The following is a 72,089-nucleotide window of genomic DNA, read 5'->3' as shown; positions in this document are numbered from 1 at the left end:
GATGGTAACCACAAGAACCAAATCATGGAGCGAGCACATGGACGTCCCAGCAGACCCCAGGTATAATCCTCAGCGCGTCACTCGCCACTACAGCTCACATCGACTACTCGAGCGGTCAGGGGAAGCCGGCGCTGAGGTGAGTAATGGCCGATCCTAGGCCGCAGCCTGACACTTCCACTGGATGAATTTGGATGAAAACTTCACGGAATGGTGACATCGGATCCCAGAAGACATACTAGAGGGTTGAGGTCCCGATTGGACCTCACGTTGGTGTATGCTGGGCAGAACTTTTACCTATGGAGCCTGTTCTGGGCCTTCCACAGGATGGATTTGGATGAAAACTTCACAGAGGGGTGGCAATTGGTCAAGGATGCCTAAAGGAGTGGTTGGGGTCCTTGTCGGACCTCATGGCGGAGTGTGCCAGGCAGAACTTTGACCCAGGGAGCCTGTTCAGGGGCTTTTACTGGATGGATTTGGATGACATCATATAATAAAACTTAATAACTTGAAGATACAGCCCTGCACCGATTGGGATGAAACCAACTTGAGGTGGTCCTGTTGGAACCTACCCAGGTTTAAGGGGGCTTATGGTACCATTTTTGCATGCACTAGTAGCCACCTCCCAGCCACTCTGGAACTCCCATCACTTTTCTGCCACTCTTGATACCTTCTGCAGAGCCGGCCCTAACCAATTTGATGCCCTGGGCAAAATTTAGGCTGGTGCCCTCTAGCACGGCCACTAGGTCCACCCCTGACCCAACACCCCTCTCCCAGCAGCGCAGATCACAGCAGCAGCCAGCAACACATTCGCCCACAGCAATCCTCAGCCAGCACAGCGCCCCTCACCTAGCAGCACAGATCACAGCAGCAGCACCCATCATGGCCACCGCTGGCAATATCGCCTGTCAGACATGCATGCAGGTCTGATGGGCGAGTTGCTGACAACAAGTGGGAGCACGCATAGTCAGCGACATAGTGGGTACACACTGGCCATTGTGCCAGATTTGTCATCCGAACCGCCGGATAGGATGACATATCATCTAGAGTGTACCCAGCATAAGTTAAAAACTCACTCTTAAGAGCTGCCAGGCTACCTGTGAAGCTGACTGCTGAAGCACATATGAGAATGCAGCTGCCGTGCGTCCACCCTGCAGTTGTTTCCAGGCTCCTAGTCCTTCCTGTGCTTCTTGGCTGGCAAATACATTGCCCCCACAGGAAGAAACACATTGCCACAAACAGGGAAAAATCATATACATTGCCCCCACAGGAAAAAACACACTGCCACAAACAGGGAAAAATTATATACATTGCCCCCACAGGAATAAATCATATACATTGCCCCCACAATAATAAATCATATACATTGCCCCCACATAAATAAATCATATACATTGCCCCCACATGAATAAATCATATACATTGCCCCACACAGGAATAAATCATATACATTGCCCCACACAGGAATAAATCATATACATTGCCCCCACATGAATAAATCATATACATTGCCCAACACAGGAATAAATCATATACATTGCCACCACAGGAAAAAATCACTGCCCCACAGAGGAAAATATTCAAACACAATGGGGGAGATGTACGAAGCCCAGAAACGGTATCAGCGCACGTTATGTGTGCTGCTACCGCTTCTCCCCGATGTATGATCGGGGGTCTGGGCGGTAAATGATATGGACGCTGTGCGCCCCTGTCATTATCGGCGCTGCTATGACAGCAGCGCCGACGGCAGGGCCATGTACGAACGGTCATAATGCATGACCGTTCGGCCGGCTGTAGCTGTCATTATCGACAGCTACAGCCTGGCGTTAGCCTATCCCCACAGCAGGGACAGCGCTGTCCCTGCTGCGGCAGCTGCCGGCTCCAGGGCTCCACGCGGGGATCTCGCGATACTTGCGAGATCCCGCGCATGCTCAGTGGAGCCGGCCGGGAGACACAAAGCATCAGCACTAGGCTGATGCGCTGCTGTCTCTAGCGGGTAGCGCCGGAGGGGGGAGTTAACGCTCCCCCTCTCCGGCCGAAGAGATGTTTATACATCTCATCGGTAGTGCTTCCTGCTTCGCCTCGGTAAAGAGGCCGCTATACGTGCCGCTATAATACATCTACCCCATTATCTGCTGACAGGGCATTGCAGTTATGGTACTGTTGGGAATGGGAGATATTTACCAGGAGCAGGCAATGCAGGACAGGCAGGCTGACAGGTCTCAGGGCTGGTTTGGCTGTGATGGACTGGCAGGGTTTTCCTCTTCCCTGATCGGTTCTCTTTTGTCGCGCTGGTGACGGTTAAAATAAAAAAAATCCCTTGCGGCAACTGCAGGAGGAGAGGATCCACACAGAGAGGCGGCGCCGGGGGAGAGATGAACAGAGGTGAGTGGAGCGGCCAGACCGCCTCCTTCTCCCTCTTCTTCATTACAGCTTGCCGCTGTCAGCGTACTATGAGTCAGTCTGACTCATTATTACTACCTGTCTGATGCGGCCGGCTGCGATCCCGGCCCTTCATAGCGGCGTGCGCTGGTGCCATGCACCGGCTGTACCGCCGCTAGCTCCACCAGACCATTTTAGTTGCTGTCCACTGCCAGAGCCACCATCCAGATACCCCAAACCTCCGCCGGTCCTAGGCTTGGAATGCCCCTAGGCATTTGCCTATGTTGCCTATGTCTAGGGCCGGCTTTGACCTTCTGAATCGATTGCAACAGCACTTTGGGTAACACAGGCATCATAACAGATTTCAGAATTTTTCACACATGCACAGTTACAAATAATTTCTCATCTATGGTCTGAATCAGGCCTTTTATACTGAGCTCTGGTGTATGTGATCACTACAGTAGGTAAATGGTTGAACTTATTTCCCCTTCATCCCAAGGACCTGGAAGTGACGTGAAGTGAGGGTGGAGGTGCTGTTCCATGCCCATAAAGGCCACCAAAAGAAAAAAGTTGTCCCTGTGCAGGCCACGCTTCGGGCACGGTTGCTTCGCCACAGGTTTATATTCACCCTCTATGTCCATGAGGATAGTATGGAATGCCGTTTTACAGTAACTGATGACGTCAGTGTCTGCTCGGTGAAGGGCATCTAGACACTACCCTAGGTAAATGTGCATTATTCAGGAGCTGTGGATGTGGTAATGGGCAGTTCCTGTGTGTGTGGCTGTGGGCAGGGGCAGCTCCTGTGTGTATGTGGCTGTGGGCAGGGGCAGTTCCTGTGAGTGTGTGGCTGTGGGCAGGGGCAGCTCCTGTGTGTGTGGATGCCGGCAGGGGTAGTTCCTGTGTGCGGGGTTGTGCTGTAGTCAAGGGCAGTTCCTCTGAGTTTGGCTGTGGGCAGTTCCTGTGATTGGGGATTGTGCTGGATATAAAGGTGATGTGAATAAATGATGTTTGGTAGTGGGTGTTATTCTGCAAATAAGAGGTTGGATCAGCAGTTGGCTGTTGTCTAGAGTATGGTACGTGGTAGGACAAGTAACTTGCCGTGTACCAGTTAAGAGGCTTGGACAGCGGTTGGTGGCAGTTAAAGTGTGGAACGCGGGGTGAGCTCTGTGGCAAAGCTGCTTCCGGGGAGCATGCTGTGCAATAATAAACCAGCGGTTGTATAGGAGCGGTGAGAGGGTGAGTTCCAGGTGCGGAGCATTACACCAGCGGTACTATAGGAGCAGTGAGACAGCGGGAGAGAGGGTTCCCGGTGGGTGAGGAAGGAATCCTCCATTATTTAGACCTGACCCGCGTGTTGCATGGTTACAGCAGGCGGGTTTGGTCAGGGACGTGGCCCTGGTTGTGTAACACAGATTTGGGGTGTGTAATGGGAGCCGATGACAGTGTTGAGGGGATGGAAAGAGTGGCAGGGAGGGGACATGGCAGCCGGTGGGACAAGGAACGTGCCTATATAACATGAATAATGGTGTAGCACCTGTGGGCATGATCATGGGGGGAGTCATATAATATAATGGCTATGATGATATCAGTGGTGATGAGGAAATGTGAGATGATGACAACAGAGTGAGTGCAGGAGGTGGGAGGAGAGGACGAAGATAGGTGTCTGGATGTGGTAGGAGAGAAGCCAGAGTCCAGGAGATGGCATAAGTCGGGAGCTGGTGAGGAGATGGGATGGGAGGAGAGGCATGAGTCTGAGACCTGGTGAGGAGATGGGATGGGAGGAGAGGCATGAGTCTGGGACCTGGTGAGGAGATGGTATGGGAGGAGAGGCATGAGTCTGGGTGCTGGTGAGGAGATGGGATGGGAGGAGAGGCATGAGTCTGGGACCTGCTGAGGAGATGGGATGGGAGGAGAGGCATGAGTCTGGGACCTGGTGAGGAGATGGGAGGAGAGGCATGAGTCTGAGACCTGGTGAGGAGATGGGATGGGAGGAGAGGCATGAGTCTGAAACCTGGTGAGGAGATGGGATGGGAGGAGAGGCATGAGTCTGGGACCTGGTGAGGAGATGGGAGGAGAGGCATGAGTCTGAGACCTGGTGAGGAGATGGGATGGGAGGAGAGGCATGAGTCTGGGACCTGGTGAGGAGATGGGAGGAGAGGCATGAGTCTGAGACCTGGTGAGGAGATGGGATGGGAGGAGAGGCATGAGTCTGAGACCTGGTGAGGAGATGGGATGGGAGGAGTGGCATGAGTCTGGGTGCTGGTGAGGAGATGGGATGGGAGGATAGAAATTAGTCTGGGTGTAGGAGTAGTGAATATGGACTGATAAGGTGAGGACAGAGCAATGAATAGTGTGGGGAAAAGCCTGGGTGAAAAATATATAATCTGGATTGAATTTTGTGGGGGCCCCAAGGCAACTAACTTGTGGAGGTCCCCACCTACCAATCTCCAACCCTCCCCCCCACACACACCGTCCATCCGTCCACTAAGTAGACAGCCATTCCGATTGGTGTGGCCACATTCTGTGAATTAGGAACATCAAAATAAAATGATATCCCTATATCTACTTAATTGCAAAATCACAGCCACATCATGTGGACAGTTATATATGATTACCAAGTTTAAGGATTCAGGGGTCTATTTACTTTATTTTGAGTGAAAAGTGATGAGGTGCCAGCCAATCAGCTCCTAACTGTCATCTCACAGGCTGTGTTTGAAAAATGACAGTTGGGAGCTGATTGGCAACTTATCACTTTCTTATCACTTTTCACTCTGTATCCTAACACTGCTTAGTAAATAGACCCTTCAGCCAGCAATAAACCAATTATTCCATTTCTATACAAAAGTAACTTTTGGTTTATACATTTTTTTGTAAGGTCTTCTTTTTGTGAAACCTTCGCAGTAGCTGTTATGTTCACACATGTAATCAATGGGCGGAATTCAATTGTTTTGTCCCCTTACGCACCCGACAGGAGCTATTCAATTGTTGCTCCTGTCGGGAGCGATCAGCTGCTGATGCACCATTTCAGCTCGCAACCCCAGGGGGGTGTGAGCTAAAATGGGCGAAAAGTGACCTGTTTGTGCGCCGAAACAGCACTTTTCGCGCTTGCGCCCAGTACTTTGGTCGGAGGTAGCCATTTTATGCGGCTAAACCCGACCAATATGGGCGAGATCAGCGCACAAATGGGCATCAATTGAATAACGCCCCACGATCTCCTGTCACTTTACACGGGAGATCCGGACCGCGAAAACAATTGAATATCGCCCAATGAGTCAGAAATTATAAATGAAAAACACATGAGAATAGTTTGAAGAAATGTTTTTCACAGGTAAAAGTTGTGCACTGATTTAATGGTCATCTTCACCTGTTTTTCTTGAACAAAGCCAGTATTAATGATAATAATATCAATAAATAGACAATAAACAGTATTGTGTTGTAAAATTAGAATTTAATATTTCCAGGCATCCTTTCATGGGCTTATTAACAGAAGTTCCGAGTGATGGGTGTCGGGGTGTTTCAGTAATGAACGGAATTGCAAAGCTGCACACAAGCAGCTTTGCAATTCTGTCCTTGCAAATATGCAAATGCAGATAGAGGTGACCAACACCGCCTGCTGCATTTGCGATCCCAGCAATGCGACTGAGGTTGCAGGCTGGGATAACCTTCGGACGGCGCCGGCCAGCTGAGTAAGCCTCAGTTTATGCAGGCTGGCTGGCTTGCGAGGCCAGGAAACTGCATCCATGGATGCAGATCCTGGCCTTGCCACCCCCGGAAAACGGGGGCGACATGCCCCCTTTTCCGGGAACACCAAGCCCGCACTACTCCGAAAATGCCTCTGTCTGTCAATCAGACAGAGGCATAGATGGTGCTGCATTCGATCACGCATGATCTGTTCTGCACATGCGCAGAACGGGTCCTGCGCACGCATAGATTCCCGATAATCTGGAAACTGCGTTCAGCATTGCACGCTAACTCAGCCCCTCGGTCGTTAGTAAGAACTAAATACAAATTCTAGGTAATTGTGTCAATAGAGATATTCTATTTATACTATGGAAATAGTGTGAGAAAAGGTTCAAAGTTTAGAAATGTAGATGAAACAATACCCAATTTTAGGCAACATACTAAACTCTGCAAAGGAAAGTATGTGTTCTTATTCCGGTATCTACATAGAAACTAGTGTTCACTCTCAGATCTTTTTGGCCAGGGTGCTGACCACTAATGAGGGCACATTTTAATCAGGGAGATTCACATTTTGCCCTGCACAAAAACTTCTGTTACTATAAATTATCTGGTTATGATGATGACATTATATTTCTACGCAAACAGGCATCTTCCAGACAGTGTGATCTACATGAATAGTGTATACCAGCTGAAGACACTGCTCAGTGAGGCTTACATTCTCCATGGCAGAGAAACCACCATATAGGTAAGAAAAGACTTCCAAACTGACTGACCTGTACCTAGTGCAGAGGGATGGACGGTGAATCATTCACCAAGATTTCTGTTGCCAACCCTGCTCCCCTCAGCGGCTTGAAAAAGCACTTCCATGCCTTAAAAGGAGTATACTGCCCTCCTTAACAAACCCACCCCCTCAAACAGACCCGCCCCCCTTAAGGTTTGCTTCTAGAATTTTCCTGGGCTGGTTTTCCATCCCAGTATAACCCTGGCGTTGGGGTTGCGGTGCAAAGTGTGATATAAAAGGCTGGGGGCTCTGGGGAATGTTGCAGTGTGATGAGGTGGTGGAAAAAAAAAGGCTGGGCAGCGGGGCTGGATGCTGCCGTGTGAGGAGGTGGTAAAAAAAGGCTGCGCTGCAGAGGGGGGAAGGCTCTGGGGGATGTTGCAGTGTGAAAAGGTGGTGAAAAAAGGCAGCACAGGGGGGAGTGTTGCGGTGTGTGGTGGTGAAAAAACAAGGCTGGGCAGCAGGACTCAGGACAGACTGGATTTAATTACTGGGGCAGGGGGAGTGAGGGGTGGTGAAAAAATGTTGGGGTGCCAGGAATGGGCGGGGGGGCCCAAAGCATATTCTGGCACCTGGGCCCACCACTCTCTAGTTCCGCCATTGGCTCAGCTGTCCAATGGCTTGTGAAGCTGCAGCCTGCGCCTCAGTGACTGGCAGTGACATTTGGTTTCTGAAGAGAGGAACGTGTAGTCTGTCAGCTAGGAAAGGTAAGACAGGCAGTTTATTCATTTACTCATATTCATTTTACTAGTTATATTTAAAAGCACTGGGTCCTATGTGTTCAATATATGTATATATATGTATATTTATTGGATGTATATGTATGTATGTGTTATGTGTAAAAATATATATGTGTGCATGTCTGTGTATATATGTATACTGCATATGTATATAGTGTACATATATATATATATATATATATATATATGTGTAAATATATATGCATATATATATATATATATATATATACACAAGCACATATAATTATATATGTATGTATGTATGTATGTATGAGCAGTATGATATGCCAGCGGCTGAATAGACGGAAGCCCGATCACTAAAGATCCCGACGGGGGAAGTAAGAACCCTAACCCTCCCCCTCTCCCCCCCTCCCCCCAACCCTCTCTTAGTGGTGCCTAACACTAACCTCCATCCTGGTGGTGCCTAACCATAACCTCCCCCCAGTGGTGCCCAACCCTAATCCCCCTCTTCGTAGCCTAACTCTAACCCTCCCCAGGGGGTGCCTATCCCTAATCTCCCCCTGGGAGTGCCTAAACCTAACCCCCCCATACCGGGGAAACCAACATACTTACCCGGGTCTGGACCTTTGGGAGTCTGGCGTTCGGGGTGCTGATGCCAGTCCCCTGATCTTCGAGATATCGGTGTCAGCATTATTGCAGGCGGCGGGATTCCGGCATTGGTATATGAACGGACGGCGGCATCCTGTCTGATGGCAATATAACTACATACACGTATAAACACAGATTGCTGGTCGGATTATCTGATAGGGGGCACCAACCAAAATTTTGCCTAGGGCACCAAATTGGCTAGGGCTGGATCTGGGCTTCCTACTGAGATTCCCACTGGCTGCAGCTCTAATCCACTTCAGTGCACTGATAGTCGCACCATTGAGCTGACATTGGCCACACTATCGGACATTAAAGCAACCCTATGGCTGCTCAGAATGTCCAACGGTACACGGCTGCTGGTACCAGTGGAGCTGTATCTTCTGATACAGTCCGTTACACGGCACACACCCCGACACGCCTGTCGTCATGCCCGCTGATGAAAGCTGTATCACCCAGGAACTCCTATTGAAATTGCATGGATCTCCCTGCAATTCCAATATGCACCTGCTGGCAGAAATCATATGGATGTATGTGCAGATTTTAAACATCAGGATCTTGCGTTCTAAGGAGCTCTATCAGACCCGTTCACAAGTTGCGGTCACTCGCTTGCAAAAAGAGGCCGGATATTTAAATGAAGTGGTCGCACTGCTTTGCATAAGGACGCCCACTATGTTTTAGCGAGCTATGGCAAAGTATGCTCGCTAGTGTCTAAAGACGCCCCCTTGCCACTTGCAACACACGTCATCTCCGGGAAATGTAGGATTAATCGGGACCATCGTGAGCCATCGGAGCTGCTCGCAGCCCTTAGGTTTGCCTTAACCCGCCGCAAGCACAGCGATCAGTGCTAGCTGAAATACATGCAGGTGACGTGTACAATGACGCTACTTTGCTAATTATGCACGCCCTTTAAACTGCGTTTTTGGCGGCCTGACAAGTCTGCGTTCGCACATCCACTCCCCCGCGTTCGCACCTTCCCCTGTTAACACCCACAAATGGCAATATCTGTCACTCAAAGCAGCGGCTTGATAGTGGCTTACGAGCAACCAAAATCAGATCGCAACAAATGGCTTGCGCACACGCGCACTGCAAATTTATACGCATGTGCAGATGGGCGCCTTAGCAAGCGGGTCTGAATCAGGTCCTAAATCCGTCAACCTCTGGATCAGGCCGATAATTCTCTCAATTCACATTACTGTATGCCACTCAGTAGTGCTCCTTATTCACATTACACCACTGTAGTGCCCCTTAATCACATTATACCACAGTGGTGCCCCTTATTCACATTATGCCACACAGTAGTGCTCCTTATTCACATTACTCCACAGTCGTGTCCCTTATTCACATTATACCATAGTGGTGCCCCTTATTCACATTATGCCACACAGTAGTGCTACTTATTCACATTATTCCACACTGTAGTACCTACTTTATAAAAAACAGCATTAAAATGTACACTACAGTGAGTATGATGTGTGCCACTCCTTTCTGATGGTTACACTGTACACAATGTAGCAGAGACTGTGACACCTGGCTTGATACTTCAATACAGTGAGAGGACAAAGTGCCCATTGGCCAGTAGCAGTAAGTATAAACAGGAGAGGGACCAGTAACTACATGGGTTCACTGAGTTTAGTGTATACGTGTGCTGGGTGTGGGCAAGTGATCAGAACATTTGGGCATTAGTTGAGGCTACTGTGTAAATGGGTCTCTGACTATAAAATTTAAATCTCTGTCTACATGTGAGCCAGGGGACTGGCTCACAGTGCATTGTCCCCCAGCCCAGGATGGTATAACACACCTGACTTCCCAGTATCGGGCCTGGTTGTGGCTCAGAATGTTTATGTACAGGGGTCTGCTTAGGTGACTCCTCATGTACATACCTGCCACTCCACATCTTCACCACAGCCAGATTGAGCATGTAGGTGAGTACCCAGCACACAAACAATTTCTACTGAGCAGCAACCGCTGATATCTGCCAGCTACAAGCATTTCCATGGCACACATCAGCCCAAGCAGGAGAGTGGAGAGTGGAGGAGGGAAGCGACCATAAGGGGAAGGGGAAGTGAATAGGGGAACAGAACTGTTATTCAGCATCTGAGAACCTGACTGCTGCAGAGCTGATATAGTAATGGCCGCAGTGGCAGAACACAAATGGCGGGATAGGTAGTTAACAGAGTAGACAGAGGCACGCTTCCTAGGGAGTACAGGAGGTGGGATGGGTAAAACCTCCAATCACAGCTTGTCACCCGATTTTGTCCTGACATCAGTGTGGTGCTCCAGGTAAGAGCAGAGAACATTTATTTGTTTAAAAAATGGTGTAGCACCCTGCTAAAAAAAAGTTTACCATGAACACTATAGAACCATTTATACCCTGGATTGATGGTTTTCAAGTCCATATGCCAGTAATAGGCATAAAAAAGTTAATACATGTTTTACATATAATCAAAGCAACTTCGTTCCAAACGCTGATACATTTCCATACAATAGTGGCAAATTTTACTGAATTTCGTGGAAGTTGGGCCGGTAGTTTTCCTTTAACAATATAAACACAAATATTTTACTGTCTATATATTAACACAAAATATAATTTCAAGTATTTTTTTTATTATTTGGTTGTGCAAAAATTAAAAGCATGATGGGTTTGGAGAAACTGCATACTTTCTGGCACTTTAATGTGCGGTGCGAAAACCATGCAGGTTACACATGGGTAAACTGCACATAAAAATGTCTTAATGAAAATCCCTACACAATTTTTCAAATACAAAGCATACTAAACGAGCAATGTATAAAACAAAACATTTTTGTGACTACCCTACAATATTTAGTTACTTTTTGTAACTGCCATACAATACTGAGAGCATGTTTTTGTTACTACCATGCAATACAGAGAGCAGTTTTGTAATCAATATACAAGGCAGAGAGCAGAGTAATAATGGCTATAAAATAAATTGAGCATTTTTGTGACTGCTAAACCATACAAAGAGCATAGTAATGACTGTCATAAAAAAATAGGGCATTTACAATACAGGGATAATTTTTGTGTCAACCATACATTACAGTATTTTTGTTACTGCCATATAATACAGAGACTTTTGGTGACTGCAATACAATACAAATACAAAGATAATTGTTTGTGACTACCAGGGAAACAAACATAAATACATACATAATATATATAACTACCCTACCTTACATTATCTTTCAGCCAAGGTCAATTAATTATTAGTCTCAGACTTCTGATTGTTATGGCCCAGTTATATTTTCCTGGTCCCCTTCATGCAATAGTGCAGAAGATGTTCCCCTCTTGATACCCCTGACCAGTTGGTACTAGGGTTAACCACTTAAATGACAATGAAAAACATCACAGGCTGTGATGACAAGGCGCCGGTACACAGTCGGTGCATCTATTTCAGTGCATCATGTCCCCTGACCTCATGTCTGCGCTCTTCCTCTCCTTGATAAATTATGGCAATCAGTCATTTATTTTGTCTCTCTGATTAAAAAAAAAGGGCTGTTCATACTAAGTAGGTTCTTATGGCCCTGATTAAGAGGTGCACAGTATTGCAGCCGCGATAGTGACTTCTTGCAGAGTCCCAGCGGTGATAATGGTAGTTTCAGCCTTCCCCTTGTGTACTTCCAGACTGTGCAGGCCCAGGGACGCCCACCAGCTCTACCAGTGGTTCTGAACACTCCACCATAGGCACACCATCGCATGTACCATCAACCCTTGCACTAGCCTATGGCAGATGCAGTGTCTCCTTCTGAAATTCATATGAATATGGCCTCTGTGGCTGCGGCTCTGTGTCTGAGAACGCAGCTGCTATCACTGACACGTCCATGACCTTCCCACAACACGCCCCTGAGATGGTCCTTTTTTTGCATTTACTTCAGACCACCTTCCAATCACCACTCAGGAAGGCTTATGGTTCTGTCTCGCCGTTACTAATGCCAGTGGTCCTGTACACAACAGCATACACTCAGTGGAACGCGACGTAGGGGCTTTCACTATTTTTTGTGCATGCGCAGTAGGAAATAAACACTCAACTGTGCATATATCAGCAATGTGTCCAGCTCTGATTCAGACCCTATATCTTTGTCCTGGGGCCTGATTCAGACCTGTTCGCTAGGCTGCGTTTGCACATAGCCTGCCAATGTTTGCAATCTGCGCATGCGTACAAGATGTAGTGTGCGTGCGCGAACTAGTCCATGCGTTGGACACAGACGCTCCGCAAGCATGAGTGACAGGTCGTGCCGTTTTTGGGTGGTGACGGGGTGGTCGATGGTAACGTGGGTGTGGTGGTGCGAACGCAGGCGTGTCTGTGTGTCTGAACGCCGTTTCAAGGGCGTGCATGATCAAGATGCATCGTCGTCGTACACGTCACATGGCTGAATTACACACAGCAGCACTCGCAGAGCTTGCGATAGGGTATGGTCAGCCACAAGTGTTGTGTATGTGTCCGATGTTACTCGATTGTTTAATGCACTTCCTGGAAATGATGTATGCTACTAATACATACCGCAATCGCACGGCAAGACATAGTGGGCGTGCTAATGTTTTGCTAGCGTTAGCGGGATTTGCATTCTTTGGCTGCTGACGGCTGCGTGTGAACGCATCCTAGCGAATGGGTCTGAATCAGGCCCTTGATCTCTCAGAAATAAAATAAGAAATAAAATAAGTTAAACCCCATAAATATTGAATATTACTTATTAATCACTTGATGATGCCAGTTTACACATGTGGTATCAACATTACATTGCTATAGAGAGATACAGTTTGTAATGATAAATAATAAATATATTTTGTAAAATATACCTTTAAATATCAGACTTGTGATTGCATAACATATTTATGTTGTATAGGCTGCAAGCTTCCCACATGGATGAGTTCCGTTCTCCTGCACTGCTCCTGAGAGGCTACAGATGCAAAGACCAGACAGAATCCAGAGCAAAGTAGGTGGCTTCAAGCCATTGGCGCTTTAGTTTTAGTAGTGCATTTGGCTTTTCAGTGTTGTAGAACTACAAAGTACAGCATGTCCTGCCAAAGGGTAAGCTGGAGCTCCAAAATAGCTGGAGAGCCATAGCTTACACTGAAACTCTCAGTATATTCATGGTACCTAAAATCTCTTTAACTGTTAGGGAGCTGCTCATGCTTTTGCTCCAGATGCTATGACATTTTTACAGTAGCATATAGACCTTGACTTGTGCCAAAAATATTTATTTTCCTATGTTGCCAAACAGAGATATTTAAGCCTAAATAGATAAAATTTTGAAAGAACAATTTCCAAAGTCTCATAATAAAGTTGGGTACAAATCTCAGACTTCAGCTTCTTTGCCACAAATCGCTGGTGTATATATACCTCCCACATAAAAGGGAACCTGAGATTTCTTTCTAAGCTGATATTGTTGCACCCTGAAAAGTCATAATTTTGAAAATATTTTGTTCTGATAGAGCCCTTTTTTCAGTCATTAAAACGTGAGTAAGATAATCATTATGTGACCAAAATATAGCCCAAACTCTGCTGAGAACAATGTTTTCTGTCGCAAGGCTCTCCCACCTCCAAGTCCAGAGATATCTGTATTTGTATAGACACCTACAAACATGGAAATCTCTTTATGATGTAAAGATGGCTGCCTTTTGGCATATAGGGTGATCACTGACTGAACATTATTTTTTTTTTTTTAAATGGTCAAGCAACCTGTGTTGGACCACTTCATCTGTACTGACCCCTCTATGTTTCAGATAATGGCCTCCATTTACTAACGAGTTTTATCACCAAAACGAGTGATAAATGTCACTGTGTATGATAAATGGTGCTCTAGCCAATCAGCTCCCAACTGTCATTTTTATAACAGTTGACAGTTGGGAGCTGATTGGCTGGAGCACCATTTACCATACACAGTGAAATGTATCACTCGTTCTGGTGATAAAACTCCTTAGTAAATGGAGGCCCAATGTGCTCAGCTGGGCCTGTCACATGACCTACAGCATTGGTATTGTGATGTCACAATACCAATGCTGCCAGCTTACAGAACCCTGGTAAGTGTGAGTTGCTCAGTATGTTGGAAGCACTACATGGATCAGCTGCCTGAACCAGAGCTGGAGGTGATCTACAGAACAGTAAGTAATAAAGGAGGGAAACTGCTAATCCTAGCTAAAGTATTAGGAAACAATCCAGAGTTTCCATGGTGTCAGAAATGTAAATCTGCAGATTCTCCCATCTTATTTCTTTGTATCATTGGCTTTAATGGGTGTAAATAATAATTATCACAGTCAAATGGCCACAGCAGCTGCATAGTTGGGCATCAGTTTATTTTATTAGAAGCCCATCACTGAGATAGATAGATAGATAGATAGATAGATAGATAGATAGATAGATAGATAGATAGATAGATAGATAGATAGATAGATAGCTATGAGATTGATAGATATTAAAATAGAAAGCTAGATAGATATATATAGATTGATATTAGATAGATCTAGATATATATGTATATAGTCCTGCTTATTATTTTATTTATTACCAAAGCAACAGTACAAATACGTGTGTAGCATTTTAAGTGATTGTATGAACTTGAGCCCATGTGCATGCTGGTGCTTGTAGTTCTACAAACTCCGGCATGCAATAAAAGTCATATGCTGCCAATGCATGCTGGCACTTGTAGTTCTACAGGGGTACTAGGCAGGGCCCACTGCTATTCAGCTAAATAGTTCCCTATATATTTGAACTGGGGGCCTGAATCAGCAAGGATCGCATTGCTAATACGCACGCAATCAGCCGATTGTTGCATATGCATCGCAGTGCGAATACGCGTGTACTCCACTGCGATCGGGACTGCGATCATAGTGACTACACAGACCAATCCCAGAGTGATTGTCAGGAAGTGCCTTTTGGGGGTGGTGACGGGGGGTGGTCAGGAGAACACAGGTGTGTCAGTGCATTTGAATGCCGTTGCATGGGTGTGCATAAATTAGCCACTGCGATGTCGTACGCAGCCTGAGCTCCCACTGCGTGCAATGAGGTTAGCAATTTCTGAGTAGCGTCAGGGCTGCATGAGAGACCGATGGTACCGATGGTTTTGCTATTTAGCTAAGTATTACGGATGTGCGTAAGGGGATGTGGGCGCACTTATGTTAGGCTGCGACGGCATTGCAATTGCAATCGTTAGCATATTTTTACAGTGGATCTGCGTGCGATTACGGAGCTGCGATCGCAGTAGCGATCCTTACTGAATCAGGCCCTGGATCTCTTGCATTTAGCAAAAATAAAATTAAATCCCATAAATGCAAAAAATTAAATGTAGTATATGTAAGAGACTTTTAAACTATTAGACTTGCGATTAAATGTCATATTTATTTATATAGCGCTACAAGCTTCCCACATTGATGACCTCTGCTCGCTGCACTGCTCCAGAGAAGAAGACCAGACAGAACACGAGCTGCAAAAGTAGGTGGCTTCCAGCCAATGACATTTTACTTTTATCTGATAATTTGGCTCTTCAGTATTGTAGAACTACAAAGAACAGCATGTTCTGCCAGATGGCAAGCTGGAATGTGTAGCTCCAAAATAGTTTAGGAGCCATATGTTACACTGACACTTTCAGCATATTCATGGTACCTAAATCCTCCTTGGAGTGTGCTCATCCCCACGTCCTGTCACCTGCACTTTTCCATGGGCCCTTACCATAGCATTTCCCCAGTAGCCTCACCAAGCCCCAGTCTGACATTGCCCCTTATGTTTTTCTTTCTATTTGAACTCTCCTCCACTACTAGCCATACCCCCTCCGTAGCACACGTCTGTAATGCGGGCCATACATCTGTCAGCCATTTCTCGGGGGGGTCGGTAAAATACAACATGTCAAAAATCCCCATCTTCCCGGATTCAGATATGTTTTGGTTTGGATATGGCTAATCGAGATCGCCTAACATTTCGGATTTTGCCGATTGTCCGCCCCAGGCATTGGCAGAAAGGGGAATTATACTGATAGATGCTAGATGTATGGCCAGCATAATGGGAGCGGGGACATAACATGTAATTGCTCGTGGTGCTGTGACGCCATGTGACACCTCTGACTGTTACTTAGTGCTGGAGTTTGTAGAGCTGTTTCCATTTGCTGTATATAAGTTATGGAGCAATGATTATATAAATACTCACGTGGCGCTAATTTGTTATTATTTATGTAAATTGTCATTTCTAATTTATTACATAAAGAGACACTTTTAATTTATTATTTACTAGTAAAGGGACCCGGCATTTGTCTGGTCACCTCAGTTTTCCCCCTCTTCTCCCTGTCCTGCTCTGTCCTCCCTATCTCCTACCCCTTGGCCTGCTTCTCTGCCCTGTCCCTCCCCTCTCTGCTGCTCTGTACCGCCCTGAACCCCTGCTCTGTCCTCCCTATCTCCTACCCCTTGTCCTGCTTCCCTGCCCTGTCCCTCCCCTCTCTGCTGCTCTGTACCGCCCTGAACCCCTGCTCTGTCCTCCCTATCTCCTACCCCTTGGCCTGCTTCCCTGCCCTGTCCCTCCCCTCTCTGATGCTCTGTACTGCCCTGAACCCCTGCTCTGTCCTCCCTATCTCCTACCCCTTGTCCTGCTTCCCTGCCCTGTCCCCCTCTCTGCTGCTCTGTACTGCCCTGAACCCCTGCTCTGTTCTCCCTATCTCCTACCCCTTGGCCTGCTTCTCTGCCCTGTCCCTCCCCTCTCTGATGCCCTGTACTGCCCTGAACCCCTGCTCTGTGCCTCAGCACATTGAATGTGATTTCATGTAAGTTGTTGTGATCAACAACACAATATTACAAGTCCATTTATAAAATAATGTTTGAAAGTGACCTCTACATACGTACCAGGATTAATTTTCAGCTCTGAGGAGTAGGTTTATCTTTTCATCTTTTATCTGTGTTATCCATTCTATTAGCTGCTAATGAGCAGTGCAGAGTTGGGTGTAAGTGATTAAATGTGTCTTCCTACCTATGGAGGGAAAGAAATATAGCATCCAATATATACAGTATTATTATAAAGTGTCAGTATAAGGATTTGCCATCCTCCTGCAGTGTATAGGCACATGCACACTAGTTTGGTCACTAGCTACTATCCTTGTTGCATCATGCACCTGAGTCAGTGCCACTATCAGCGAATATAAGTGAATCAGTGCAGAACATCTCAATAATGCAAAAGGTTGAGGCACAATTGCACCTGGCCATAGTATGAAGCCTGGCCTCATATGATTACCCATTTTTGGGGGTTCCTGGCCTTAATACTATTGGATTGCAATTATTGGCCTTGTCTGATCCTGACCAGCAGATTGTACTGTATGACAGCTGCCCCGATCTGTGGTTTGAATTTTGATTACTCTATAGGCTTCTGCCATTATACTTTGCCTTACTTTCATCACTCTTTAGACTGGCCATCATCTAGATTTTGAATATGGTGCCTTAGTTCTGCTCTGATGTTGGTTCATTTTTGTGTTACTTAAGTCATACCTCCCAACTGTCTCGAATCAAGCAGGACAGTCCCGTTTTTCTGGAGCTGTCCCGCTGTCCCACCTGCGGGCCGCAGTGTCCCACGGTTGGGAGGAAGTTGGGGAGAGCAGATACCGCTGCTTTGCATAGCAGAGCAGCGGGTGTGCAGGAGGAGAACAGATGCGCACGGCATCTGTTCTCATGTGTTAGGACTGCCTGGGGGCTGCCCAGCATCTCGGAGAGTGCTGGGCATGCCCCCATAGTGACGAAAACGAGGGAAGCCGCGAGGCTCCACCCCATTTTCAGTAGACTCCACCCCTTTTGCGGAAGCCATGCCCCCTTTTCGGACGCGAGCGCCAAAGACGCAAGACCTGTCCCTTCTTGGGAGGATGAAAAGTTGGGAGGTATGCTTAAGTGGTTTTAGTCGGATTTAACAGCGTAGTGAATTGAATAACTCCGGGAACTCCTTCCCGGGACCATTCAGCATTGCGATGAATTGAACTGCCACCTATAACTTTATTGCTAACAAAAATACTGGGTACACTTACATGGAGTACCTGAATACTGTCTCTCACCTCTTCACGGTGACTCTCCTTTGTTCCGGCTATGGCGTGGGTATGGCATCCATGACCAGCAGGGCCCCCGAATACTCGCTTGCTTAGCATAAAAGTACCTGATGGAGGGAACACATGTGGACAACAGGTGCAGTGCAATAAAGAAATGTTGGGCGCCAGACCATCTCATGATGCAATAACGGGAAAACTTTATTTACACTCCTCCAGCACAGTAAGCGTAATGGTTACATACTCCACTTCGCCAACTTCCTCCAGCACAATACTTGCAGCAGATGGTAAATGCTGTATTTTAAGCTTAATGGTTACAAAAGATTAGTTACGTTCCACTCCAAGTGAACACCTCCAGCGCAGTCTTACACATATGACACAGCAGCAAAATGGTAGCACATACCCGGTTTTGCTGGGCTCAGCAGTTCTACGCATGTCAGTCCAGCAAATACTTTATACAGCATACAGGGGACTCCAGATTCATCGCACTCATCTCAATCCACACGAGAAACTGCTAACATGCGGCACATCCCATTACACAGGGACCCTCTCTCCTTCCTTCACCCCGCATACACTTTCTTCAGGCATACTGACGTCTTGTGTATCCCAGGACTCTGCCTCTAGTACAAGTCCCACTATCCAGGGACCTTTCATCTGACGTGCTGGCAACTTAATGCATACCGTTAACCCTTTCACTGCTGGGCTTCTCTACTTCAGCACATGGTTACACAGGATTCTTCTATAGGACTCCCCTCTAGCCACACTGCCATCTTGCACTGAGCCCTCCCTCACTATAGGGCACTTCTCCAGGGGCTATCAACCAGGGTTCCAGCATTATGCATCACAGACACTCACCCTCTCACCACATGGGCTGTCTCTTCACAGGAGATCTCTCATCTTCCATTGTGGCATCAGGCAGCACTTTCCCAGAGATCCTCTGCAGTGACTTCCTCACAGGCACTCTGCTTCCAGCTGCTACCTCTGCAGCACTCCCCAAACTTCTTCTCAAAAGGGGTTCAGTATCAGTGGGACTGATTTATCCGCAGCTCCCTTGCAGGACTGTGGGGAGGGGTGACTCTCCCCCCCCCTTGTCTGTATCCAGGGGCTTCTCTAAGGCTCCTTATAGCCTAGGGGCTTCTCGCATGGGGCCCTTACTGTATTACAGGGGAGTTCCCCTGTATATATAACATGTGGCTTATGGCAGCCGCCATGCACTCTCCCCTGAACCTCAGGGAACCGCGGGACATCTCTCCTCCCGCCCCGCGGCCCCAGCCTAAGATGGCCGCACTCCTTCTTCACTTTCTGGATGCTTTTGCGCCTGCTGCGAGGCCACGCCCCTTTTGGTCCCGCATTGCCACGCCCCCTGTGCAGCCTGCTTCCTCCTTTCCTCCCAGTGATTGACAGATGATGTCACCAGGAGGCGGGGCTTAATTGCAGCAGTGCTGGGAGGCGGGGCTTAATTACAGGGGCACAGCTTAAGCCCGGCTCTGACGGGTATTACACATATAATATATTATATTTCATATATTATGCAGTGCATTTTTTATTTGTCTCCCACAGACACAGGAGATTTATTCAAAACTTGCAATAAGGTATTCTGAATTGTTTACATTTGCCTATATTAGCTTATCAGTTTCAGTTGATACCTGTCAAGTAAATGTACTCAGCTAGGCTTAGCAAACTGCGGCTCTCCAGCTAATAAATAGTATTTAGTAAGTGGTGTTACAACAGGCGCCAAGCACCTTCCCAGACAGCAGACAACTATACGTGATGAGTACCACCCTTCAGTACCAAATGTGCACAGATAATATAAAAAGGTACGTATAGTAAAGTGCGCACAGTGCTCCCAAAACAAACTAGGAATAGTAATCACAATACTTCCCCCGACTCCAATCAAGATGTCGCATATGATCTTCAAAATGATGAGGTGGTATTTCCATACATATGAAAAACACAAGATCGGCCAAACATAGTGTAATACAATCAACAAATAAAATTTATTAGACTTATTAAAAAAGAACTTGGGTATATATTCTTCAATACCCTAAGACAAAATAAATACTGTATGTAGGATAGAAAATTCCTACATGCGGTGTGTAGGATGAAGGTTCCTACATAAGAGTATACAATCCTATCTGATGATATTCTATATAATGAAGGTAGGGGAATTACCAGAAGTCCCTTTAACAAGGGCCCATAGTTTTTATAGATGGAGGTTTCTGGATCACCTCTGTCTCAGGGTCCTTATTTAGGGGGTATTCTTGTAGTTCCTCACCGCTGGATGATTCTGTCACTGTGTTCCAACGCGTTTCAGGAGTCTACTGCTCCCTTCCTCAAGGTAAAAGCTGTTTTAAAACTACAAATCCCAGCATACCCTCCGACCGATCAGCTGGTAAAACATGATGGGACATGTAGTTTCACAACAGCTGGAGAGCCACAGGTTGGACAGGCCTGTCAGCTGTCTGCTTGCCCTGTCACATGACCTACAGATTACCTCACGTGATGTCTCAATACCAATGCTGTCACCTCACAATGTACTGGTAAGTGTACATGTAGATGTCACAGCATCACCTGTTCAGTATGTTGGAAGCACTACATGGATCAGCTGCCTGAACCAGAGCTGGAGGTGATCTACGAACAGTAAGTAATAAAGGAGGAAAATTGGTTAAAATTAGCCAGAGTATTAGGAAACAATGTATAGTTCCCCAGGTGTCAGATATGTAATATAGTTAAGTAGTACTGCATAAACGTACAGTGTATAATAGTGATGCACAACAGTGTTATATAGTGATATAGTATACCCCTCCAGCATATAGCAACGTATTCCTGTGATATATAAGACTTAAAAAAATAAGTAAAATTGCAGGATATAACAATGCATAACCATGATATAACACAATGTTATATACAGATGTGTCCACATACATCTTACCTTCATGCGCTACAAGTCGCGTTAAACATAACGCATGAGCGCCATGCGACTCGATAGCGCTGAGCATGTTTTGGTGCGACTTTTCAACTTCAGATGCATCTTATTCGCACAGCAATGCAAATAGGACACACGAGAGAGAGAGAGAGAGAGAGAGAGAGAGGGGCATAATACTGCGGCAGATATCAATGTATAAGCATCATATATAATAATGTAGGACAATTTTTACATTGCGTGATTAAAAATGAGTGCCCTTGTGAAGAGTAGTGTGCATTTTGGGTTCACTGACATCACACACAAATAATGATAATGCAGGGCCGACATCCCTCTCCCCACTCACTTAATGGAAACATTCTCTGGGAGCTCACTGACATAACACACTTGAAGCGTGCAACACTGTTCCTACCTCTTCCCATAGACTTGGCAGGAACCATATGTTCACCACTGCTTGGTCACCACATTGATGCTGTGGGGTGAATACCTGGTCTTCTCCTCCACTGCTGATGTTGTCTTACTGGTGTTAAACTTGCGTTGATACTCATCACCAATATAAATACTGTGAATGTAGGAGGGAATAATTCGAGGAGATGGAGCTGAGAGTTCTTAGCAAAGACAGAGAAGTAGAAGCTGAGTCACTTCCAGAGGAGATTAAACGTGGAGTCAGGCGCAGTAGAGATGACATTCAATAGACTGTCACTGAGGAGATGGGGCCATGAGTCACTTTCAGATGTATGGCAGTATTCCCAACGTGGGACCCCATGGAACCCCGGATTAGTAGGATGAAAGTACTGGATGAGCAAAGCAATATACATTACTATAGCAGAAGGTGTCTGCTTGATGACGTCCATTAGTAGCACTTGCTTGTCAGAAGAAAGATCATTCTGTGAGGTTTTCCGCCATCGCTGGATCTATAGCAGGTGCGTTTGCAGTGTTACTCTTTTTTGGAAAGCCTCAATCTGTAAAGATGGAGGCTCAGCTAGTCAGGAAACACCATTTTAAATTGAAGCCATTTTCGAGCCGATCTGGGAATCAGGACCCTTTACTCCAACACAACAATGTATAAACACAATACATAATTTTACTGAACAGTATTCTTGCAAAAGATAACAGTGTGTTAACTTAATATGTAACAATGCTATATACAGAGGCAAATATGCTTCAGTGAACAACATATTACTATGACATTACAATTTAATATTAAAACAATACTGCGGCAATGTACAAATAATATAGACAAAGCACGACGGTAATATAAGCACATTATACTGTGTCATACAGTAAAAAGTGTATAACATATATAACAATGTTAAACATAAAGCTAAAATGCAGCAGATAAAATTTCATAACAGTGATACATGAACATTTAATATAGGACAAAATGCTATGTCAGATAACATTAGGCAAATATGATGCCAAACAATGTAATAAAGCGTCGTAATGCAGCGGTAAAGTACACCAATTGAGCCGGAATCTTTCTTTGACCGCTGTTTGGTCTCCACCCTGATGCTGAGTGTTAAATGGCTGGCCTTCTTCTCCACTGCTGATGTTGTCTACAGTCAAGATGGAACTTAGGAGTCTTTTGCTAAGAAGATAGAGACATGAGTCATTTGGAAAGGAATGACACGGTTCACTACATGGGACCCTATGGAGCTTCGGGTTCAGAAGGATGATAGTGCTGGATGATCAAAGAAATATACAGCATTTTGGCAGGAAGTGTCTGCTTGATGACGTCCATTAGTAGCACTTACCTGTCAGAAGAAGCATCATTCCGTGAGGTTTGCCCCCATCGCTGGATCTATAGCAGGTGCATTTGCAGTGTTTCTCTTTTTTGGAAAGCCTCTATCTGTAAAGATGGAGGCTCAGCTAGTCAGGAAACACCATTTTAAATATAAGCCATTTTAGAGCCAATCTGAGAATCAGGACCCTTTACTCCAACACATCAATGTATAAACACAATACATAATTTTACTGAACAGTATTTTTGCAAAAGATTACAGTCGATTAATTTAATATGTAACAATGCTATATACAGAGGCAAAAATGCTTAAGTTAACAACATATAACTATTACAGAACAATTTACTATTAAAATATAATACTGCAGCAATGTACAAATGTTATGGACAATGCATGACGGTAATATAAGTACATTATACAGTGTCATACAGTAAAACAGTGTACAACATATATAATAATGTTAAATATAATGCTAAAATGCAGCAGATAACATTTCATAACAGTGATACATGAACATTTAATATAGGACAAAATGCTATGTCAGATCACATTAGGTAAATATGATGGCAAACAATGTAATAAAGCGTCGTAATGCAGCGGTAAAGTACACCAATTTAGCCGGAATCTCTCTTTGACCGCTGTTTGGTCTCCACCATGATACTGAGAGTTAAATGGCTGGCCTTCTTCTCCACTGCTGATGTTGTCTACAGTCAAGAGGGAACTTAGGAGTCTTTTGCTAAGAAGATAGAGACATGAGTCATTTGCAAAGGATTGACATGGTTCACTGCATAGGACCCCATGGAGTTCCGGGATCAGTAGGATGAAAGTGCTGGACGATCAAAGCAATATACAGCATTTTGGCAGGAAGTGTCTGCTTGATGACGTCCATTAGTTGCACTTACCTGCCAGAAGAAGGATCATTCCGTTAGGTTTGCCCCATCGCTGGATCTATAGCAGGTACATTTGCAATGTTTCTTCTATTTGGTAAGCCTCAATCTGTAAAGACTGAGGCTCAGCTAGTCAGGAAACACCATTTTTAATTTAAACCATTTTTGAGCCAATCAGTGAATCAGGACCCTTTACTCCAACCCAACAATGTATAAACACTATACAAAATTTTACTGAACACTATTTTTGCATAAGATAACAGTGTATTAACTTAATATGTAACAATGCTATATACAGAGGCTTCAGTGAACAACATATTACTATTACATAACAATTTACTATTAAAATATACTGCAGCAATGTACAAATGATATGGACAATGCATGACGGTAATTTAAGTACATTATACAGTGTCATACAGTAAAAAAGTGTATAACATATATAACAATGTTAAACATTAAGCTAAAATGCAGCAGACAACATTTCATAACAGTGATACATGAACATTTTACATAGGGACAAAATGCTATGTCAGATAACATTAGGTAAATATGATGCCAAACAATGTAATATAGCATCGTAATGCAGCGGTAAAGTACACCAATATAGACGGAATCTTTCTTTGACCGCTGTTTGGTCTCCACCATGATGCTGAGAGTTAAATGGCTGGCCTTCTCCACTGCTGATGTTGCCTACAGTCAAGATGGAACGTAGGAGCCTTTTGCTAAGATAGAGACATCAGTCATTTGCAAAGGATTGACATGGTTCACTACATAGGACCCCCTGGAGTTTCGGGATCTGTAGGATGAAAGTGCTGGATGATCAAAGCAATATACAGCATTTTGGCAGGAAGTGTCTGCTTGATTATGTCCATTAGTAGCACTTACCTGTCAGAAGAAGGATCATTCCGTGAGGTTTGCCCCCATCGCTAGATCTATAGCAGGTACATTTGCACTGTTTCTTCTTTTTGGTAAGCCTTAATCTGTAAAGACTGAGGCTCAGATAGTCGGGAAACACCATTTTTAATTTAAACCATTTTCGAGCCAATCAGTGAATCAGGACCTTTTACTCCAACCCACAATGTATAAACACAATACATAATTTTACAGAACACTATTTTTGCATAAGATAACAGTGTATTAACTTAATATGTAACAATGCTATATACAGAGGCAAAAATGCTTCAGTGAACAACATATAACTATTACATAACAATTTAATATTTAAACAATACTGCGGCAATGTACAAATAATATAGACAATGCACGACGGTAATTTAAGCACATTACACTGTGTCATACAGTAAAAAGTGTATAACATATAACAATGTTAAACATAAAGCTAAAATGCAGCAGATAACATTTCATAACAGTGATACATGAACATTTTACATAGGGACAAAATGCTATGTCAGATAACATTAGGTAAATATGATGCCAAACATTGTATTAAAGCGTCGTAATGCAGCGGTAAAGTACACCAATTTAGCCGGAATCTTTCTTTGACCGCTGTTTGGTCTCCACCATGATGCTGAGAGTTAAATGGCTGGCCTTCTTCACTGCAGATGTTGTCTACAGTCAAGATGGAACGTAGGAGTCTTTAGCTAAGAAGATAGAGACATCAGTCATTTGCAAAGGAATGACACGGTTCACTACATGGGACCCCATGGAGCTCCGAGATCAGTAGGATGAAAGTGCTGGACGATCAAAGCAATATACAGCATTTTGGCAGGAAGTGTCTGCTTGATGACGTCCATTAGTAGCACTTACCTGCCAGAAGAAGGTTCATTCCGTGAGGTTTGCCCCATCGCTGGGTCTATAGCAGGTACATTTGCAATGTTTCTTCTATTTGGTAAGCCTCAATCTGTAAAGAATGAGGCTCAGCTAGTCAGGAAACACCACTTTTAATTTAAACCATTTTCGAGCCAATCAGTGAATCAGGACCCTTTACTCCAACCCAGCAATGTATAAACACAATACATAATTTTACTGAACACTATTCTTGCATAAGATAACAGTGTATTAACTTAATATGTAACAATGCTATATACAGAGGCAAAAATGCTTCAGTGAACAACATATAACAATTACATAACAATTTAATATTAATACAATACTGCGGCAATGTACAAATAATATAGACAATGCACGACGGTAATATAAGCACATTATACTGTGTCATACAGTAAAAAAGTGTATAACATATATAACAATGTTAAATCTAAAGCTAAAATGCAGCAGATAACATTTCATTACAGTGATACATCAACATTTTACATAGGGACAAAATGCTATGTCAGATAACATTAGGTAAATATAATGCCAAGCAATGTAATATAGCGTCATAATGCAGCGGTAAAGTACACCAATTTAGCCGGAATCTTTCTTTGACCGCTGTTTGGTCTCCACCATGATGCTGAGAGTTAAATGGCTGGCCTTCTTCTCCACTGCTGATGTTGTCTACAGTCAAGATGGAACTTAGGAGTCTTTTGCTAAGAAGATAGAGACATGAGTCATTTGCAAAGGAATGACACGGTTCACTACATGGGACCCCATGGAGCTCCGGGATCAGTAGGATGAAAGTGCTGGATGATCAAAGCAATATACAGCATGTTGGCAGGAAGTGTCTGCTTGATGACGTCCATTAGTAGCACTTACCTGCCAGAAGAAGGATCATTCCGTGAGGTTTGCCCCCATCGCTGGATCTATAACAGATGTGGGGCAGCACAGACGGTGTAATGGTAGCATTACTGCCTCACAGCACTGAGGTCGTTGGTTCGACACCCACTACGGCCCTAACTGTGTGGAGTTTGTATATTCTCCCTGTGCTTGCGTGGGTTTCCTCCGGGTGCTCCGGTTTCCTCCCACACTCCAAAAATATACTGGTAGGTTAATTGGCTCCTAACAAAATTACCCCTAGTGTGTGTATGTGTGTGTGTGCGCATGTGGTAGGGAATATAGATTGTAAGCTCCACTGGGGCAGGGACGGATGTGAATGGCCGAATATTCTCTGTAAAGCGCTGCGGAATATGTGTGCGCTATATAAATAACTGGTAATAAATAATAAATAAATAAATAACAGGTGCGTTTGCAGTGTTACTCTTTTTTGGAAAGCCTCAATCTGTAAAGATTGAGGCTCAGCTAGTCAGGAAACACCATTTTAAATATAAGCCATTTTCGAGCCAATCTGGGAATCAGGACGCTTTACTCCAACACAACAATGTACGAACACAATACATAATTTTACTGAACAGTATTTTTGCAAAAGATAACAGTGTATTAACTAAATATGTAACAATGCTATATACAGAGGAAAAAATGCTTCAGTGAACAACATATAACTATTACATAACAATTTAATATTAAAACAATACTGCGGCAATGTACAAATAATATAGACAATGCACAACGGTAATATAAGCACATTATACTGTGTCATACAGTAAAAAGTGTATAACATATAACAATGTTAAACATAAAGCTAAAATGCAGCAGATAACATTTCATAACAGTGATACCTGAACATTTAATATAGTATAAAATGCTATGTCAGATAACATTAGGTAAATATGATGCCAAACAATGTAATAAAGCGTCGTAATGCAGCGGTAAAGTACACGAATTTAGCCGGAATCTTTCTTTGACCACTGTTTGGTCCCCACCATGATGCTGAGAGTTAAATGGCTGGCCTTCTTCTCCACTGCTGATGTTGTCTATAGTCAAGATGGAACTTAGGAGTCTTTTGCTAAGACGATAGAGACATGAGTCATTTGCAAAGGAATCACACGGTTCACTACGTGGACCCTATGGAGCTTCGGGATCAGTAGGATGAAAGTGCTGGATGATCAAAGCAATATACAGCATTTTGGCAGGAAGTGTCTGCTTGATGACGTCCATTAGTAGCACTTACCTGCCAGAAGAAGGATCATTCCGTGAGGTTTGCCCCCATCGCTGGATCTATAGCAGGTACATTTGCACTGTTTCTTCTTTTTGGTAAGCCTCAATCTGTAAAGACTGAGGCTCAGATAGTCAGGAAACACCATTTTAAATTTAAACCATTTTCGAGCCAATCAGTGAATCAGGACGCTTTACTCCAACACAATAATGTACGAACACAATACATAATTTTACTGAACAGTATTTTTGCAAAAGATAACAGTGTATTAATTTAATATGTAACAATGCTATATACAGAGGCAAAAATGCTTAAGTTAACAACATATAACGATTACAGAACAATTTACTATTAAAATATACTGCAGCAATGAACAAATGATATGGAGAATGCATGACGGTAATTTAAGAGCATTATTCAGTGTCATACAGTAAAAAAGTGTATAACATATATAACAATGTTAAATATAAAGCTAAAATGCAGCAGATAACATTTCATAACAGTGATACATCAACATTTTACATAGGGACAAAATGCTATGTCAGATAACATTAGGTAAATATGATGCCAAACAATGTAATAAAGCATCGTAATGCAGCGGTAAAGTACACCAATTGAGCCGGAATCTTTCTTTGACCGCTGTTTGGTCTCCACCCTGATGCTGAGAGTTAAATGGCTGGCCTTCTCCACTGCTGATGTTGTCTACAGTCAAGATGGAACCTAGGAGTCTTTTGCTAAGAACATAGAGACATCAGTCATTTGCAAGGGAATGACACGGTTCACTACTTGGGACCCCATGGAGCTTCGGGATCAGTAGGATGATAGTGCTGGATGATCAAAGCAATATACAGCATTTTGGCAGGAAGTGTCTGCTTGGATGACGTTCATTAGTTCCACTTACCTGTCAGAAAAATGAACATTCCGTGAGGTTTGCCCCCATCGCTGGATCTATAGCTGGTGCGTTTGCAGTGTTTCTCTTTTTTGGAAAGCCTCAATCTGTAAAGATGGAGGCTCAGCTAGTCAGGAAACACCATATTAAATTTAAGCCATTTTCGAGCCAATCTGGGAATCAGGACCCTTTACTCCAACACATCAATGTATAAACACAATACATAATTTTACTGAACAGTATTTTTGCAAAAGATGACAGTGTTTTAACTTAATATGTAACAATGCTATATACAGAGGCAAAAATGCTTCAGTGAACAACATATAACTATTACAGAACAATTTACTGTTAAAATATACTGCAGCAATGTACAAATGATATGGAGAATGCATGACGGTAATTTAAGTACATTATACAGTGTCATACAGTAAAAAAGTGTATAACATATATAACAATGTTAAATATAAAGCTAAAATGCAGCAGATAACATTTCATAACAGTGATACATGAACATTTTACATAGGGACAAAATGCTATGTCAGATAACATTAGGTAAATATGATGCCAAACAATGTAATATAGCATCGTAATGCAGCGGTAAAGTACACCAATTTAGCCGGAATCTTTCTTTGACCGCTGTTTGGTCTCCACCCTGATGCTGAGAGTTAAATGGCTGGCCTTCTTCTCCACTGCTGATGTTGTCTACAGTCAAGATGGAACGTAGGAGTCTTTTGCTAAGAAGATAGAGACATCAGTCATTTCCAAAGGAATGACACGGTTCACTACATAGGACCCCATGGAGCTCCGGGATCAGTAGGATGAAAGTGCTGGATGAACAAAGCAATATACTGCATTTTGGCAGGAAGTGTCTGCTTGATGACGTCCATTAGTAGCACTTACCTGCCAGAAGAAGGATCATTCCGTGAGGTTTGCCCCCATCGCTGGATCTATAGCAGGTACATTTCCACTGTTTCTTCTTTTTGGTAAGCCTCAATCTGTAAAGATGGAGGCTCAGCTAGTCAGGAAACAATATTTTAAATTTAAGCCATTTTCGAGCCAATCTGGGAATCAGGACCCTTTACTCCAACACATCAATGTATAAACACAATACATAATTTTACTGAACACTATTTTTGCAAAAGATAACAGTGTTTTAGCTTAATATGTAACAATGCTACATACAGAGGCAAAAATGCTTCAGTGAACAACATATAACTATTACATAACAATTTAATATTAAAACAATACTGTGGCAATGTAGAAATAATATAGACAATGCACGACGGTAATATAAGCACATTATACTGTGTCATACAGTAAAAAGTGTATAACATATAACAATGTTAAACATAAAGCTAAAATGCAGCAGATAACATTTCATAACAGTGATACATGAACATTTAATATAGGACAAAAAAAGTGTTTTAACTTAATATGTAACAATGCTATATACAGAGGCAAAAATGCTTCAGTGAACAACATATAACTATTACAGAACAATTTACTATTAAAATATACTGCAGCAATGTACAAATGATATGGAGAATGCATGACGGTAATTTAAGAACATTATTCAGTGTCATACAGTAAAAAAGTGTATAACATATATAACAATGTTAAATATAAAGCTAAAATGCAGCAGATAACATTTCATAACAGTGATACATCAACATTTTACATAGGGACAAAATGCTATGTCAGATAACATTAGGTAAATATGATGCCAAACAATGTAATAAAGCATCGAAATGCAGCGGTAAAGTACACCAATTGAGCCGGAATCTTTCTTTGACCGCTGTTTGGTCTCCACCATGATGCTGAGAGTTAAATGGCTGGCCTTCTCCACTGCTGATGTTGTCTACAGTCAAGATGGAACCTAGGAGTCTTTTGCTAAGAAAATAGAGACATCAGTCATTTGCAAGGGAATGACACGGTTCACTACTTGTGACCCCATGGAGCTTCGGGATCAGTAGGATGATAGTGCTGGATGATCAAAGCAATATACAGCATTTTGGCAGGAAGTGTCTGCTTGATGACGTTCATTAGTTCCACTTACCTGTCAGAAAAATGAACATTCCGTGAGGTTTGCCCCCATCGCTGGATCTATAGCTGGTGCGTTTGCAGTGTTTCTCTTTTTTGGAAAGCCTCAATCTGTAAAGATGGAGGCTCAGCTAGTCAGGAAACACCATTTTAAATTTAAGCCATTTTCGAGCCAATCTGGGAATCAGGACCCTTTACTCCAACACATCAATGTATAAACACAATACATAATTTTACTGAACAGTATTTTTGCAAAAGATAACAGTGTTTTAACTTAATATGTAACAATGCTATATACAGAGGCAAAAATGCTTCAGTGAACAACATATAACTATTACAGAACAATTTACTATTAAAATATACTGCAGCAATTTACAAATGATATGGAGAATGCATGACGGTAATTTAAGTACATTATACAGTGTCATACAGTAAAAAAGTGTATAACATATATAACAATGTTAAATATAAAGCTAAAATGCAGCAGATAACATTTCATAACAGTGATACATCAACATTTTACATAGGGACAAAATGCTATGTCAGATAACATTAGGTAAATATGATGCCAAACAATGTAATATAGCATCGTAATGCAGCGGTAAAGTACACCAATTTAGCCGGAATCTTTCTTTGACCGCTGTTTGGTCTCCACCCTGATGCTGAGAGTTAAATGGCTGGCCTTCTTCTCCACTGCTGATGTTGTCTACAGTCAAGATGGAACGTAGGAGTCTTTTGCTAAGAAGATAGAGACATCAGTCATTTGCAAAGGAATGACACGGTTCACTACATAGGACCCCATGGAGCTCCGGGATCAGTAGGATGAAAGTGCTGGATGAACAAAGCAATATACAGCATTTTGGCAGGAAGTGTCTGCTTGATGACGTCCATTAGTAACACTTACCTGCCAGAAGAAGGATCATTCCGTGAGGTTTGCCCCCATCGCTGGATCTATAGCAGGTACATTTCCACTGTTTCTTCTTTTTGGTAAGCCTCAATCTGTAAAGATGGAGGCTCAGCTAGTCAGGAAACACCATTTTAAATTTTAGCCATTTTCGATCCAATCTGGGAATCAGGACCCTTTACTCCAACACATCAATGTATAAACACAATACATAATTTTACTGAACACTATTTTTGCAAAAGATAACAGTGTTTTAACTTAATATGTAACAATGCTACATACAGAGGCAAAAATGCTTCAGTGAACAACATATAAGTATTACATAACAATTTAATATTAAAACAATACTGCGGCAATGTAGAAATAATATAGACAATGCACGACGGTAATATAAGCACATTATACTGTGTCATACAGTAAAAAGTGTATAACATATTACAATGTTAAACATAAAGCTAAAATGCAGCAGATAACATTTCATAACAGTGATACATGAACATTTAATATAGGACAAAAAAAGTGTTTTAACTTAATATGTAACAATGCTATATACAGAGGCAAAAATGCTTCAGTGAACAACATATAACTATTACAGAACAATTTACTATTAAAATATACTGCAGCAATGTACATATGATATGTAGAATGCATGACGGTAATTTATGTACATTATACAGTGTCATACAGTAAAAAAGTGTATAACATATATAACAATGTTAAATATAAAGCTAAAATGCAGCAGATAACATTTCATAACAGTGATACATCAACATTTTACATAGGGACAAAATGCTATGTCAGATAACATTATGTAAATATGATGTCAAACAATGTAATATAGCATCGTAATGCAGCGGTAAAGTACACCAATTTAGCCGGAATCTTTCTTTGACCGCTGTTTGGTCTCCACCCTGATGCTGAGAGTTAAATGGCTGGCCTTCTTCTCCACTGCTGATGTTGTCTACAGTCAAGATGGAAAGTAGGAGTCTTTTGCTAAGAAGATAGAGACATCAGTCATTTGCAAAGGAATGATACGGTTCACTACATGGGACCCCATGGAGCTCCGGGATCAGTAGGATGAAAGTGCTGGATTATCAAAGCAATATACAGCATTTTGGCAGGAAGTGTCTGCTTGATGACGTCCATTAGTAGCACTTACCTGCCAGAAGAAGGATTATTCCGTGAGGTTTGCCCCCATCGCTGGATCTATAGCAGGTACATTTGCACTGTTTCTTCTTTTTGGTAAGCCTCAATCTGTAAAGACTAGGGGTGAGCGGGTTCGGATTTCTGAAATCCGAACAACCCCCCGAGCCCCCCCGATCCGAGTCCGATCCGAGTCAGGCTCGACTTTTCCCGCCTGACTCGGATCTGAAATCGAGGCAAAACATCATCATCCCGCCTTCCGAGTCTCGCGGGTTTTGGATCCTATATAAGGTACCCGCGTCTGCGCCATTTTCTCACTCGGCTGTGGACAGTGAAGAGGGAGGGTGGGAGTTAGGGCTGTGTAGTGTAGTGTAGTGTAGTGCTGCTGTTGTCCACTACTTCAAAGTCCATAGGGGCTGACTGTGTTGTGCTGTGCTGCTGTTGTTAATAGGGGCTGTGTCCACTACTTCAAAGTCCATAGGGGCTGGCTGGACTGTGTTGTGCAGTCAGTTCTCCATAGGGGCTGTGTCCACTCCAAAGTCCTGTGCAGTGTCCCAGTCCTAAAGGAGTGCTGTAGTGTTGTCCAGGGGGTGCTCTGTCCATCAGGGGTGCTCCCCCCCAAGTGCTAAAAAAATAATATATTTTCTGTGTTTGTGAATTGTGTGCGCAGTAGCCGCACGTGCATCAACAAAGTAGTGCCAAGCGTGCGCCTGTGTCATAAGTAAAGGGCCGGCTGGCTTGACCGTTAAAGGGTGCTGTAACCCCCGAAAGTACACTCCAGTCCAAACCAAAAAAAAATTATTTTCTGTGTTTGTGAATTGTGTGCGCAGTAGCCGCACGTGCATCAACAAAGTAGTGCCAAGCGTGCGCCTGTGTCATAAGTAAAGGGCCGGCTGGCTTGACCGTTAAGGGTGCTGTAACCCCCGAAAGTACACTCCAGTCCAAACCAAAAAAAAAATTATTTTCTGTGTTTGTGAATTGTGTGCGCAGTAGCCGCACGTGCATCAACAAAGTAGTGCCAAGCGTGCGCCTGTGTCATAAGTAAAGGGCCGGCTGGCTTGACCATTAAAGGGTGCTGTAACCCCCAAAGTACACTCCAGTCCAAACCAAAAAAAAAATTATTTTCTGTGTTTGTGAATTGTGTGCGCAGTAGCCGCACGTGCATCAACAAAGTAGTGCCAAACGTGCGCCTGTGTCATAAGTAAAGGGCCGGCTGGCTTGACCGTTAAGGGTGCTGTAACCCCCGAAAGTACACTCCAGTCCAAACCAAAAAAAAAATTATCTTCTGTGTTTGTGAATTGTGTGCGCAGTAGCCGCACGTGCATCAACAAAGTAGTGCTAAGCGTGCACCTGTGTCATAAGTAAAGGGCCGGCTGGCTTGACCGTTAAGGGTGCTGTAACCCCCGAAAGTACACTCCAGTCCAAACCAAAAAAAAAATGATTTTCTGTGTTTGTGAATTGTGTGCGCAGTAGCCGCACGTGCATCAACAAAGTAGTGCCAAGCGTGCGCCTGTGTCATAAGTAAAGGGCCAGCTGGCTTGACCGTTAAGGGTGCTGTAACCCCCGAAAGTACACTCCAGTCCAAACCTAAAAAAAAATTATTTTCTGTGTTTGTGAATTGTGTGCGCAGTAGCCGCACATGCATCAACAAAGTAGTGCCAAGCGTGCGCCTGTGTCATAAGTAAAGGGCCGGCTGGCTTGACCGTTAAAGGGTGCTGTAACCCCCGAAAGTACACTCCAGTCCAAACCAAAAAAAAATTATTTTCTGTGTTTGTGAATTGTGTGCGCAGTAGCCGCACGTGCATCAACAAAGTAGTGCCAAGCGTGCGCCTGTGTCATAAGTAAAGGGCCGGCTGGCTTGACCGTTAAGGGTGCTGTAACCCCCGAAAGTACACTCCAGTCCAAACCTAAAAAAAAATTATTTTCTGTGTTTGTGAATTGTGTGCGCAGTAGCCGCACGTGCATCAACAAAGTAGTGCCAAGCGTGCGCCTGTGTCATAAGTAAAGGGCCGGCTGGCTTGACCGTTAAGGGTGCTGTAACCCCCGAAAGTACACTCCAGTCCAAACCAAAAAAAAAATTATTTTCTGTGTTTGTGAATTGTGTGCACTGTGGCTGCACGTGCATCAACAAAGGAGCAGCGCCAAGCGTGCGCCTGTGTCCCATAAGTAAAGAGCCGGCTGGCTCATTTCTTAAAGGGTGGTGTAACCCACAAAGTGCACTACTCTCCAGCAAAAATAAAATAATATTTTCTGTGTTTGTGTGCGCTTTAGCCGCACGTATATATATCAATATAACATAAATGGAGGACCAAACTTTCTCCGATAAAAATAAAATAGGGAAAGATCAAGAACCTCTTCCTCCTAGTGCTGTTGCTGCTGCTGGGAGTTGTTCATCATCCCAGAGAGGAAGTAGGAACATCACTACTTTTACTAAACAATTGACCCTCCAACAGTCCCTAGCGATGAGGATGAAGTACGACAGCAGTCATCCTGAAGCAAAACGTATAACTGAGGCCTTGACTGCTATGTTGGTGTTAGACGTGCGTCCGGTATCCGACATTAGTGCAGTGGGATTTAGACAACTGATGGAGGTAGTGTGTCCTCGGTTCCAAATCCCGTCTAGATTCCACCTGCATCCTCAAAGCAGCAGCGACAAGCGTGCGTCTGTCTGTTAAAGGGTGGTGACACCCTCAAAGTGTGCTACACAAACAATTAAAATATTGTTCTTTTTTTTTCTGTCTTTGTGAATTGTGTGGGCTGTAGCCGCACCTGCATCCTTAAAGCAGCAGCGACAAGCGTGCGTCTGTCTGTTAAAGGGTGGTGACACCCTCAAAGTGTGCTACACAAACAATTAAAATATTGTTCTTTTTTCTGTCTTTGTGAATTGTGTGGGCTGTAGCCGCACCTGCATCCTTAAAGCAGCAGCGACAAGCGTGCGTCTGTCTGTTAAAGGGTGGTGACACCCTCAAAGTGTGCTACACAAACAATTAAAATATTGTTCTTTTTTCTGTCTTTGTGAATTGTGTGGGCTGTAGCCGCACCTGCATCCTTAAAGCAGCAGCGACAAGCGTGCGTCTGTCTGTTAAAGGGTGGTGACACCCTCAAAGTGTGCTACACAAACATTTAAAATATTGTTCTTTTTTTTTGGTCTTTGTGAAATGTGTGGGCTGTAGCCGCACCTGCATCCTTAAAGCAGCAGCGACAAGCGTGCGTCTGTCTGTTAAAGGGTGGTGACACCCTCAAAGTGTTCTACACAAACAATTAAAATATTGTTCTTTTTTTTTCGGTCTTTGTGAAATGTGTGGGCTGTAGCCGCACCTGCATCCTTAAAGCAGCAGCGACAAGCGTGCGTCTGTCTGTTAAAGGGTGGTGTAACTCTCAAAGTGTTCCAAAAAATAAAAAACTATTTTTTTAATGTGTTTGTGACTTGTGTGCGATGTAGCCACACTTGCATCCTCAAAGCAGCAGCGACAAGCGTGCGTCTGTCTGTTAAAGGGTGGTGACACCCTCAAAGTGTGCTACACAAACAATTAAAATATTGTTCTTTTTTTTTTGGTCTTTGTGAAATGTGTGGGCTGTAGCCGCACCTGCATCCTTAAAGCAGCAGCGACAAGCGTGCGTCTGTCTGTTAAAGGGTGGTGACACCCTCAAAGTGTGCTACACAAACAATTAAAATATTGTTCTTTTTTCTGTCTTTGTGAATTGTGTGGGCTGTAGCCGCACCTGCATCCTTAAAGCAGCAGCGACAAGCGTGCGTCTGTCTGTTAAAGGGTGGTGACACCCTCAAAGTGTTCTACACAAACAATTAAAATATTGTTCTTTTTTTTTCGGTCTTTGTGAAATGTGTGGGCTGTAGCCGCACCTGCATCCTTAAAGCAGCAGCGACAAGCGTGCGTCTGTCTGTTAAAGGGTGGTGACACCTCAAAGTGTTCTACATAAACAATTAAAATATTCTTCTTCTTGTTTCTGTCTTTGTGAATTGTGTGGGCTGTAGCCGCACCTGCATCCTTAAAGCAGCAGCGACAAGCGTGCGTCTGTCTGTTAAAGGGTGGTGACACCTCAAAGCGTTCTACACAAACAATTAAAATATTGTTCTTTTTTTTTCGGTCTTTGTGAAATGTGTGGGCTGTAGCCGCACCTGCATCCTTAAAGCAGCAGCGACAAGCGTGCGTCTGTCTGTTAAAGGGTGGTGACACCTCAAAGTGTTCTACACAAACAATTAAAATATTCTTCTTCTTTTTTCTGTGTTTGTGAATTGTGTGCGCAGTAGCCGCACGTGCATCAACAAAGTAGTGCCAAGCGTGCGCCTGTGTCTTAAGTAAAGGGCTGGCTGGCTTGACCGTTAAAGGGTGCTGTAACCCCCGAAAGTACACTCCAGTCCAAACCAAAAAAAAATTATTTTCTGTGTTTGTGAATTGTGTGCGCAGTAGCCGCACGTGCATCAACAAAGTAGTGCCAAGCGTGCGCCTGTGTCATAAGTAAAGGGCCGGCTGGCTTGACCGTTAAGGGTGCTGTAACCCCCGAAAGTACACTCCAGTCCAAACCAAAAAAAAAATTATTTTCTGTGTTTGTGAATTGTGTGCGCAGTAGCCGCACGTGCATCAACAAAGTAGTGCCAAGCGTGCGCCTGTGTCATAAGTAAAGGGCCGGCTGGCTTGACCGTTAAGGGTGCTGTAACCCCCGAAAGTACACTCCAGTCCAAACCAAAAAAAAAATTATTTTCTGTGTTTGTGAATTGTGTGCGCAGTAGCCGCACGTGCATCAACAAAGTAGTGCCAAGCGTGCGCCTGTGTCATAAGTAAAGGGCCGGCTGGCTTGACCGTTAAGGGTGCTGTAACCCCCGAAAGTACACTCCAGTCCAAACCAAAAAAAAAATTATTTTCTGTGTTTGTGAATTGTGTACGCAGTAGCCGCATGTGCATCAACAAAGTAGTGCCAAGCGTGCGCCTGTGTCATAAGTAAAGGGCCGGCTGGCTTGACCGTTAAAGGGTGCTGTAACCCCCAAAGTACACTCCAGTCCAAACCAAAAAAAAAATTATTTTCTGTGTTTGTGAATTGTGTGCGCAGTAGCCGCACGTGCATCAACAAAGTAGTGCCAAACGTGCGCCTGTTTCATAAGTAAAGGGCCGGCTGGCTTGACCGTTAAGGGTGCTGTAACCCCCGAAAGTACACTCCAGTCCAAACCAAAAAAAAAATTATCTTCTGTGTTTGTGAATTGTGTGCGCAGTAGCCGCACGTGCATCAACAAAGTAGTGCTAAGCGTGCACCTGTGTCATAAGTAAAGGGCCGGCTGGCTTGACCATTAAGGGTGCTGTAACCCCCGAAAGTACACTCCAGTCCAAACCAAAAAAAAAATGATTTTCTGTGTTTGTGAATTGTGTGCGCAGTAGCCGCACGTGCATCAACAAAGTATTGCCAAGCGTGCGCCTGTGTCATAAGTAAAGGGCCGGCTGGCTTGACCGTTAAGGGTGCTGTAACCCCCGAAAGTACACTCCAGTCCAAACCTAAAAAAAAATTATTTTCTGTGTTTGTGAATTGTGTGCGCAGTAGCCGCACGTGCATCAACAAAGTAGTGCCAAGCGTGCGCCTGTGTCATAAGTAAAGGGCCGGCTGGCTTGACCGTTAAAGGGTGCTGTAACCCCCGAAAGTACACTCCAGTCCAAGCCAAAAAAAAATTATTTTCTGTGTTTGTGAATTGTGTGCGCAGTAGCCGCACGTGCATCAACAAAGTAGTGCCAAGCATGCGCCTGTGTCATAAGTAAAGGGCCGGCTGGCTTGACCGTTAAGGGTGCTGTAACCCCCGAAAGTACACTCCAGTCCAAACCTAAAAAAAAATTATTTTCTGTGTTTGTGAATTGTGTGCGCAGTAGCCGCACGTGCATCAACAAAGTAGTGCCAAGCGTGCGCCTGTGTCATAAGTAAAGGGCCGGCTGGCTTGACCGTTAAGGGTGCTGTAACCCCCGAAAGTACACTCCAGTCCAAACCAAAAAAAAAATTATTTTCTGTGTTTGTGAATTGTGTGCACTGTGGCTGCACGTGCATCAACAAAGGAGCAGCGCCAAGCGTGCGCCTGTGTCCCATAAGTAAAGAGCCGGCTGGCTCATTTCTTAAAGGGTGGTGTAACCCACAAAGTGCACTACTCTCCAGCAAAAATAAAATAATATTTTCTGTGTTTGTGTGCGCTTTAGCCGCACGTATATATATCAATATAACATAAATGGAGGACCAAACTTTCTCCGATAAAAATAAAATAGGGAAAGATCAAGAACCTCTTCCTCCTAGTGCTGTTGCTGCTGCTGGGAGTTGTTCATCATCCCAGAGAGGAAGTAGGAACATCACTACTTTTACTAAACAATTGACCCTCCAACAGTCCCTAGCGATGAGGATGAAGTACGACAGCAGTCATCCTGAAGCAAAACATATAACTGAGGCCTTGACTGCTATGTTGGTGTTAGACGTGCGTCCGGTATCCGACATTAGTGCAGTGGGATTTAGACAACTGATGGAGGTAGTGTGTCCTCGGTTCCAAATCCCGTCTAGATTCCACCTGCATCCTCAAAGCAGCAGCGACAAGCGTGCGTCTGTCTGTTAAAGGGTGGTGACACCCTCAAAGTGTGCTACACAAACAATTAAAATATTGTTCTTTTTTTTTCTGTCTTTGTGAATTGTGTGGGCTGTAGCCGCACCTGCATCCTTAAAGCAGCAGCGACAAGCGTGCGTCTGTCTGTTAAAGGGTGGTGACACCCTCAAAGTGTGCTACACAAACAATTAAAATATTGTTCTTTTTTCTGTCTTTGTGAATTGTGTGGGCTGTAGCCGCACCTGCATCCTTAAAGCAGCAGCGACAAGCGTGCGTCTGTCTGTTAAAGGGTGGTGACACCCTCAAAGTGTGCTACACAAACAATTAAAATATTGTTCTTTTTTCTGTCTTTGTGAATTGTGTGGGCTGTAGCCGCACCTGCATCCTTAAAGCAGCAGCGACAAGCGTGCGTCTGTCTGTTAAAGGGTGGTGACACCCTCAAAGTGTGCTACACAAACAATTAAAATATTGTTCTTTTTTTTTTGGTCTTTGTGAAATGTGTGGGCTGTAGCCGCACCTGCATCCTTAAAGCAGCAGCGACAAGCGTGCGTCTGTCTGTTAAAGGGTGGTGACACCCTCAAAGTGTTCTACACAAACAATTAAAATATTGTTCTTTTTTTTTCGGTCTTTGTGAAATGTGTGGGCTGTAGCCGCACCTGCATCCTTAAAGCAGCAGCGACAAGCGTGCGTCTGTCTGTTAAAGGGTGGTGTAACTCTCAAAGTGTTCCAAAAAATAAAAAACTATTTTTTTAATGTGTTTGTGACTTGTGTGCGATGTAGCCACACTTGCATCCTCAAAGCAGCAGCGACAAGCGTGCGTCTGTCTGTTAAAGGGTGGTGACACCCTCAAAGTGTGCTACACAAACAATTAAAATATTGTTCTTTTTTTTTTGGTCTTTGTGAAATGTGTGGGCTGTAGCCGCACCTGCATCCTTAAAGCAGCAGCGACAAGCATGCGTCTGTCTGTTAAAGGGTGGTGACACCCTCAAAGTGTGCTACACAAACAATTAAAATATTGTTCTTTTTTCTGTCTTTGTGAATTGTGTGGGCTGTAGCCGCACCTGCATCCTTAAAGCAGCAGCGACAAGCGTGCGTCTGTCTGTTAAAGGGTGGTGACACCCTCAAAGTGTTCTACACAAACAATTAAAATATTGTTCTTTTTTTTTTGGTCTTTGTGAAATGTGTGGGCTGTAGCCGCACCTGCATCCTTAAAGCAGCAGCGACAAGCGTGCGTCTGTCTGTTAAAGGGTGGTGTAACTCTCAAAGTGTTCCAAAAAATAAAAAACTATTTTTTTAATGTGTTTGTGACTTGTGTGCGATGTAGCCACACTTGCATCCTCAAAGCAGCAGCGACAAGCGTGCGTCTGTCTGTTAAAGGGTGGTGACACCCTCAAAGTGTGCTACAGAAACAATTAAAATATTGTTCTTTTTTTTTCTGTCTATGTGAATTGTGTGGGCTGTAGCCGCACCTGCATCCTTAAAGCAGCAGCGACAAGCGTGCGTCTGTCTGTTAAAGGGTGGTGACACCTCAAAGTGTTCTACACAAACAATTAAAATATTGTTCTTTTTTTTTCGGTCTTTGTGAAATGTGTGGGCTGTAGCCGCACCTGCATCCTTAAAGCAGCAGCGACAAGCGTGCGTCTGTCTGTTAAAGGGTGGTGACACCTCAAAGTGTTCTACACAAACAATTAAAATATTCTTCTTCTTTTTTCTGTCTTTGTGAATTGTGTGGGCTGTAGCCGCACTTGCATCCTCAAAGCAGCAGCGACAAGCGTGCGTCTGTCTGTTAAAGGGTGGTGTAACCCTCAAAGTGTGCTCCACAAACAATAAAAATATTCTTTTTTTTTTTCTGTCTTTGTGAATTGTGTGGGCTGTAGCCGCACTTGAATCCTCAAAGCAGCAGCGACAAGCGTGCGTCTGTCTGTTAAAGGATTACATCGGTGACAGCATCCAAGTAGGCATGTCAGACAGTCCGTACCTGTACTGGCAGGAAAAAGAAGCAATTTGGAGGTCCCTGTACAAACTGGCTCTATTTTACCTGAGTTGCCCCCCCTCCAGTGTGTACTCCGAAAGAGTGTTTAGTGCAGCCGGGAACCTTGTCAGCGAAAGGCGTAGGAGGTTGCTTCCACAAAATGTGGAGAAGATGATGTTCATAAAATGAATGATCAACTCTTCCAGGGAGACCAGCCTCCAGAACGTACAGAGGGACCTGTGGTTCCAGCAGGGACGAATTAATACTCTGTGAGGATGAGGATGTACACACTGAAGAGGGTGAGGAATCGGTGGATGAGGAGGATGAGGATGACATCTTGCCTCCGTAGAGCCAGTTTGTGCAGGGACACATTAATTGCCAGCTTGTTTTGTGGGGGCCCAAACGAACCAATCATTTCAGCCACAGTTGTGTGGCAGACCCTGGCGCTGAAATGATTGATTTGTTAAAGTGTGCATGTCCTGTTTATACAACATAAGGGTGGGTGGGAGGGCCCAAGGACAATTCCATCTTGCACTTCTTTTTTTTCTTTGCATTATGTACAGTTTGGGGCCTAGTTTTTCTAACTGCCATCCTGTCTGCCACTGCAGTGTCACTCCTAGATGGGTCACGTGTTTGTGCCGCCCACTCGTGTCGCTTAGCATAGTCATCCAGCTACCTCGGTGCAACCTTTTGGACATGAAAACACTATTGTGAGGTGTGAGGTGTTCAGAATAGACTGGAAATGAGTGGAAATTAAGGTTATTGAGGTTAATAATAGCATAGGAGCAGAGAAACCAACAAATTCTGTGATTTTAGCTGTTTTTATGCTTTTTTTAAAAAAAATACAGATCCAAAACACAAAACCCAGAACCCAAAACACGGAAGGGTGGTTTTGGCAAAACCAATCCAGATCCAAAACACGAAGAAAGATCCAGATCCAAAACCAAAACACAAAACACGAAAAGTGGCCGGTGCACACCCCTAGTAAAGACTGAGGCTCAGATAGTCGGGAAACACCATTTTAAATTTAAACCATTTTCGAACCAATCAGTGAATCAGGACGCTTTACTCAAACACAATAATGTACGAACACAATACATAATTTTACTGAACAGTATTTTTGCAAAAGATAACAGTGTATTAATTTAATATGTAACAATGCTATATACAGAGGCAAAAATGCTTAAGTTAACAATATATAACTATTACAGAACAATTTACTATTAAAATATACTGCAGCAATGTACAAATGATATGGAGAATGCATGACAGTAATTTAAGAACATTATTCAGTGTCATACAGTAAAAAAGTGTATAACATATATAACAATGTTAAATATAAAGCTAAAATGCAGCAGATAACATTTCATAACAGTGATACATCAACATTTTACATAGGGACAAAATGCTATGTCAGATAACATTTGGTAAATATGATGCCAAACAATGTAATAAAGCATCGTAATGCAGCGGTAAAGTACACCAATTGAGCCGGAATCTTTCTTTGACCGCTGTTTGGTCTCCACCATGATGCTGAGAGTTAAATGGCTGGCCTTCTCCACTGCTGATGTTGTCTACAGTCAAGATGGAACCTAGGAGTCTTTTGCTAAGAAAATAGAGACATCAGTCATTTGCAAGGGAATGACACGGTTCACTACTTGTGACCCCATGGAGCTTCGGGATCAGTAGGATGATAGTGCTGGATGATCAAAGCAATATACAGCATTTTGGCAGGAAGTGTCTGCTTGATGACGTTCATTAGTTTCACTTACCTGTCAGAAAAATGAACATTCCGTGAGGTTTGCCCCCATCGCTGGATCTATAGCTGGTGCGTTTGCAGTGTTTCTCTTTTTTGGAAAGCCTCAATCTGTAAAGATGGAGGCTCAGCTAGTCAGGAAACACCATTTTAAATTTAAGCCATTTTCGAGCCAATCTGGGAATCAGGACCCTTTACTCCAACACATCAATGTATAAACACAATACATAATTTTACTGAACAGTATTTTTGCAAAAGATAACAGTGTTTTAACTTAATATGTAACAATGCTATATACAGAGGCAAAAATGCTTCAGTGAACAACATATAACTATTACAGAACAATTTACTATTAAAATATACTGCAGCAATTTACAAATGATATAGACAATGCACGACGGTAATATAAGCACATTATACTGTGTCATACAGTAAAAAGTGTATAACATATTACAATGTTAAACATAAAGCTAAAATGCAGCAGATAACATTTCATAACAGTGATACATGAACATTTAATATAGGACAAAAAAAGTGTTTTAACTTAATATGTAACAATGCTATATACAGAGGCAAAAATGCTTCAGTGAACAACATATAACTATTACAGAACAATTTACTATTAAAATATACTGCAGCAATGTACAAATGATATGTAGAATGCATGACGGTAATTTATGTACATTATACAGTGTCATACAGTAAAAAAGTGTATAACATATATAACAATGTTAAATATAAAGCTAAAATGCAGCAGATAACATTTCATAACAGTGAAACATCAATATTTTACATAGGGACAAAATGCTATGTCAGATAACATTAGGTAAATATGATGCCAAACAATGTAATAAAGCGTCGTAATGCAGCGGTAAAGTACACCAATTTAGCCGGAATCTTTCTTTGACCACTGTTTGGTCTCCACCATGATAATGAGAGTTAAATGGCTGGCCTTCTTCTCCACTGCTGATGTTGTCTATAGTCAAGATGGAACTTAGGAGTCTTTAGCTAAGAAGATAGAGACATGAGTCATTTGCAAAGGAATCACACGGTTCACTACGTGGACCCTCTGGAGCTTGGGGATCAGTAGGATGATAGTGCTGGATGATCAAAGCAATATACAGCATTTTGGCAGGAAGTGAATGCTTGATGACGTCCATTAGTAGCACTTACGTGTCAGAAGAAGGATCATTCCGTGAGGTTTGCCCCCATCGCTGGATCTATAACAGGTGCGTTTGCAGTGTTAATCTTTTTTGGAAAGCCTCAATCTGTAAAGATTGAGGCTCAGCTAGTCAGGAAACACCATTTTAAATTTAAGCCATTTTCGAGCCAATCTGGGAAACAGGACCCTTTACTCCAACCCAACAATGTATAAACACAATACATAATTTTACTGAACACTATTTTTGCATAAGATAACAGTGTATTAACTTAATATGTAACAATGCTATATACAGAGGCAAAAATGCTTCAGTGAACAACATATAACTATTACATAACAATTTAATATTAAAACAATACTGCGGCAATGTAGAAATAATATAGACAATGCACAACGGTAATATAAGCACATTATACTGTGTCATACGGTAAAAAGTGTATAACATATAACAATGTTAAACATAAAGCTAAAATGCAGCAGATAACATTTCATAACAGTGATACATGAACATTTTACATAGGGACAAAATGCTATGTCAGATAACGTTAGGTAAATATGATGCCAAACAATGTAATATAGCATCGTAATGCAGCGGTAAAGTACACCAATTTAGCCGGAATCTTTCTTTGACCGCTGTTTGGTCTCCACCCTGATGCTGAGAGTTAAATGGCTGGCCTTCTTCTCCACTGCTGATGTTGTCTACAGTCAAGATGGAACATAGGAGTCTTTTGCTAAGAAGATAGAGACATCAGTCATTTGCAAAGGAATGACACGGTTCACTACATGGGACCCCATGGAGCTCCGAGATCAGTAGGATGAAAGTGCTGGAGGATCAAAGCAATATACAGCATTTTGGCAGGAAGTGTCCGCTTGATGACGTCCATTAGTAGCACTTACCTGCCAGAAGAAGGATCATTCTGTGAGGTTTGCCCCATCGCTGGATCTATAGCAGGTACATTTGCAATGTTTCTTCTATTTGGTAAGCCTCAATCTGTAAAGACTGAGGCTCAGCTAGTCAGGAAACACCATTTTAAATTTAAACCATTTTCGAGCCAATCAGTGAATCAGGACCCTTTACTCCAACCCAACAATGTATAAACACAATACTTAATTTTACTGAACACTATTTTTGCATAAGATAACAGTGTTTTAACTTAATATGTAAAAATGCTATATACAGAGGCAAAAATGCTTCAGTGAACAACATATAACTATTACATAACAATTTAATATTAAAACAATACTGCGGCAATGTAGAAATAATATAGACAATGCACGACGGTAATATAAGCACATTATACTGTGTCATACAGTAAAAAGTGTATAACATATAACTATGTTAAACATAAAGCTAAAATGCAGCAGATAACATTTCATAACAGTGATACATGAACATTTAATATAGGACAAAATGCTATGTCAGATAACATTAGGTAAATATGATGCCAAACAATGTAATAAAGCGTCGTAATGCAGCGGTAAAGTACACCAATTTAGCCGGAATCTTTCTTTGACCGCTGTTTGGTCTCCACCATGATGCTGAGAGTTAAATGGCTGGCCTTCTCCACTGCTGATGTTGTCTACAGTCAAGATGGAACTTAGGAGTCTTTTGCTAAGAAGATAGAGACATGATTCATTTGCAAAGGAATGACACGGTTCACTACATGGACCCTATGGAGCTTGGGGATCAGTAGGATGATAGTGCTGGATGATCAAAGCAATATACAGCATTTTGGCAGGAATTGTCTGCTTGATGACGTCCATTAGTAGCACTTACCTGTCAGAAGAAGGATCATTCCGTGAGGTTTGCCCCCATCGCTGGATCTATAGCAGGTGCGTTTGCAGTGTTACTCTTTTTTGGAAAGCCTCAATCTGTAAAGATTGAGGCTCAGCAAGTCAGGAAACACCATTTTAAATTTAAGCCATTTTCGAGGCAATCTGGGAATCAGGACCCTTTACTCCAAAACAACAATGTAAGAACACAATACATAATTTTACTGAACAGTATTTTTGCAATAAATAACAGTGTATTAACTTAATATGCAACAATGCTATATACAGAGGCAAAAATGCTTAAGTTAACAACATATAACTATTACAGAAGAATTTACTATTAAAATATACTGCAGCAATGTACAAATGATATGGACAATGCATGACGGTAATTTAAGTACATTATACAGTGTCATACAGTAAAAAAGTGTATAACATATATAACAATGTTAAATATAAAGCTAAAATGCAGCAGATAACATTTCATAACAGTGACACATCAACATTTTACATAGGGACAAAATGGTATGTCTGATAACATTAGGTAAATATGATGCCAAACAATGTAATATAGCATCGAAATACAGCGGTAAAGTACAGCAATTTAGCCGGAATCTTTCTTTGACCGCTGTTTGGTCTCCACCATGATGCTGAGAGTTAAACGGCTGGCCTTCTTCTCCACTGCTGATGTTGTCTACAGTCAAGATGGAAAGTAGGAGTCTTTTCCTAAGAAGATAGCGACATCAGTCATTTGCAAAGGATTGACACGGTTCACTACATAGGACCCCATGGAGTTCCGGGATCAGTAGGATGAAAGTGCTGGAGGAACAAAGCAATATACAGCATTTTGGCAGGAAGTGTCTGCTTGATGACGTCCATTAGTAGCACTTACCTGCCAGAAGAAGGATCATTCCGTGAGGTTTGCCCCATCGCTGGATCTATAGCAGGTGCATTTGCAATGTTTCTTCTATTTGGTAAGCCTCAATCTGTAAAGACTGAGGCTCAGCTAGTCAGGAAACACCATTTTTAATTTAAACCATTTTCGAGCCAATCAGTGAATCAGGACCGTTTACTCCAACCCAACAATGTATAAACACAATACATAATTTTACTGAACACTATTTTTCCATAAGATAACAGTGTATTAACTTAATATGTAACAATGCTATATACAGAGGCAAAAATGCTTAAGTTAACTACATATAACTATTAGATAACAATTTAATATTAATACAATACTGCGGCAATGTACAAATAATATAGACAATGCACGACGGTAATATAAGCACATTATACTGTGTCATACTGTGAAAAGTGTATAACATATAACAATGTTAAACATAAAGCTAAAATGCAGCAGATAACATTTCATAACAGTGATACATGAACATTTAATATAGGACAAAATGCTATGTCAGATAACATTAGGTAAATATGATGCCAAACAATGTAATAAAGCGTCGTAATGCAGCGGTAAAGTACACCAATTTAGCCGGAATCTTTCTTTGACCGCTGTTTGGTCTCCACCATGATGCTGAGAGTTAAATGGCTGGCCTTCTTCTCCACTGCTGATGTTGTCTACAGTCAAGATGGAACGTAGGAGTCTTTTGCTAAGAAGATAGAGACATGAGTCATTTGCAAAGGAATCACATGGTTCACTACATGGGACCCCATGGAGCTCCGAGATCAGTAGGATGAAAGTGCTGGACGATCAAAGCAATATACAGCATTTTGGCAGGAATTGTCTGCTTGATGATGTCCATTAGTAGCACTTACCTGTCAGAAGAAGGATCATTCCGTGAGGTTTGCCCCCATCGCTGGATCTATAACAGGTGCGTTTGCAGTGTTACTCTTTTTTGGAAAGCCTCAATCTGTAAAGATTGAGGCTCAGCTAGTCAGGAAACACCATTTTAAATTTAAGCCATTTTCGAGCCAATCTGGGAAATAGGACCCTTTACTCCAACACAACAATGTACGAACACAATACATAATTTTACTGAACAGTATTTTTGCAAAAGATAACAGTGTATTAACTTAATATGTAACAATGCTATATACAGAGGCAAAAATGCTTAAGTTAACAACATATAACTATTACAGAACAATTTACTATTAAAATATACTGCAGCAATGTACAAATGAAATGGACAATGCATGACGGTAATTTAAGTACATTATACAGTGTCATACAGTAAAAAAGTGTATAACATATATATCAATGTTGAATATAAAGCTAAAATGCAGCAGATAACATTTCATAACAGTGATACATCAACATTTTACATAGGGACAAAATGGTATGTCAGATAACATTAGGTAAATATGATGCCAAACAATGTAATATAGCATCGAAATACAGCGGTAAAGTACAGCAATTTAGCCGGAATCTTTCTTTGACCGCTGTTTGGTCTCCACCATGATGCTGAGAGTTAAATGGCTGGCCTTCTTCTCCACTGCTGATGTTGTCTACAGTCAAGATGGAAAGTAGGAGTCTTTTGCTAAGAAGATAGAGACATCAGTCATTTGCAAAGGAATGACACGGTTCACTACATGGGACCCCATGGAGCTCAGAGATCAGTACGATGAAAGTGCTGGAGGATCAAAGCAATATACAGCATTTTGGCAGGAAGTGTCTGCTTGATGACGTCCATTAGTAGCACTTACCTGCCAGAAGAAGGATCATTCTGTGAGGTTTGCCCCATCGCTGGATCTATAGCAGGTACATTTGCAATGTTTCTTCTATTTGGTAAGCCTCAATCTGTAAAGACTGAGGCTCAGCTAGTCAGGAAACACCATTTTAAATTTAAACCATTTTCGAGCCAATCAGTGAATCAGGACCCTTTACTCCAACCCAACAATGTATAAACACAATACTTAATTTTACTGAACACTATTTTTGCATAAGATAACAGTGTTTTAACTTAATATGTAAAAATGCTATATACAGAGGCAAAAATGCTTCAGTGAACAACATATAACTATTACATAACAATTTAATATTAAAACAATACTGTGGCAATGTAGAAATAATATAGACAATGCACGACGGTAATATAAGCACATTATACTGTGTCATACAGTAAAAAGTGTATAACATATAACTATGTTAAACATAAAGCTAAAATGCAGCAGATAACATTTCATAACAGTGATACATGAACATTTAATATAGGACAAAATGCTATGTCAGATAACATTAGGTAAATATGATGCCAAACAATGTAATAAAGCGTCGTAATGCAGCTGTAAAGTACACCAATTTAGCCGGAATCTTTCTTTGACCGCTGTTTGGTCTCCACCATGATGCTGAGAGTTAAATGGCTGGCCTTCTCCACTGCTGATGTTGTCTACAGTCAAGATGGAACGTAGGAGTCTTTTGCTAAGAAGATAGAGACATGATTCATTTGCAAAGGAATGACACGGTTCACTACGTGTACCCTATGGAGCTTGGGGATCAGTAGGATGATAGTGCTGGATGATCAAAGCAATATACAGCATTTTGGCAGGAATTGTCTGCTTGATGACGTCCATTAGTAGCACTTACCTGTCAGAAGAAGGATCATTCCGTGAGGTTTGCCCCCATCGCTGGATCTATAGCAGGTGCGTTTGCAGTGTTACTCTTTTTTGGAAAGCCTCAATCTGTAAAGATTGAGGCTCAGCAAGTCAGGAAACACCATTTTAAATTTAAGCCATTTTCGAGGCAATCTGGGAATCAGGACCCTTTACTCCAAAACAACAATGTAAGAACACAATACATCATTTTACTGAACAGTATTTTTGCAATAAATAACAGTGTATTAACTTAATATGTAACAATGCTATATACAGAGGCAAAAATGCTTAAGTTAACAACATATAACTATTACAGAAGAATTTACTATTAATACAATACTGCGGCAATGTACAAATAATATAGACAATGCACGACGGTAATATAAGCACATTATACTGTGTCATACTGTGAAAAGTGTATAACATATAACAATGTTAAACATAAAGCTAAAATGCAGCAGATAACATTTCATAACAGTGATACATGAACATTTAATATAGGACAAAATGCTATGTCAGATAACATTAGGTAAATATGATGCCAAACAATGTAATAAAGCGTCGTAATGCAGCGGTAAAGTACACCAATTTAGCCGGAATCTTTCTTTGACCGCTGTTTGGTCTCCACCATGATGCTGAGAGTTAAATGGCTGGCCTTCTTCTCCACTGCTGATGTTGTCTACAGTCAAGATGGAACGTAGGAGTCTTTTGCTAAGAAGATAGCGACATCAGTCATTTGCAAAGGATTGACACGGTTCACTACATAGGACCCCATGGAGTTCCGGGATCAGTAGGATGAAAGTGCTGGAGGAACAAAGCAATATACAGCATTTTGGCAGGAAGTGTCTGCTTGATGACGTCCATTAGTAGCACTTACCTGCCAGAAGAAGGATCATTCCGTGAGGTTTGCCCCATCGCTTGATCTATAGCAGGTGCATTTGCAATGTTTCTTCTATTTGGTAAGCCTCAATCTGTAAAGACTGAGGCTCAGCTAGTCAGGAAACTCCATTTTTAATTTAAACCATTTTCGAGCCAATCAGTGAATCAGGACCGTTTACTCCAACCCAACAATGTATAAACACAATACATAATTTTACTGAACACTATTTTTCCATAAGATAACAGTGTATTAACTTAATATGTAACAATGCTATATACAGAGGCAAAAATGCTTAAGTTAACTACATATAACTATTAGATAACAATTTAATATTAATACAATACTGCGGCAATGTACAAATAATATAGACAATGCACGACGGTAATATAAGCACATTATACTGTGTCATACTGTGAAAAGTGTATAACATATAACAATGTTAAACATAAAGCTAAAATGCAGCAGATAACATTTCATAACAGTGATACATGAACATTTAATATAGGACAAAATGCTATGTCAGATAACATTAGGTAAATATGATGCCAAACAATGTAATAAAGCGTCGTAATGCAGCGGTAAAGTACACCAATTTAGCCGGAATCTTTCTTTGACCGCTGTTTGGTCTCCACCATGATGCTGAGAGTTAAATGGCTGGCCTTCTTCTCCACTGCTGATGTTGTCTACAGTCAAGATGGAACGTAGGAGTCTTTTGCTAAGAAGATAGAGGCATCAGTCATTTGCAAAGGAATGACACGGTTCACTACATGGGACCCCATGGAGCTCCGAGATCAGTAGGATGAAAGTGCTGGACGATCAAAGCAATATACAGCATTTTTGCAGGAAGTGTCTGCTTGATGATGTCCATTAGTAGCACTTACCTGCCAGAAGAAGGATCATTCCGTGAGGTTTGCCCCATCGCTTGATCTATAGCAGGTACATTTGCAATGTTTCTTCTATTTGGTAAGCCTCAATCTGTAAAGACTGAGGCTCAGCTAGTCGGGAAACACCATTTTTAATTTAAACCATTTTCGAGCCAATCAGTGAATCAGGACCCTTTACTCCAACCCAACAATGTATAAACACAATACTTAATTTTACTGAACACTATTTTTGCATAAGATAACAGTGTTTTAACTTAATATGTAACAATGCTATATACAGAGGCAAAAATGCTTCAGTGAACAACATATAACTATTACATAACAATTTAATATTAAAAGAATACTGCGGCAATGTAGAAATAATATAGACAATGCACAACGGTAATATAAGCACATTATACTGTGTCATACAGTAAAAAGTGTATAACATATAACAATGATAAACATAAAGCTAAAATGCAGCAGATAACATTTCATAACAGTGACACATGAACATTTAATATAGGACAAAATGCTATGTCAGATAACATTAGGTAAACATGATGCCAAACAATGTAATAAAGCGTCGTAATGCAGCGGTAAAGTACACCAATTTAGCCAGAATCTTTCTTTGACCGCTGTTTGGTCTCCACCATGATGCTGAGAGTTAAATGGCTGGCCTTCTCCACTGCTGATGTTGTCTACAATCAAGATGGAACTTAGGAGTCTTTTGCTAAGAAGATAGAGACATGAGTCATTTGCAAAGGAATCACATGGTTCACTACATGGGACCCTATGGATCTTCGGGATCAGTAGGATGATAGTGCTGGATGATCAAAGCAATATACAGCATTTTGGCAGGAATTGTCTGCTTGATGATGTCCATTAGTAGCACTTACCTGTCAGAAGAAGGATCATTCCGTGAGGTTTGCCCCCATCGCTGGATCTATAACAGGTGCGTTTGCAGTGTTACTCTTTTTTGGAAAGCCTCAATCTGTAAAGATTGAGGCTCAGCTAGTCAGGAAACACCATTTTAAATTTAAGCCATTTTCGAGCCAATCTGGGAATCAGGACCCTTTACTCCAACACAACAATGTACGAACACAATACATAATTTTACTGAACAGTATTTTTGCAAAAGATAACAGTGTATTAACTTAATATGTAACAATGCTATATACAGAGGCAAAAATGCTTAAGTTAACAACATATAACTATTACAGAACAATTTACTATTAAAATATACTGCAGAAATGTACAAATGAAATGGACAATGCATGACGGTAATTTAAGTACATTATACAGTGTCATACAGTAAAAAAGTGTATAACATATATATCAATGTTGAATATAAAGCTAAAATGCAGCAGATAACATTTCATAACAGTGATACATCAACATTTTACATAGGGACAAAATGGTATGTCAGATAACATTAGGTAAATATGATGCCAAACAATGTAATATAGCATCGAAATACAGCGGTAAAGTACAGCAATTTAGCCGGAATCTTTCTTTGACCGCTGTTTGGTCTCCACCATGATGCTGAGAGTTAAATGGCTGGCCTTCTTCTCCACTGCTGATGTTGTCTACAGTCAAGATGGAAAGTAGGAGTCTTTTGCTAAGAAGATAGAGACATCAGTCATTTGCAAAGGAATGACACGGTTCACTACATGGGACCCCATGGAGCTCCGAGATCAGTACGATGAAAGTGCTGGAGGATCAAAGCAAAATACAGCATTTTGGCAGGAAGTGTCTGCTTGATGACGTCCATTAGTAGCACTTACCTGCCAGAAGAAGGATCATTCTGTGAGGTTTGCCCCATCGCTGGATCTATAGCAGGTACATTTGCAATGTTTCTTCTATTTGGTAAGCCTCAATCTGTAAAGACTGAGGCTCAGCTAGTCAGGAAACACCATTTTAAATTTAAACCATTTTCGAGCCAATCAGTGAATCAGGACCCTTTACTCCAACCCAACAATGTATAAACACAATACTTAATTTTACTGAACACTATTTTTACATAAGATAACAGTGTTTTAACTTAATATGTAAAAATGCTATATACAGAGGCAAAAATGCTTCAGTGAACAACATATAACTATTACATAACAATTTAATATTAAAACAATACTGCGGCAATGTAGAAATAATATAGACAATGCACGACGGTAATATAAGCACATTATACTGTGTCATACAGTAAAAAGTGTATAACATATAACTATGTTAAACATAAAGCTAAAATGCAGCAGATAACATTTCATAACAGTGATACATGAACATTTAATATAGGACAAAATGCTATGTCAGATAACATTAGGTAAATATGATGCCAAACAATGTAATAAAGCGTCGTAATGCAGCGGTAAAGTACACCAATTTAGCCGGAATCTTTCTTTGACCGCTGTTTGGTCTCCACCATGATGCTGAGAGTTAAATGGCTGGCCTTCTCCACTGCTGATGTTGTCTACAGTCAAGATGGAACGTAGGAGTCTTTTGCTAAGAAGATAGAGACATGATTCATTTGCAAAGGAATGACACGGTTCACTACGTGTACCCTATGGAGCTTGGGGATCAGTAGGATGATAGTGCTGGATGATCAAAGCAATATACAGCATTTTGGCAGGAATTGTCTGCTTGATGACGTCCATTAGTAGCACTTACCTGTCAGAAGAAGGATCCTTCCGTGAGGTTTGCCCCCATCGCTGGATCTATAGCAGGTGCGTTTGCAGTGTTACTCTTTTTTGGAAAGCCTCAATCTGTAAAGATTGAGGCTCAGCAAGTCAGGAAACACCATTTTAAATTTAAGCCATTTTCGAGGCAATCTGGGAATCAGGACCCTATACTCCAAAACAACAATGTAAGAACACAATACATCATTTTACTGAACAGTATTTTTGCAATAAATAACAGTGTATTAACTTAATATGTAACAATGCTATATACAGAGGCAAAAATGCTTAAGTTAACAACATATAACTATTACAGAAGAATTTACTATTAAAATATACTGCAGCAATGTACAAATGATATGGACAATGCATGACGGTAATTTAAGTACATTATACAGTGTCATACAGTAAAAAAGTGTATAACATATATAACAATGTTAAATATAAAGCTAAAATGCAGCAGATAACATTTCATAACAGTGACACATCAACATTTTACATAGGGACAAAATGGTATGTCTGATAACATTAGGTAAATATGATGCCAAACAATGTAATATAGTATCGAAATACAGCGGTAAAGTACAGCAATTTAGCCGGAATCTTTCTTTGACCGCTGTTTGGTCTCCACCATGATGCTGAGAGTTAAACGGCTGGCCTTCTTCTCCACTGCTGATGTTGTCTACAGTCAAGATGGAAAGTAGGAGTCTTTTCCTAAGAAGATAGCGACATCAGTCATTTGCAAAGGATTGACACGGTTCACTACATAGGACCCCATGGAGTTCCGGGATCAGTAGGATGAAAGTGCTGGAGGAAAAAAGCAATATACAGCATTTTGGCAGGAAGTGTCTGCTTGATGACGTCCATTAGTAGCACTTACCTGCCAGAAGAAGGATCATTCCGTGAGGTTTGCCCCATCGCTGGATCTATAGCAGGTGCATTTGCAATGTTTCTTCTATTTGGTAAGCCTCAATCTGTAAAGACTGAGGCTCAGCTAGTCAGGAAACACCATTTTTAATTTAAACCATTTTCGAGCCAATCAGTGAATCAGGACCGTTTACTCCAACCCAACAATGTATAAACACAATACATAATTTTACTGAACACTATTTTTCCATAAGATAACAGTGTATTAACTTAATATGTAACAATGCTATATACAGAGGCAAAAATGCTTAAGTTAACTACATATAACTATTAGATAACAATTTAATATTAATACAATACTGCGGCAATGTACAAATAATAAAGACAATGCACGACGGTAATATAAGCACATTATACTGTGTCATACTGTGAAAAGTGTATAACATATAACAATGTTAAACATAAAGCTAAAATGCAGCAGATAACATTTCATAACAGTGATACATGAACATTTAATATAGGACAAAATGCTATGTCAGATAACATTAGGTAAATATGATGCCAAACAATGTAATAAAGCGTCGTAATGCAGCGGTAAAGTACACCAATTTAGCCGGAATCTTTCTTTGACCGCTGTTTGGTCTCCACCATGATGCTGAGAGTTAAATGGCTGGCCTTCTTCTCCACTGCTGATGTTGTCTACAGTCAAGATGGAACGTAGGAGTCTTTTGCTAAGAAGATAGAGGCATCAGTCATTTGCAAAGGAATGACACGGTTCACTACATGGGTCCCCATGGAGCTCCGAGATCAGTAGGATGAAAGTGCTGGACGATCAAAGCAATATACAGCATTTTTGCAGGAAGTGTCTGCTTGATGATGTCCATTAGTAGCACTTACCTGCCAGAAGAAGGATCATTCCGTGAGGTTTGCCCCATCGCTTGATCTATAGCAGGTACATTTGCAATGTTTCTTCTATTTGGTAAGCCTCAATCTGTAAAGACTGAGGCTCAGCTAGTCGGGAAACACCATTTTTAATTTAAACCATTTTCGAGCCAATCAGTGAATCAGGACCCTTTACTCCAACCCAACAATGTATAAACACAATACTTAATTTTACTGAACACTATTTTTGCATAAGATAACAGTGTTTTAACTTAATATGTAACAATGCTATATACAGAGGCAAAAATGCTTCAGTGAACAACATATAACTATTACATAACAATTTAATATTAAAAGAATACTGCGGCAATGTAGAAATAATATAGACAATGCACAACGGTAATATAAGCACATTATACTGTGTCATACAGTAAAAAGTGTATAACATATAACAATGATAAACATAAAGCTAAAATGCAGCAGATAACATTTCAAAACATTGACACATGAACATTTAATATAGGACAAAATGCTATGTCAGATAACATTAGGTAAACATGATGCCAAACAATGTAATAAAGCGTCGTAATGCAGCGGTAAAGTACACCAATTTAGCCAGAATCTTTCTTTGACCGCTGTTTGGTCTCCACCATGATGCTGAGAGTTAAATGGCTGGCCGTCTCCACTGCTGATGTTGTCTACAATCAAGATGGAACTTAGGAGTCTTTTGCTAAGAAGATAGAGACATGAGTCATTTGCAAAGGAATCACATGGTTCACTACATGGGACCCTATGGATCTTCGGGATCAGTAGGATGATAGTGCTGGATGATCAAAGCAATATACAGCATTTTGGCAGGAATTGTCTGCTTGATGATGTCCATTAGTAGCACTTACCTGTCAGAAGAAGGATCTTTCCGTGAGGTTTGCCCCCATCGCTGGATCTATAACAGGTGCGTTTGCAGTGTTACTCTTTTTTGGAAAGCCTCAATCTGTAAAGATTGAGGCTCAGCTAGTCAGGAAACACCATTTTAAATTTAAGCCATTTTCGAGCCAATCTGGGAATCAGGACCCTTTACTCCAACACAACAATGTACGAACACAATACATAATTTTACTGAACAGTATTTTTGCAAAAGATAACAGTGTATTAACTTAATATGTAACAATGCTATATACAGAGGCAAAAATGCTTCAGTGAACAACATATAACTATTACAGAACAATTTACTATTAAAATATACTGCAGCAATGTACAAATGAAATGGACAATGCATGACGGTAATTTAAGTACATTATACAGTGTCATACAGTAAAAAAGTGTATAACATATATATCAATGTTGAATATAAAGCTAAAATGCAGCAGATAACATTTCATAACAGTGATACATCAACATTTTACATAGGGACAAAATGGTATGTCAGATAACATTAGGTAAATATGATGCCAAACAATGTAATATAGCATCGAAATACAGCGGTAAAGTACAGCAATTTAGCCGGAATCTTTCTTTGACCGCTGTTTGGTCTCCACCATGATGCTGAGAGTTAAATGGCTGGCCTTCTTCTCCACTGCTGATGTTGTCTACAGTCAAGATGGAAAGTAGGAGTCTTTTGCTAAGAAGATAGAGACATCAGTCATTTGCAAAGGAATGACACGGTTCACTACATGGGACCCCATGGAGCTCCGAGATCAGTACGATGAAAGTGCTGGAGGATCAAAGCAATATACAGCATTTTGGCAGGAAGTGTCTGCTTGATGACGTCCATTAGTAGCACTTACCTGCCAGAAGAAGGATCATTCTGTGAGGATTGCCCCATCGCTGGATCTATAGCAGGTACATTTGCAATGTTTCTTCTATTTGGTAAGCCTCAATCTGTAAAGACTGAGGCTCAGCTAGTCAGGAAACACCATTTTAAATTTAAACCATTTTCGAGCCAATCAGTGAATCAGGACCCTTTACTCCAACCCAACAATGTATAAACACAATACTTAATTTTACTGAACACTATTTTTGCATAAGATAACAGTGTTTTAACTTAATATGTAAAAATGCTATATACAGAGACAAAAATGCTTCAGTGAACAACATATAACTATTACATAACAATTTAATATTAAAACAATACTGCGGCAATGTAGAAATAATATAGACAATGCACGACGGTAATATAAGCACATTATACTGTGTCATACAGTAAAAAGTGTATAACATATAGCTATGTTAAACATAAAGCTAAAATGCAGCAGATAACATTTCATAACAGTGATACATGAACATTTAATATAGGACAAAATGCTATGTCAGATAACATTAGGTAAATATGATGCCAAACAATGTAATAAAGCGTCGTAATGCAGCGGTAAAGTACACCAATTTAGCCGGAATCTTTCTTTGACCGCTGTTTGGTCTCCACCATGATGCTGAGAGTTAAATGGCTGGCCTTCTCCACTGCTGATGTTGTCTACAGTCAAGATGGAACTTAGGAGTCTTTTGCTAAGAAGATAGAGACATGATTCATTTGCAAAGGAATGACACGGTTCACTACGTGGACCCTATGGAGCTTGGGGATCAGTAGGATGATAGTGCTGGATGATCAAAGCAATATACAGCATTTTGGCAGGAATTGTCTGCTTGATGACGTCCATTAGTAGCACTTACCTGTCAGAAGAAGGATCATTCCGTGAGGTTTGCCCCCATCGCTGGATCTATAGCAGGTGCGTTTGCAGTGTTACTCTTTTTTGGAAAGCCTCAATCTGTAAAGATTGAGGCTCAGCAAGTCAGGAAACACCATTTTAAATTTAAGCCATTTTCGAGGCAATCTGGGAATCAGGACCCTTTACTCCAAAACAACAATGTAAGAACACAATACATCATTTTACTGAACAGTATTTTTGCAATAAATAACAGTGTATTAATTAACTTAATATGTAACAATGCTATATACAGAGGCAAAAATGCTTAAGTTAACAACATATAACTATTACAGAACAATTTACTATTAAAATATACTGCAGCAATGTACAAATGATATGGACAATGCATGACGGTAATTTAAGTACATTATACAGTGTCATACAGTAAAAAAGTGTATAACATATATAACAATGTTAAATATAAAGCTAAAATGCAGCAGATAACATTTCATAACAGTGACACATCAACATTTTACATAGGGACAAAATGGTATGTCAGATAACATTAGGTAAATATGATGCCAAACAATGTAATATAGCATCGAAATACAGCGGTAAAGTACAGCAATTTAGCCAGAATCTTTCTTTGACCGTTGTTTGGTCTCCACCATGATGCTGAGAGTTAAATGGCTGGCCTTCTTCTCCACTGCTGATGTTGTCTACAGTCAAGATGGAAAGTAGGAGTCTTTTCCTAAGAAGATAGTGACATCAGTCATTTGCAAAGGATTGACACGGTTCACTACATAGGACCCCATGGAGTTCCGGGATCAGTAGGATGAAAGTGCTGGATGATCAAAGCAATATACAGCATTTTGGCAGGAAGTGTCTGCTTGATGACGTCCATTAGTAGCACTTACCTGCCAGATGAAGGATCATTCCGTGAGGTCTGCCCCATCGCTGGATCTATAGCAGGTACATTTGCAATGTTTCTTCTATTTGGTAAGCCTCAATCTGTAAAGACTGAGGCTCAGCTAGTCGGGAAACACCATTTTTAATTTAAACCATTTTCGAGCCAATCAGTGAATCAGGACCCTTTACTCCAACCCAACAATGTATAAACACAATACATAATTTTACTGAACACTATTTTTGCATAAGATAACAGTGTTTTAACTTAATATGTAACAATGCTATATACAGAGGCAAAAATGCTTCAGTGAACAACATATAACTATTACATAACAATTTAATATTAAAACAATACTGCGGCAATGTAGAAACAATATAGACAATGCACGACGGTAATATAAGCACATTATACTGTGTCATACAGTAAAAAGTGTATAACATATAACAATGTTAAACATAAAGCTAAAATGCAGCAGATAACAATTCATAACAGTGATACATGAACATTTAATATAGGACAAAATGCTATGTCAGATAACATTAAGTAAATATGATGCCAAACAATGTAATAAAGCGTCGTAATGCAGCGGTAAAGTACACCAATTTAGCCGGAATCTTTCTTTGACCGCTGATTGGTCTCCACCATGATGCTGAGAGTTAAATGGCTGGCCTTCTCCACTGCTGATGTTGTCTACACTCAAGATGGAACTTAGGAGTCTTTTGCTAAGAAGATAGAGACATGAGTCATTTGCAAAGGAATCACACGGTTCACTACGTGAACCCTATGTAGCTTCGGGATCAGTAGGATGATAGTGCTGGATGATCAAAGCAATATACAGCTTTTTTTCAGGAAGTGTCTGCTTGATGACGTCCATTAGTAGCACTTACCTGTCAGAAGAAGGATCATTCCGTGAGGTTTGCCCCCATCGCTGGATCTATAACAGGTGCGTTTGCAGTGTTACTCTTTTTTGGAAAGCCTCAGTCTGTAAAGATTGAGGCTCAGCTAGTCAGGAAACACCATTTTAAATTTAAGCCATTTTCGAGCCAATCTGGGAATCAGGACACTTTACTCCAACACAACATTGTACGAACACAATACATAATTTTACTGAACAGTATTTTTGCAAAAGATAACAGTGTATTAACTTAATATGTAACAATGCTATATAAAGAGGCAAAAATGCTTAAGTTAACAACATATAACTATTACATAACAATTTTCTATTAAAATATACTGCAGCAATGTACAAATGAAATGGACAATGCATGACGGTAATTTAAGTACATTATACAGTGTCATACAGTAAAAAAGTGTATAACATATATAACAATGTTAAATATAAAGCTAAAATGCAGCAGATAACATTTCATAACAGTGATACATCAACGTTTTACATAGGGACAAAATGCTATGTCAGATAACATTAGGTAAATATGATGCCAAACAATGTAAAATAGCATCGAAATACAGCGGTAAAGTACACCAATTTAGCCGGAATCTTTCTTTGACCGCTGTTTGGTCTCCACCATGATGCTGAGAGTTAAATGGCTGGCCTTCTTCTCCACTGCTGATGTTGTCTACAATCAAGATGGAACTTAGGAGTCTTTTGCTAAGAAGATAGAGACTTGAGTCATTTGCAAAGGAATGACACGGTTAACTACGTGGACCCTATGGAGCTTGGGGATCAGTAGGATGATAGTGCTGGATGATCAAAGCAATATACAGCATTTTGGCAGGAATTGTCTGCTTGATGACGTCCATTAGTAGCACTTACCTGTCAGAAGAAGGATCATTCCGTGAGGTTTGCCCCCATCGCTCGATCTATAACAGGTGCGTTTGCAGTGTTACTCTTTTTTGGAAAGCCTCAATCTGTAAAGATTGAGGCTCAGCTAGTCAGGAAACACCATTTTAAATTTAAGCCATTTTCGAGCCAATCTGGGAAACAGGACCCTTTACTCCAACCCAACAATGTATAAACACAATACATAATTTTACTGAACACTATTTTTGCATAAGATAACAGTGTATTCACTTAATATGTAACAATGCTATTTACAGAGGCAAAAATGCTTCAGTGAAAAACATATAACTATTACATAACAATTTAATATTAAAACAATACTGCGGCAATGTAGAAATATTATAGACAATGCACAACGGTAATAAAAGCACATTATACTGTGTCATACGGTAAAAAGTGTATAACATATAACAATGTTAAACATAAAGCTAAAATGCAGCAGATAACATTTCATAACAGTGATACATGAACATTTTACATAGGGACAAAATGCTATGTCAGATAACTTTAGGTAAATATGATGCCAAACAATGTAATATAGCATCGTAATGCAGCGGTAAAGTACACCAATTTAGCCGGAATCTTTCTTTGACCGCTGTTTGGTCTCCACCATGATGCTGAGAGTTAAAAATCGCTGGCTTCTTCTCCACTGCTGATGTTGTCTACAGTCAAGATGGAACGTTGGAGTCTTTTGCTAAGAAGATAGAGACATCAGTCATTTGCAAAGGAATGACACGGTTCACTACATGGGACCCCATGGAGCTCCGAGATCAGTAGGATGAAAGTGCTGGAGGATCAAAGCAATATACAGCATTTTGGCAGGAAGTGTCTGCTTGATGACGACCATTTGTAGCACTTACCTGCCAGAAGAAGGATCATTCCGTGAAGTTTGCCCCATCGCTGGATCTATAGCAGGTACATTTGCAATGTTTCTTCTATTTGGTAAGCCTCAATCTGTAAAGACTGAGGATCAGCTAGTCAGGAAACACCATGTTTAATTTAAACCATTTTGAAGCCAATCAGTGAATCAGGACCCTTTACTCCAACCCAACAATGTATAAACACAATACATAATTTTACTGAACACTATTTTTGCATAAGATAACAGTGTATTAACTTAATATGTAACAATGCTATATGCAGAGGCAAAAATGATTCAGTGAACAACATATAACTATTACATAACAATTTAATATTAAAACAATACTGCGGCAATGTAGAAATAATATAGACAATGCACGACGGTAATATAAGCACATTATACTGTGTCATACAGTAAAAAGTGTATAACATATAACAATGTTAAACATAAAGCTAAAATGCAGCAGATAACATTTCATAACAGTGATACATGAACATTTTAAATAGGGACAAAATGCTATGTCAGATAACATTAGGTAAACATGATGCCAAACAATGTAATAAAGCGTCGTAATGCAGCGGTAAAGTACACCAATTTAGCCAGAATCTTTCTTTGACCGCTGTTTGGTCTCCACCATGATGCTGAGAGTTAAATGGCTGGCCGTCTCCACTGCTGATGTTGTCTACAATCAAGATGGAACTTAGGAGTCTTTTGCTAAGAAGATAGAGACATGAGTCATTTGCAAAGGAATCACATGGTTCACTACATGGGACCCTATGGATCTTCGGGATCAGTAGGATGATAGTGCTGGATGATCAAAGCAATATACAGCATTTTGGCAGGAATTGTCTGCTTGATGATGTCCATTAGTAGCACTTACCTGTCAGAAGAAGGATCTTTCCGTGAGGTTTGCCCCCATCGCTGGATCTATAACAGGTGCGTTTGCAGTGTTACTCTTTTTTGGAAAGCCTCAATCTGTAAAGATTGAGGCTCAGCTAGTCAGGAAACACCATTTTAAATTTAAGCCATTTTCGAGCCAATCTGGGAATCAGGACCCTTTACTCCAACACAACAATGTACGAACACAATACATAATTTTACTGAACAGTATTTTTGCAAAAGATAACAGTGTATTAACTTAATATGTAACAATGCTATATACAGAGGCAAAAATGCTTCAGTGAACAACATATAACTATTACAGAACAATTTACTATTAAAATATACTGCAGCAATGTACAAATGAAATGGACAATGCATGACGGTAATTTAAGTACATTATACAGTGTCATACAGTAAAAAAGTGTATAACATATATATCAATGTTGAATATAAAGCTAAAATGCAGCAGATAACATTTCATAACAGTGATACATCAACATTTTACATAGGGACAAAATGGTATGTCAGATAACATTAGGTAAATATGATGCCAAACAATGTAATATAGCATCGAAATACAGCGGTAAAGTACAGCAATTTAGCCGGAATCTTTCTTTGACCGCTGTTTGGTCTCCACCATGATGCTGAGAGTTAAATGGCTGGCCTTCTTCTCCACTGCTGATGTTGTCTACAGTCAAGATGGAAAGTAGGAGTCTTTTGCTAAGAAGATAGAGACATCAGTCATTTGCAAAGGAATGACACGGTTCACTACATGGGACCCCATGGAGCTCCGAGATCAGTACGATGAAAGTGCTGGAGGATCAAAGCAATATACAGCATTTTGGCAGGAAGTGTCTGCTTGATGACGTCCATTAGTAGCACTTACCTGCCAGAAGAAGGATCATTCTGTGAGGATTGCCCCATCGCTGGATCTATAGCAGGTACATTTGCAATGTTTCTTCTATTTGGTAAGCCTCAATCTGTAAAGACTGAGGCTCAGCTAGTCAGGAAACACCATTTTAAATTTAAACCATTTTCGAGCCAATCAGTGAATCAGGACCCTTTACTCCAACCCAACAATGTATAAACACAATACTTAATTTTACTGAACACTATTTTTGCATAAGATAACAGTGTTTTAACTTAATATGTAAAAATGCTATATACAGAGACAAAAATGCTTCAGTGAACAACATATAACTATTACATAACAATTTAATATTAAAACAATACTGCGGCAATGTAGAAATAATATAGACAATGCACGACGGTAATATAAGCACATTATACTGTGTCATACAGTAAAAAGTGTATAACATATAGCTATGTTAAACATAAAGCTAAAATGCAGCAGATAACATTTCATAACAGTGATACATGAACATTTAATATAGGACAAAATGCTATGTCAGATAACATTAGGTAAATATGATGCCAAACAATGTAATAAAGCGTCGTAATGCAGCGGTAAAGTACACCAATTTAGCCGGAATCTTTCTTTGACCGCTGTTTGGTCTCCACCATGATGCTGAGAGTTAAATGGCTGGCCTTCTCCACTGCTGATGTTGTCTACAGTCAAGATGGAACTTAGGAGTCTTTTGCTAAGAAGATAGAGACATGATTCATTTGCAAAGGAATGACACGGTTCACTACGTGGACCCTATGGAGCTTGGGGATCAGTAGGATGATAGTGCTGGATGATCAAAGCAATATACAGCATTTTGGCAGGAATTGTCTGCTTGATGACGTCCATTAGTAGCACTTACCTGTCAGAAGAAGGATCATTCCGTGAGGTTTGCCCCCATCGCTGGATCTATAGCAGGTGCGTTTGCAGTGTTACTCTTTTTTGGAAAGCCTCAATCTGTAAAGATTGAGGCTCAGCAAGTCAGGAAACACCATTTTAAATTTAAGCCATTTTCGAGGCAATCTGGGAATCAGGACCCTTTACTCCAAAACAACAATGTAAGAACACAATACATCATTTTACTGAACAGTATTTTTGCAATAAATAACAGTGTATTAATTAACTTAATATGTAACAATGCTATATACAGAGGCAAAAATGCTTAAGTTAACAACATATAACTATTACAGAACAATTTACTATTAAAATATACTGCAGCAATGTACAAATGATATGGACAATGCATGACGGTAATTTAAGTACATTATACAGTGTCATACAGTAAAAAAGTGTATAACATATATAACAATGTTAAATATAAAGCTAAAATGCAGCAGATAACATTTCATAACAGTGACACATCAACATTTTACATAGGGACAAAATGGTATGTCAGATAACATTAGGTAAATATGATGCCAAACAATGTAATATAGCATCGAAATACAGCGGTAAAGTACAGCAATTTAGCCAGAATCTTTCTTTGACCGTTGTTTGGTCTCCACCATGATGCTGAGAGTTAAATGGCTGGCCTTCTTCTCCACTGCTGATGTTGTCTACAGTCAAGATGGAAAGTAGGAGTCTTTTCCTAAGAAGATAGTGACATCAGTCATTTGCAAAGGATTGACACGGTTCACTACATAGGACCCCATGGAGTTCCGGGATCAGTAGGATGAAAGTGCTGGATGATCAAAGCAATATACAGCATTTTGGCAGGAAGTGTCTGCTTGATGACGTCCATTAGTAGCACTTACCTGCCAGATGAAGGATCATTCCGTGAGGTCTGCCCCATCGCTGGATCTATAGCAGGTACATTTGCAATGTTTCTTCTATTTGGTAAGCCTCAATCTGTAAAGACTGAGGCTCAGCTAGTCGGGAAACACCATTTTTAATTTAAACCATTTTCGAGCCAATCAGTGAATCAGGACCCTTTACTCCAACCCAACAATGTATAAACACAATACATAATTTTACTGAACACTATTTTTGCATAAGATAACAGTGTTTTAACTTAATATGTAACAATGCTATATACAGAGGCAAAAATGCTTCAGTGAACAACATATAACTATTACATAACAATTTAATATTAAAACAATACTGCGGCAATGTAGAAACAATATAGACAATGCACGACGGTAATATAAGCACATTATACTGTGTCATACAGTAAAAAGTGTATAACATATAACAATGTTAAACATAAAGCTAAAATGCAGCAGATAACATTTCATAACAGTGATACATGAACATTTAATATAGGACAAAATGCTATGTCAGATAACATTAAGTAAATATGATGCCAAACAATGTAATAAAGCGTCGTAATGCAGCGGTAAAGTACACCAATTTAGCCGGAATCTTTCTTTGACCGCTGATTGGTCTCCACCATGATGCTGAGAGTTAAATGGCTGGCCTTCTCCACTGCTGATGTTGTCTACACTCAAGATGGAACTTAGGAGTCTTTTGCTAAGAAGATAGAGACATGAGTCATTTGCAAAGGAATCACACGGTTCACTACGTGAACCCTATGTAGCTTCGGGATCAGTAGGATGATAGTGCTGGATGATCAAAGCAATATACAGCATTTTGGCAGGAAGTGTCTGCTTGATGACGTCCATTAGTAGCACTTACCTGTCAGAAGAAGGATCATTCCGTGAGGTTTGCCCCCATCGCTGGATCTATAACAGGTGCGTTTGCAGTGTTACTCTTTTTTGGAAAGCCTCAGTCTGTAAAGATTGAGGCTCAGCTAGTCAGGAAACACCATTTTAAATTTAAGCCATTTTCGAGCCAATCTGGGAATCAGGACACTTTACTCCAACACAACATTGTACGAACACAATACATAATTTTACTGAACAGTATTTTTGCAAAAGATAACAGTGTATTAACTTAATATGTAACAATGCTATATAAAGAGGCAAAAATGCTTAAGTTAACAACATATAACTATTACATAACAATTTTCTATTAAAATATACTGCAGCAATGTACAAATGAAATGGACAATGCATGACGGTAATTTAAGTACATTATACAGTGTCATACAGTAAAAAAGTGTATAACATATATAACAATGTTAAATATAAAGCTAAAATGCAGCAGATAACATTTCATAACAGTGATACATCAACGTTTTACATAGGGACAAAATGCTATGTCAGATAACATTAGGTAAATATGATGCCAAACAATGTAAAATAGCATCGAAATACAGCGGTAAAGTACACCAATTTATCCGGAATCTTTCTTTGACCGCTGTTTGGTCTCCACCATGATGCTGAGAGTTAAATGGCTGGCCTTCTTCTCCACTGCTGATGTTGTCTACAATCAAGATGGAACTTAGGAGTCTTTTGCTAAGAAGATAGAGACTTGAGTCATTTGCAAAGGAATGACACGGTTAACTACGTGGACCCTATGGAGCTTGGGGATCAGTAGGATGATAGTGCTGGATGATCAAAGCAATATACAGCATTTTGGCAGGAATTGTCTGCTTGATGACGTCCATTAGTAGCACTTACCTGTCAGAAGAAGGATCATTCCGTGAGGTTTGCCCCCATCGCTCGATCTATAACAGGTGCGTTTGCAGTGTTACTCTTTTTTGGAAAGCCTCAATCTGTAAAGATTGAGGCTCAGCTAGTCAGGAAACACCATTTTAAATTTAAGCCATTTTCGAGCCAATCTGGGAAACAGGACCCTTTACTCCAACCCAACAATGTATAAACACAATACATAATTTTACTGAACACTATTTTTGCATAAGATAACAGTGTATTCACTTAATATGTAACAATGCTATTTACAGAGGCAAAAATGCTTCAGTGAAAAACATATAACTATTACATAACAATTTAATATTAAAACAATACTGCGGCAATGTAGAAATATTATAGACAATGCACAACGGTAATAAAAGCACATTATACTGTGTCATACGGTAAAAAGTGTATAACATATAACAATGTTAAACATAAAGCTAAAATGCAGCAGATAACATTTCATAACAGTGATACATGAACATTTTACATAGGGACAAAATGCTATGTCAGATAACTTTAGGTAAATATGATGCCAAACAATGTAATATAGCATCGTAATGCAGCGGTAAAGTACACCAATTTAGCCGGAATCTTTCTTTGACCGCTGTTTGGTCTCCACCATGATGCTGAGAGTTAAAAATCGCTGGCTTCTTCTCCACTGCTGATGTTGTCTACAGTCAAGATGGAACGTTGGAGTCTTTTGCTAAGAAGATAGAGACATCAGTCATTTGCAAAGGAATGACACGGTTCACTACATGGGACCCCATGGAGCTCCGAGATCAGTAGGATGAAAGTGCTGGAGGATCAAAGCAATATACAGCATTTTGGCAGGAAGTGTCTGCTTGATGACGACCATTTGTAGCACTTACCTGCCAGAAGAAGGATCATTCCGTGAAGTTTGCCCCATCGCTGGATCTATAGCAGGTACATTTGCAATGTTTCTTCTATTTGGTAAGCCTCAATCTGTAAAGACTGAGGATCAGCTAGTCAGGAAACACCATGTTTAATTTAAACCATTTTGAAGCCAATCAGTGAATCAGGACCCTTTACTCCAACCCAACAATGTATAAACACAATACATAATTTTACTGAACACTATTTTTGCATAAGATAACAGTGTATTAACTTAATATGTAACAATGCTATATGCAGAGGCAAAAATGATTCAGTGAACAACATATAACTATTACATAACAATTTAATATTAAAACAATACTGCGGCAATGTAGAAATAATATAGACAATGCACGACGGTAATATAAGCACATTATACTGTGTCATACAGTAAAAAGTGTATAACATATAACAATGTTAAACATAAAGCTAAAATGCAGCAGATAACATTTCATAACAGTGATACATGAACATTTTAAATAGGGACAAAATGCTATGTCAGATAACATTAGGTAAATATGATGCCAAACACTGTAATAAAGCATCGTAATGCAGCGGTAAAGTACACCAATTTAGCCGGAATCTTTCTTTGACCACTGTTTGGTCTCCACCATGATGCTGTGAGTTAAATGGCTGGCCTTCTCCACTGCTGATGTTGTCTACAGTCAAGATGGAACTTATGAGTCTTTTGCTAAGAAGATAGAGACATGAGTCATTTGCAAAGGAATCACACGGTTCACTACATGGACCCTATGAAGCGTCGGGATCAGTAGGATGATATTGCTGGATGATCAAAGCAATATACAGCATTTTGGCAGGAATTGTCTGCTTGATGACGTCCATTAGTAGCACTTACCTGTCAGAAGAAGGATCATTCCGTGAGGTTTGCCCCCATCGCTGGATCTATAACAGGTGCGTTTGCAGTGTTACTCTTTTTTGGAAAGCCTCAATCTGTAAAGATTGAGGCTCAGCTAGTCAGGAAACACCATTTTAAATTGAAGCCATTTTCAAGCCAATCTGGGAATCAGGACCCTTTACTCCAACACAACAATGTATAAACACAATACATAATTTTACTGAACACTATTTTTGCATAAGATAACATTGTATTAACTTAATATGTAACAATGCTATATACAGAGGCAAAAATGCTTCAGTGAACAATATATAACTATTACATAACAATTTAATATTAAAACAATATTGCAGCAATGTAGAAATAATATAGACAATGCACGACGGTAATATAAGCACATTATACTGTGTCATACAGTAAAAAGTGTATAACATATAACAATGTTAAACATAAAGCTAAAATGCAGCAGATAACATTTCATAACAGTGATACATGAACATTTTACATAGGGACAAAATGCTATGTCAGATAACATTAGGTAAATATGATGCCAAACAATGTAATATAGCATCGTAATGCAGCGGTAAAGTACACCAATTTAGCCGGAATCTTTCTTTGAACGCTGTTTGGTCTCCACCATGATGCTGAGAGTTAAATGGCTGGCCTTCTCCACTGCTGATGTTGTCTACAGTCAAGATGGAACTTAGGAGTCTTCTGCTAAGAAGATAGAGACATGAGTCATTTGCAAAGGAATGACACGGTTCACTACGTGGGACCCCATGGAGCTCCGAGATCAGTAGGATGAAAGTGCTGGAGGATCAAAGCAATATACAGCATTTTGGCAGGAAGTGTCTGCTTGATGACGTCCATTAGTAGCACTTACCTGCCAGAAGAAAGATCATTCCGTGAGGTTTGCCCCATCGCTGGATCTATAGCAGGTACATTTGCAATGTTTCTTCTATTTGGTAAGCCTCAATCTGTAAAGACTGAGGCTCAGCTAGTTAGGAAACACCATTTTTAATTTAAACCTTTTTCGAGCCAATCAGTGAATCAGGACCCTTTACTCCAACCCAACAATGTATAAACACAATACATAATTTTACTGAACACTATTTTTACATAAGATAACAGTGTATTAACTTAATATGTTACAATGCTATATACAGAGGCAAAAATGCTTCAGTGAACAACATATAACTATTACATAAAAATTTAATATTAATACAATACTGCTGCAATGTACAAATAATTTAGACAATGCACGACGGTAATATAAGCACATTATACTGTGTCATACAGTAAAAAGTGTATAACATATAACAATGTTAAACATAAAGCTAAAATGCAGCAGATAACATTTCATAACAGTGATACATGAACATTTTACATAGGTACAAAATGCTATGTCAGATAACATTAGGTAAATATGATGCCAAACAATGTAATAAAGCGTAGTAATGCAGCGGTAAAGTACACCAATTTAGCCGTAATCTTTCTTTGACCGCTGTTTGGTCTCCACCATGATGCTGAGAGTTAAATGGCTGGCCTTCTCCACTGCTGATGTTGTCTACAGTCAAGATGGAACTTAGGAGTCTTCTGCTAAGAAGATAGAGACATGAGTCATTTGCAAAGGAATCACTCGGTTCACTATGTGGACCCTATGGAGCTTCGGGATCAGTAGGATGATAGTGCTGGATGATCAAAGCAATATACAGCATTTTTGCAGGAATTGTCTGCTTCATGACGTCCATTAGTAGCACTTACCTGTCAGAAGAAGGATCATTCCGTGAGGTTTGCCCCCATCGCTAGATCTATAACAGGTGCCTTTGCAGTGTTACTCTTTTTTGGAAAGCCTCAATCTGTAAAGATTGAGGCTCAGCTAGTCAGGAAACACCATTTTAAATTGAAGCCATTTTCGAGCCAATCTGGGAATCAGGACCCTTTACTCCAACACAACAGTGTACGAACACAATACATAATTTTACTGAATAGTATTTTTGCAAAAGATAACAGTGTATTAACTTAATATGTAACAATGCTATATACAGAGGCAAAAATGCTTAAGTTAACAACATATAACTATTACAGAACAATTTACTATTAAAATATACTGCAGCAATGTACAAATGATATGGACAATGCATGACGGTAATATAAGCACATTATACAGTGTCATACAGTAAAAAAGTGTATAACCTATATAACAATGTTAAATATAAAGCTAAAATGCAGCAGATAACATTTCATAACAGTGATACATCAACATTTTACATAGGGACAAAATGCTATGTCAGATAACATTAGGTAAATATGATGCCAAACAATGTAATATAGCATCGAAATACAGCGGTAAAGTACAGCAATTTAGCCGGAATCTTTCTTTGACCGCTGTTTGGTCTCCACAATGATGCTGAGAGTTAAATGGCTGGCCTTCTTCTCCACTGCTGATGTTGTCTACAGTCAAGATGGAAAGTAGGAGTCTTTTCCTAAGAAGATAGCGACATCAGTCATTTGGAAAGGATTGATACGGTTCACTACATAGGACCCCATGGAGCTCCGGGATCAGTAGGATGAAAGTGCTGGATGATCAAAGCAATATACAGCATTTTGGCAGGAAGTGTCTGCTAGATGACGTCCATTAGTAGCACTTACCTGTCAGAAGAAGGATCATTCCGTGAGGTTTGCCCCCATCGCTGGATCTATAACAGGTGCGTTTGCAGTGTTACTCTTTTTTGGAAAGCCTCAATCTGTAAAGATTGAGGCTCAGCTAGTCAGGAAACACCATTTTAAATTGAAGCCATTTTCAAGCCAATCTGGGAATCAGGACCCTTTACTCCAACACAACAATGTATAAACACAATACATAATTTTACTGAACACTATTTTTGCATAAGATAACATTGTATTAACTTAATATGTAACAATGCTATATACAGAGGCAAAAATGCTTCAGTGAACAATATATAACTATTACATAACAATTTAATATTAAAACAATATTGCAGCAATGTAGAAATAATATAGACAATGCACGACGGTAATATAAGCACATTATACTGTGTCATACAGTAAAAAGTGTATAACATATAACAATGTTAAACATAAAGCTAAAATGCAGCAGATAACATTTCATAACAGTGATACATGAACATTTTACATAGGGACAAAATGCTATGTCAGATAACATTAGGTAAATATGATGCCAAACAATGT

The sequence above is a fragment of the Taudactylus pleione genome, unplaced genomic scaffold, assembly GCF_031769625.1.
Source record: "Taudactylus pleione unplaced genomic scaffold, aTauple2 ptg001147l, whole genome shotgun sequence".
Lineage (NCBI taxonomy): Eukaryota > Metazoa > Chordata > Amphibia > Anura > Myobatrachidae > Taudactylus > Taudactylus pleione.
This window is presented reverse-complemented; position numbering follows the sequence as displayed.